We start from the raw sequence: 72089 nt of genomic DNA, 5'->3' as shown, positions 1-72089 counted from the left end.
AAATTATAAATATTTTAACGGAGATATTAAAATTTAGCTAAGTAGAAAGTTATTATTATATTATGTAATTTTTATCAAAATGGATTTCATAAATCTTTTGTCTAAATAAAGAAACCAATGTGATTTTTATATACAAAAAATATGGTGATAAGTATTAAATGGAAGAAGTATTGGTTTATTTTATAAATTATATTTGTATTAGATGTGTGCCTTGAAAAGCTTTTACCACCTTAACTATTTAATTATATAAGTACATGTGCCTCTGAATGATCATCAATACTACTATATTTTTAAAGGGTTCCAACGCTGCAATTTTTCCCCATTAAGAAAAAAGGGTTACAACAAATATTTTGTTGTTTATTTGAAACCCTTGTTCTATCATATTCCACCCTTGTAAATTGGCATATTGTTATCTCCTGTATTCAGGTTAGTCAAAAATACAGAAACAGAAAAAAGATGAAATTGACAGAATGATTTTTAATCCGAGTCCACAGAAACCACTGTGTTTCCTTAAGAAATTTAATCCCCTCACTATACCCGAGGTTGCAGATTAATTCCTCCCAAGATAAAACGGATTAACCTGTTAAAGAAGTAGCGATACCTCAAACTTCAATAACTTCAGCGAACGCAAGAACAGCAACAAGAGCGCACACAGACTCAGTCGATCAACAATTTTATTTATGTAAGAAAATGTATGCAGAGAGGAAAAATTTCAGTGTTTGAAAAAACGAAAAAGATCTCTTATTTATAGCCATTTGCAGCAAGGAACGCGTCTATTCAGAAAATCTGTTCAGACCCCTTCTTTTTTTCCAGAACATTGTGTCCTTTGGGAAAAGTAACGACTTTTCGGAAGGATTACCGTTTGGGAAAAGTAACGACTTTTTGGAAGGATTACCGTTACACGTGAATTTGAAATAAATTCAATTGCGCCAAATTAATTATGTTATTTAATTAACATTCTGAATTAATTTATAAGAGAAAGGAAATGATTTAACAAGATTGATTCAATAAATTTTGTCCAAAAATATTATCAATCAATCACATCATTTGCCGAAGCCGAAGTCGAGCGAGCGACGACGACAACGCGAGGGGGCACCTTCTTCTTAACCCTTTAAGAACTAAAGGAAGTGTTTCCTAATATAAGGACAACAATTTCCTTTCTTCTACCGATATGGTAAAAATGACCTTTCATTTGCACTTTTGCAGTGATGACTTTTCATTTTCCCTCCAAAATTGGTTCCCCCACTTTCCATTTTCTCTTTTTATTTCCCATTCACACCTTGCTAAACCCAACAATCTCCCACATGAATGGGGAATGACTATTGTTAAAACATATGCATGAAAAACTTGTGTGTCTCGTAAGTAAGGGTTAATCGCATCTGGATAAGTAGGTTTCCCTTTAAACTTTCCGTAGTGAACATATATCAGATATACTCGGTCAATCGGTAGATTTGATATCTTTGAACCGTCGAGCTTTAGTGTATACCTAGACAACGTAAGTCACACAATCAACCCTTGAACTGTTTTTGGTTCTTATTGTTTTGTTCATTTCATCCATGAACACATCTCGGTTAATAAGTGCTTAGAGAACTGGCCTTACCGGATTCTCCTTGAAACGGCTTACAGTTCACACTTACATAGGTGGTTTCTAACTGTGTTATCCCGTAGATACACTATTTGATATACAATGTATCAAACTTAGAAACCATTAAAAAGTCCTTATGCCTTTATCCTGGTTACTGAACATTGTCTCATCATGAGAATGGACCATCAAATATGTTTTGACAATGTTGAACCGTCATCTATGACTTTGTTTGATCTCCTTGAACCTAGATCTTGGGATCTCCAGTCTTCTAGGTAGAGTTACTACCACGATGACTTGTTCTCGGCCATAGTCCCATTCCCGTCGATGATCTCTCAACTCCCTCTCTAGTTAGGCCTTTTGTAAGTGGATCTGACACATTATCCTTTGACTTTACATAGTCAATTGTGATAATTCCATTAGAGAGTAGTTGTCTAACAGAGTTATGTCTTCGTCTTATGTGACGAGACTTCCCGTAATACATAACACTTCCAGCCCTTCCTATTGCAGTTTGACTATCGCAGTATATGCATATAGGGGCCACTGGTTTGGGCCAAAACGGAATATCTTCTAAGAAATTTCGAAGCCATTCAGCTTCTTCATCTGCCTTGTCTAAGGCGATGAATTCTGACTCCATTGTAGAGCGAGCTATACATGTTTGTTTGGATGATTTCCAAGAAATTGCTCCTCCACCAATAGTAAAAACATATCCACTCGTGGATTTCGTTTCAGTTGACCCAGTAATCCAATTTGCATCACTATATCCTTCAAGAACTGCTGGATATTTGTTGTAATGCAAAGCATAGTTTTGAGTATCTTCTAAGTACCCCAAAACTCTCTTTATTGCCAACCAATGATTTTGATTGGGATTACTTGTGTATCGACTCAGTTTACTTATAGCGCAGGCAATGTCTGGTCGTGTACAATTCATGACATACATCAAGCTTCCCAATACTCTAGCGTAATCCAATTGAGATTGACTTTCACCTTTATTCTTAGCAAGATTAAGGTTCACATCAATTGGGGTCTTTGCCTTTTTGAAATTCAAATACTTGAACTTTTCAAGTACCTTTTGAATATAATGAGATTGAGACAATGCTAGACCGTTAGGAGTTTTGTGAATCTTTATTCCCAATATCAAATCGACTACTCCTATATCTTTCATATCAAACTTACTAGCAAGCATACGCTTAATAGCTTTTATATTGGCAATGTCTTTGCTCATTATCAGCGTGTCATCCACATATAAGCATACAATGACTTCCTGACCCGTAGTGTCTTTAATGTAAACACATTTATCACACTCATTGATCTTAAATCCATTTGACAACATGGTTTGATCAAACTTTGCATGTCATTGTTTCGGTGTTTGTTTTAGTCCATAAAGTGACTTAACAAGTTTGCATACTTTCTTTTCTTTGCCGGGAACTACGAAGCCCTCAGGATGTTCCATGTAGATTTCTTCCTCCAACTCTCCATTTAAGAATGCGGTTTTCACATTCATTTGATGGATTTCAAGACCATATACTGTAGCTAGGGCAATTAACATCCGAATTGATGTAATCCTAGTCACTGGCAAGTATGTGTTAAAATAATCAAGACCTTCTTTCTGTCTAAAGCCTTTGACAACAAGTCTTGCTTTATATTTGTCAATAGTTCCATCATCTTTCATCTTCTTTTTGAAGATCCATTTAGAACCCAAAGGTTTGTTCCCTGGAGGAAGATCAACCAACTCTCAGGTATGATTGCTTAAGATTGATTCAATCTCACTATTGACAGCCTCCTTCCAAGAGGTTGAGTCGCTAGACAACATCGCTTCCTTGAATGTTTGAGGCACACTTTCAAGAAGGAATGTTACAAAATCATATCCAAATGAAGTAGATGTCCTTTGACGTTTACTGCGCCTTGGACTCTCTTCATTGGTTTCATTCTCTTTTGGTTCTTCTCGAGGTTGTTTAGACCCTCCACTAGATGACTCAAGTCTAGTTTTATACGGATAGATATGTTCAAAAAATTCAGCATTATCTGATTCCATTACCATATTATCATGAATATCCGGATGTTCGGACATATGAACCAAAAATCGACATGCCTTACTATTTGTGGCATATCCAATGAATACACAATCCACAGTCTTAGGCCCTATTTTCACCCTCTTAGGTATAGGAACCTGGACCTTGGCAAGACACCCCTACACTTTGAAATATTTCAAGTTGGATTTTCTACCTTTTCATTTCTCATATGGAATAGCAGGTGTCTTTGTATGAGGCACTCTATTGAGTATTCGATTTGCTGTAAGGATAGCCTCCCCCCACAAGTTTTGTGGTAAACATGAACTTATAAGTAAGGCATTCATCATTTCCTTTAAAGTTTGGTTTTTTCTTTCTGCAATTCCATTAGATTGTGGAGAGTAAGGAGCAGTAGTTTGTTGGATTATTCCATTTTTCAAACATATTTCTGCAAATGGAGATTCATATTCTCCACCTCTATCACTTCTGATCATTTTGATCTTTCTATCCAACTGATTTTCAACTTCAATTTTATATTGCCTAAATGCATCTATTGGTTCATCCTTACCATTTAGCAAATAGACATAACAATATCTAGTGCAATCGTCAATAAAAGTTATGAAATACTTTTTCCCACCACGTGTTGGTGTTGACTTTATGTCACAAATGTTAGTGTGAATTAGTTCTAAAGGATATGAATTCCTTGCAACAGATTTATAAGGATGTTTAGCATACTTAGATTCAACGCAAACTTGACATTTTGATTTATTGCACTCAAATTTAGGCAAAACATTTAAGTTAATCAGTTTTCGCAAGGTTTTGTTATTAACGTGTCCCAAATGTTCATGCCATAAACATTTAGACTCAAGCAAGTAAGAAGAAGCAGAATCTTTATTCATATCAACTGCAATTACATTGAGTTTAAAAAGGCCCTCAGTGAGGTAACCTTTTCCTACATACATCTCATTCTTACTTACTATAACTTTATCATAAACAAATACACATTTGAATCCATTCTTAGTCAGACTTGGTATAGAAACTAGGTTCTTTCGCAATTCCGGAACACACGAGACCCTGTTCAAAGTCACCACCTTGCCTGATGTCATCTTTAGGACGATCTTGCCAGTTCCTTCCACCTTTGCAACAGCGGAATTTGCCATAAACAACTTTTCGTCTGTAGGTGCTGGAGTATATGATGAAAATAATTCTTTGTTGGCACAAACATGGCATGAGGCACCAGAATCTATCCACCATTATCTTGGATTTCCAACCAAGTTGCATTCTGAAAGCATTACACAAAGATCGTCCATATCTCCTTTGGATTCAGCCAAATTTGCTTGATCCTTCTTTTTGTCCTTCTTGGGACCCCTACATTCAGTAGCCTTATGACCACATTTGCCACAGTTGAAGCAACTTCCATTGAATTTCTTCTTATGAGGATTGCTCTTTGGACCAGATGCTTTCTTTCTTTTCTTTGATTTTGTGGGATCTTCTTCAACAATATTTACTCCAGATATTGCTGAATTACCACGCGACCTCTTTTCTGCGGCCTTGTTGTCTTCTTCGATTCTCAACCTTACCATGAGATTTTCAACAATCATCTCCTTGCGTTTATGTTTCGAATAGTTTTTGAAGTCCTTCCACAATGGAGGTAACTTCTCAATAATTGCAGCCACTTGAAAAGCATCATTCACAACTGTAGACACGTCATTTTTGACCGAATTTAAGGTATTACACCATTTTTAGTACATAAATATTGCTTTTATGTATAAATTAAATATTTTTATTTTTCATCGTATTTTATTAAGTTTATTTTAAAAGATTGAAAAACTACAAAAAATATATGTTTTCATTTAGATTTAATAAATAAGCTAGTGTTTCTTAATTATATTTTTAGACCAGCTATTTGACTTTTCTTATATTTTATTAATTCAAACTAATTAATTAATATTTTTATGATTTTTATATATATGTAATTAAAATAAAAGAAATAACCTACCACTACCCTCACCCCACTTACTCCTCCACTACCCCCACTATACACACACATACTCACACTATACACGACACACACTACCCCCACTCCCCTCAACCCCACACCTATCTACTACTTACCAACATAAACAACAGGAAAGGAGAGAGGAAGAAAGAATAAGAAAAAAAGGAGATCAAAAACATATAACACACATACTCTACTATGTATACTACCTACGAACTCCAAAAAAGGGAGAAAAAATTTCAGCAACCCAAAAATCCCACAAACCAAAACATACTAATCAGAAAAACAACACACAATACACAACACACGCACGAAGAAAGGGAAAAAACAACAACTCATATTTATTTATATTTTTTCTTTCACTCACAAACAAAAGTTGAGGTCGAGGTTCACTTTCGTGGTTTCGAGTTCGTGGTTCCTTATTAGGATTGCTTCTTTTTTGTGAATTGAATTTTCGCAAGAGGTACTATTTAATTTTTATTGTATAGTTTGATTTCATGATTATATAATATTTGATTCTAATATGATATGAAGTTGCTCGAATTTTATGTGTGTTTAATTTTTATATTACAATGTTGAAATATAATTATTTAATCTTACATATCGCTAACAATGAAGATCTTTAGAATGTTGAAATTATTTATTCTCATATTTAAGGAAATATTTTTAATCTAGTATATTGACAACTATTATAAGAATAACTCATTGTATGTTAATTTTTTTTTATTATTTGTTAGTTCATTGTGACGGCATACTATATCTTTGACGTATGCTTTAATTTTTTGTTTTATTTTTGTGTTGAATTTGTTCATTAAAAAATATTACAAATCTAGTTAGGATATTATCATTTACTGATTTAGTGTTTATAGTATATGTACATTTTCTTAAGAATATGCGGATGTCTCTTACATAATAAATGTTCATAGTGTTAATGTTAGGCAAATTTAGACCATAAAAATAGTTTCAATTAAGAATGTGGTTACACATCTTTTTGAAATACTTTAAAGAAATTTAAGGATGTAGTGATACACCTTTACCAAATTATTCTAACAAATATTTTATTTAATTAAAATCAAGATGTGAGACATAACTAATATTTTCTTATAACGTTATATGAGTTTTATTACTCGTTTCAATAGTCTGTTTCGATTAAGAATGTGGTTACACATCTTTCTTGAGACATTAAAAAATAAACTCAAGGATGCAATGACGCACCTTGTCCACTAATGTAACTAACGTCATTAATTTAAAGTAGAGACTCAAAGACAACATTATTAAGTGTGATGGGAGGAAGGCAGCTATGCATCTAAATATCAAGACCAAGAATGCGGTTACGCATCTAGGTTGAGACCAAGTAAAAGTTCAACAGATAAAAGATGCGAGCAAATCATGGCCTATAAAAATATATCCGAAAGATAGTTAAAATAAGTATAAGTCAATAAAAGCGACCGTGCTAGAACCACGGGACTCGAGGGATGCCTAATACCTTCTCCTCTGTCAACAGAATTCCTTACCTGAATTTCTAGTTCGCAAACCATATAAAGAGTCATTTCCTTTTAATTAGGGATTAAACAAAAAGGTGACTTGGAACACCATAACTCAATTTCAAGTGGCGACTCCGAAAAATAAAATAATCCCTTTTCGAAACGTCACTTTAATTGGAGAAACTCTATTTTTCAAACACTTCGTTTGGGCAAAAATAAGGGTGTGACAGCTGGCGACTCCGCCGGGGAATAACCAGAATTCGAGCTTTGTATATTTTACTTTTACTTTATTTCATTCTATTATTTCATTGGATATATTATTTTGATGGCCTAATGTGCTACTTGCTACTCATTTATTGCTTTTTATATTTATATTGTTGAACTATACTAAATTCTTTTCTCTCACGCACACCTTATGAGTCTTTAATACACATAACACACGTTCACAGGAATGCAGCTATGCATCCTACTTTCCCTTGAGATAAAGCTGGAGTGTCTTGACACCCAGTGAAGGATATTTAGTCACACATTTTAGGCGGGGTTGGATCAGCAATGAAGTCGGAATAGCGCTGCTACCGATAAGTTGACCCTCCCTGGCACGAGTTGTCCATTCGGGTAAGCCAGTCTAGATACATATCTCCTTCAGGTTTGAACCTAATAAAACTAGAACATAGACACGGTTATCCCTAGAAGACTCCGATTCATGTGACTTAGTGAGCCTCAAAACAAGAGTTGGGTCCGTCCAGGACAAGTATCCCTCTCTTACTTGACCACTTAGCTCATTTTATGTGCTAAATGAAGATGCATTTATTTGAAAGTTTCTATAAGTTGACTCATTTCAGTATAACTAATGCAATGAAATTTCTTTTTTAATCTTTTGATCTTATTTTTAAAAAAAGAAGAGAAAACACGAAAATATTTCTTCTTTTAGAAGTTATTATACATTTCTTAAAATAAAATAAAAAATTTGCATTACTTAATGAAAAGAATAATAATATTTTTATTTAGATTTTTTTTCATACAGTTTGTAAAAAGAAAATTCAAAATATTTTACTTTCATAATACTTTGAAAAGTTATATTTGTCAAAATAAAATATAAAAATTTAATATCTTAAAGTTTTTTTTACTGTCCAATCTGGACGAACTACGCACATCTGATTCTCACCTCAATAAGATACATAGGCAACCCTCTTAGGTTCGGTGATCTTTATTCAAAAATAAAAAATAAAAAATCGTTTTTCAAAAGTTCAAAAAAAAAATGGAAAACAAGAAGCTTTAATCTTTATCAAAAATAAGTTTTTATTAATTTTCTTTTAATAATTCAAATTAAAAAAAAACTAAAGAATTTTATCTCAAAGCTCTAAAAAAGAAAGCGTAGTTATTGAATTTTTGAAAAAATATGCAAAAATCTTAGTCATGTTCGCAAGTGTGTTACATACGCAATCTCAAACGGATTTGATCAATGCATTAAATCATAAAAGAAAAAAAAAACTTATAACTGAAGAAGGTCTAACCCTAACAAGCATTATTATATATGCACAGTTAAATTAAGGTGGTTGATTTGTGGTTAAGCTGGCATCACATCCCTATAATACAAGGTCAAAAGGGAAAAAGAAAATGACTCGCAAAGATGGAAATGAGTCGGACAATGATGAGGTCCAGAACCAGATGATGTCACAAGAAATAGTGTTAGCCGAAGAGATAAGGATACTAAGAAAACAAATGACAGAGATGTACGAAGCTTGGATGAGTGGACAAGCTCCACCGCCTTCAATCCGTGACTATCTAAATACAAATATGTCACCCCCTGTCAAGTATCGATAAGTGATCCAATTTATCCACCTGGATTCGGTCCCGCATCTAATGTAGCTGGAACTTCTACGGTGCACCCTTTGAATACGCCTATGACAAGTAATCCACTATTCATTCCAACTGCGCCGACTAATGTCATTCAACAACCTATAATGGAGCCAAAATCCAACAACGATCCTCTACCCAAAGTTCAATATGATCAAGATTATACTCCTGAATTGACTTTTAAAATTTCAAGCTCTTACCCTCACACTCATCAGTATAGTTCCCATGTTGAAGCTGAAAAAGTTGTTAAGAACGAGGAACATGAAGAAATGGCTAGAATAATGAAAAGTTTGGAACAGAGTGTAAGAGATATGCAAGGATTGGGAGGTCACAAAAGTGTCTCGTTCAATGATTTGTGCATGTTTCCCCACGTTCATCTGCCCATCGGTTTTAAGACTCCAAAGCTCGAGAAATATGATGGACATGGAGATCCTGTAGCTCATTTAAAGAGATATTGTAATCAATTTAGAAGGGCTGGAAGCAAAAAAGAATTGCCCATGGCTTATTTTGGGGAAAGTTTGATGGGAATTGCCTCAGAATAGTTCATAAACCAAGATACTTCTAACTGGCATACATGGGATGATTTGGCTCGATGTTTTGTTCAACAATTTCAATATAACATTGACATAGTTCCAGATCGCACTTCACTTGACAACATGAGGAAGAAGACCACTGAAAATTTCCGTGAATATGCTATTAGGTGGAGGGAGCAAGCTGCTAGGGTTAAGCCTCTAATGAAAGAGTCTGAAATGATCGATGTTTTCCTTCAAGCGCAAGAACCAGATTACTTTCATTATTTACTTTCCGTTGTTGGAAAAACATTTGCTGAAGTTATTAAGATTTGGTGAAATGGTGGAAAATGGCATCAAGTCTGGAAAAATTGTAAGTCAAGCTGCCTTGAAAGCTATAACACAAGTGATTAAAAATGGATCAGGAAATTTTGGGGGAAAGAAAATGAAGGAGGATGTAGCAAATATTGTGTCAGGCACACAAAAAGGTCCAAGGGGTCCACCTTATCAATCTGCACCACCTCAATACCATCACTATCTCCCTATGCAAGACACACAATATTCTGTTGTTCCACCTCAATATGCAGTTTACAATACACAAAAATATGCATACCTACCAAACTATCCTCAATGGCGAGCGCCAACTTATCAAAATGCTCACCCTTTTTCTCAAAATTTTCGAGCACCTTATAATCTTTATCCGAGACAGGGATTTGAAGGAGGTCAAAGGCCTAGAAACAATTTCACACCAATTGGAGAGTCTTACACAAGTTTATTTAACAAGTTGAAACATTTGAAGATAATAGAGTCGATTTCTCAAAATTATGTGGATCCACATGCAAAGGGTTTCAATCCTACAGCACGATGTGCATACCATTCTGATGCTCCAGGGCACAGTATTGAAGATTGTCGTAATTTAAAAAAAAAGGTGGAAGAGATGATTCAAACAAAGATGATTGTGGTTCAAAATGATGACCCCCCAAATGTTACTAAGAATCCTCTACCGGCACATAGTGATGTACACTTTATCGAGATGATATGTGATGACAAAGAATATGACAATTCTGAAGAAAAGACAATTGAAATTGGTAGAGCTTTTACGAAGGCTAACGTGCAAAACAGTGGCTAAGAAGTTCAGCTTGGTGATTGAGAGACACTCTTCTTTTCTCTAAAAAGAGTGTATAGATAATTTATTTTGTCATCATTTCTGCTACGCAATCATTTTTATTTTTAGTATGTCAAATCCTTCTATCATTTCTCTTATGCGTTTGTTTGTTGAGTCTCGTCGTAGTTTGAGTTATTATAGAGTTGTGACCTAAATTTAGTTTGTTGTCTTGTCACCAAGTTTTTTTTAAATCTTTAATATAATTTTTATTTTGTGTCACTTTGATCCCTTCTATTTGGCATTCAACATATACATCTCTTTTCAGTTCAGTTTTATGACATGATATGCAAAAGGATTTGGTCAGATCTTAAGATTATATCTAATCATGAAATGAATACATAAAAAAAAAATTGTTTTGAGGAAATGAATAAAAAACTTAGACACCTTGATACTTCCTTTAGTAAAAAAAAAATCATCCAACTTGACATGTCATTTGTTGTCAAGAAGGTATTAATCAAATGGAGATTCTCAGCTGACCATCATGCAACAAAATGATATATATATTCATCAATACATATGTTGCAAAGAAATATTGTATGATTTTCACTTCACATCTTAAAGGGAATTGCTTGTATTTGACATTTTTAATAATTGATATGATGAAGGCATTTCATTCTACTATCCAAACACCGTGTAATCCTTTGATATCCCTTTTGAGCCTTAATTTTATTTTCTTTCATACCCCTCTTTTGGAATCAAAATACATTTAAAAAAAAAAGTCAAGAAAGGAGAAAAGTGAAAAAGAGAGAAAAAAAAAAAAAAAAGAGAGAAAAGAAAAGTTGGAGTGACAAAAAAAAAGAAAAGCAAACTTCTTGAACTACGTTCGACCTGATTCTTGCTTTGACAAAATACATAGGCAACCTTATTTTGAGGTTCGGTCCAAACAAAAAAAAATCTAGAAAGTCCTCATCACAAAAACTGGGGCAAAAATAATAATAATAATTATTATTATTATTTTATTGTATTTTTGTAAAAAGAATCGATTTCAAAAGTTGTAAGTCTTAACCCTGTTACGTAGTATCTTTGAGCTTTCATGCCAATTCTTTCATTTTAACCCTGTCCAAAAGCCACGTTACAATCCAAATAAAGACCTTCTGATCAATTCTTAACAATGACAAGTCAAGTAAGCTTTCAGTGTTGATTATATAAGGAAAAATGTTATGCCACTCGCATAAGGAGTGAAAAATGAGGGAATCTTATCAATGAAAATCCTCAAAATCCCTATAGGAGATCATTTGAGTCGAGAGAAAGTAAAAAAATGAGAGAGTCTTATTAGTGAAAATTCTCAGGGCACCGTAAGACGATAGTGAGTGAGAGATAAGAAAAAAAAAAGACTTGTTAGTGAAAACCTTTCGATGCACCACTAATCAAGTGTTAGTCATAAATCTAGTGCAAAAGTTGAATTATAGAAGTCTGACTTCAAAGTTGAAAGTTTGACAAAGATAAAGTTTAGATTGATTGGACAGACCAGACCATTTAATCCAAAAAACATGTCATGATCATTACAATTAACCACCACTATCAATGGAAGCCATTTATTTTTATTTATTTATTATTATTTTTTTTATTATTATTATTTTATTTTATTTTATTTTATTTTTTTACTTTTTTTTTCTTCTTAAAAGGATCAAATATTATGTCTTCTTATTTTGCGTCTCGCTCAATTCAATCTTGAGATAGTCTTCATTAAGCAGGTAAAAAATGATTTCAAAATTGCTACCATCTCTTCAATTGCACCAAACAAAGCTTGATTAGCCCATCAATCGTGACATGATTCAAGAAATAGTGATATGCATAATAACTTGTCAGCAATTGACAATTTTTTAATACAAGGTTCAATTATTGTTGGAGGGTGGAAACAGTATAACAAATTTGAAGTTGGAAGTTCTGAACAACTAGAGATGTTTTCAAGATTATCAAGGTGAGCTGACTAGCAAACGAAAGCAGTCAATTTCAAGCTAAAATTAGTTTCAAACATGGCAACAACAGGAGCAACTATCCTCAAAGTCAATGCCACAAATCGACCACCATTAAAAAAAAAAAAAATAATAATAATAATAATAAAAAAAAAAACATAAACTTTCTTTTGTTTCTTTTCTAAAACAGGGAAATATTCCTTACGTAAAAGATATCTTGAAGACCCAAATTTGTTGCAAAAAAAAAAAGAAAAAAAAATTATTGCATTGTTTCTCCTATGATAAACGTTTTCTAGTGTGAGACAATTATTTTTATTTTATTTATTTTTTATTTCTTTACTAGGATAAACATTTCCTAATATAAGACATTTAAAAACTAAAAAAAAAAAAAAGGGATAAAATATTGTGGTGATTTATTTGATGATTCTGTTAATTGAGATCTTCCTAAGTACTGAGATTTAGTTTAGCAGGACCCTCCTACATAATGGGATTAGCAGGACCCTCCTACATAATGGGATTAACCGGACCTTCCTACATAATGGGATTAGCAGGACCCTCCTACATAATGGGATTTAGATTAGCAGGACCCTCCTACATAATGAGATTAGCAGGACCCTCCTACATAATGGGATTAGCAGGACCCTCCTACAAAATGGGATTTAGATTAGCAGGACCCTCCTACACAATGGGATTTAGATTAGCAGGATCCTCCTACATAATGGGATTAGCAGGACCCTCCTACATAATGAGATTTAGATTAGCAGGACCCTCCTACATAATGGGATTAGCAGGACCCTCCTACATAATGAGATTTAGATTAGCAGGATCCTCCTACATAATGGGATTAACAGGACCCTCCTACATAATGGGATTTAGATTAGCAGGACCCTCCTACATAATGGGATTAGCATGACCCTCTTACATAGTAGGATTTAGTTATTTTCTCTAAGGTAAACACTTCTTACTCGGAGACATTATTTTATTTTTATTTTTCTTTTTTCCTAGGATAAACGCTTTCTAGTCTGAGTTTATTTTGAAAATTTACATTTGCTAATAACTCACAAAATTTTTCCAGTGAAAACTGTGGCAAAATTTTTATTTATTTCTTTTGTTTGTGATGGTTTTCAGGGTTCTTCAAGCGAAACATGGATTGGAAATTCAAGAACAAAGTTTCAACTCTTTTTCAGAATGATCAATTTCATGATAGTCAGAATCAGCTTCTTCAATGCATATAACAGCCTGACTTCCTGACATCTATTTTTATTCAGCTTCTGATCGAGAAAACATGCAGTCACTCAAGAACATATTCAAATTGTCATTTTGAAGAGTGCCAAAAACCCACTCTAAGCAGCAAGTTAAGCCTCAATCCAATTCAAGATCAAGATACTCACCCAAAAATCAAGGTGATATCTGAAGTAAAGACACAAGTGAAGACTCAAGAGAAGCTGTATAGATAGAAGCTTGTACTTTTATTTTCCATTTGACTATTAGCTTTCATTATTTTTATGTAAGGATAGGAACCGCAACTTGGAGCCTCGATAAAACTTCACTTAACTTCAAACTCATCACCTCATCTCTTTGAACTACATGTGACCTGATTCCCCTATAACCCGGGATATGTAGGATGTCCAAAACAAGGACTCAGTCGCATATTTTTCTTTTCAAATAAGAGTCCGTTCAAAACTTGTCACGTTGTCTACTTCTTTGTCTGAAAACTCTTCGTGTTTCCAGTCAAAGAGGGGCAAACTGTAGACACGTAATTTTTGACCGAATTTAAGGTATTACACCATTTTTAGTACATAAATATTGCTTTTATGTATAAATTAAATATTTTTATTTTTCATCGTATTTTAGTAAGTTTATTTTAAAAGATTGAAAAACTACAAAAAATATATGTTTTCATTTAGATTTAATAAATAAGCTAGTGTTTCTTAATTATATTTTTAGACTAGTTATTTGACTTTTCTTATATTTTATTAATTCAAAATAATTAATTAATATTTTTATGGTTTTTATATATATGTAATTAAAATAAAAGAAATAACCTACCACTACCCTCACCCCACTTACTCCTCCACTACCCCCACTATACACACACATACTCACACTATACACGACACACACTACCCCCAATCCCCTCAACTCCACACCTATATACTACTTACCAACATAAACAACAGGAAAGGAGAGAGGAAGAAAGAATAAGAAAAAAAGAGATCAAAAACATATAACACACATACTCTACTATGTATACTACCTACGAACTCCAAAAAAGGGAGAAAAAATTTCAGCAACCCGAAAATCCCACAAACCAAAACATACTAATCAGAAAAACAACACACAATACAGAACACACGCACGAAGAAAGGGAAAAAACAACAACTCATATTTATTTATATTTTTTCTTTCACTCACAAACAAAAGTTGAGGTCGAGGTTCACTTTCGTGGTTTCGAGTTCGTGGTTCCTTATTAGGATTGCTTCTTTTTTGTGAATTGAATTTTCGCAAGAGGTACTATTTAATTTTTATTGTATAGTTTGATTTCATGATTATATAATATTTGATTCTAATATGATATGAAGTTGCTCGAATTTTATGTGTGTTTAATTTTTATATTACAATGTTGAAATATAATTATTTAATCTTACATATCGCTAACAATGAAGATCTTTAGAATGTTGAAATTATTTATTCTCATATTTAAGGAAATATTTTTAATCTAGTATATTGACAACTATTATAAGAATAACTCATTGTATGTTAATTTTTTTTTATTATTTGTTAGTTCATTGTGACGGCATACTATATCTTTGACGTATGCTTTAATTTTTTGTTTTATTTTTGTGTTGAATTTGTTCATTAAAAAATATTACAAATCTAGTTAGGATATTATCATTTACTGATTTAGTGTTTATAGTATATGTACATTTTCTTAAGAATATGCGGATGTCTCTTACATAATAAATGTTCATAGTGTTAATGTTAGGCAAATTTAGACCATAAAAATAGTTTCAATTAAGAATGTGGTTACACATCTTTTTGAAATACTTTAAAGAAATTTAAGGATGTAGTGATACACCTTTACCAAATTATTCTAACAAATATTTTATTTAATTAAAATCAAGATGTGAGACATAACTAATATTTTCTTATAACGTTATATGAGTTTTATTACTCGTTTCAATAGTCTGTTTCGATTAAGAATGTGGTTACACATCTTTCTTGAGACATTAAAAAATAAACTCAAGGATGCAATGACGCACCTTGTCCACTAATGTAACTAACGTCATTAATTTAAAGTAGAGACTCAAAGACAACATTATTAAGTGTGATGGGAGGAAGGCAGCTATGCATCTAAATATCAAGACCAAGAATGCGGTTACGCATCTAGGTTGAGACCAAGTAAAAGTTCAACAGATAAAAGATGCGAGCAAATCATGGCCTATAAAAATATATCCGAAAGATAGTTAAAATAAGTATAAGTCAATAAAAGCGACCGTGCTAGAACCACGGGACTCGAGGGATGCCTAATACCTTCTCCTCTGTCAACAGAATTCCTTACCTGAATTTCTAGTTCGCAAACCATATAAAGAGTCATTTCCTTTTAATTAGGGATTAAACAAAAAGGTGACTTGGAACACCATAACTCAATTTCAAGTGGCGACTCCGAAAAATAAAATAATCCCTTTTCGAAACGTCACTTTAATTGGAGAAACTCTATTTTTCAAACACTTCGTTTGGGCAAAAATAAGGGTGTGACAACAACCAATCCTATATTAAAGATTATGTGAGTATTAAGAATAAACTTAATATTTCCAACATAGGTATTAAATAAATTTATACCTTCAGCAAGGAGATCATGGATTAGGACCTGCAATTCTTGAACTTGGGTGACGACGGTCTTACTGTCTATCATCTTATAGTCCAGAAACGTTGCCACAATAAACTTCTTCATTCCGGCATCCTCTGTTTTGTACTTCTTTTCTAAAGCATCCCAGAGTTCTTTTGAGGTTTTCACATTACTGTACACATTGTACAGATCATCCTGCAGGCCACTCAGAATATAATTTTTACACAAAAAATCAGAATGTGTCCATGCTTCTGTTACCAAGAATCGTTCTTCAGGCGGAGTTTTATCCTACATAACAGGAACGTTCTCATTAATGAACCTCTGTAGACTCAACGTAGTCAGAGAGAAGAACATCTTTTGCTGCCATCTCTTGAAGTCGACTCCAGAAAACTTTGCAGGTTTCTCAGCCGGTTCTAGGGCAGCATTTGAACGATTGTGTGCAACCGATGTTGTTGCAGCACTTACTGTTCCAGCATTTACTTGACTTGAATTAGTCATTTTTCTGTCACAAATGGCAGACAATTTAGTATGTGAAATACTACCAGTAAAGACTAAATCCTTACACAGATTATTTCTGTTAATCGATAAAGTTTTTATGTTCTTTTAATCGTTAACCGAATGAATTTTAAAAATTCAAACAGAGTAGAAAACCATAAAGGTTTTCATCTCCAGAAACCTCAAATACAGAAACTATTAAATTTCTTAACATTGTTATCTCCTGTATTCAGGTTAGTCAAAAATACAGAAACAGAAAAAAGATGAAATTGACAAAATGATTTTTAATCTGAGTCCACAGAAACCACTGTGTTTCCTTAAGAAATTTAATCCCCTCACTATACCCGAGGTTGCAGATTAATTCCTCCCAAGATAAAACGGATTAACCTGTTAAAGAAGTAGCGGTACCTCAAACTTCAATAACTTTAGCGAACGCAAGAACAGCAACAAGAGCACACACAGACTCAGTCGATCGACAATTTTATTTATGTAAGAAAATGTATGCAGAGAGGAAAATTTTCAGTGTTTGAAAAAACGAAAAAGACCTCTTATTTATAGCCATTTGCAGCAAGGAACGCGTCTGTTCAGAAAATCTGTTCAGACGTTTTTTTCCAGAACATTGTGTCCTTTGGGAAAAGTAACGACTTTTCGGAAGGATTACCGTTTGGGAAAAGTAACGGCTTTTTGGATAAATTCAGTTGCGCCAAATTAATTATGTTATTTAATTAACATTCTGAATTAATTTATAAGAGAACGGAAATGGTTTAACAAGATTGATTAAATAAATTTTGTCCAAAAATATTATCAATCAATCACATCATTTGCCGAAGCCGAAGTCGAGCGAGCGACGACGACAACGCGAGGGGGCACCTTCTTCTTAACCCTTTAAGAACTAAAGGAAGTGTTTCCTAATATAAGGACAACAATTTCCTTTCTTCTACCGATATGGTAAAAATGACCTTTCATTTGCACTTTTGCAATGATGACTTTTCATTTTCCCTCCAAAATTGGTTCCCCCACTTTCATTGGTTCTTCCACTTTCCATTTTCTCTTTTTATTTCCCATTCACACCTTGCTAAACCCAACACATATTACATATGGTGATAGTTTTTGTCAAGTTGTGCTTAATTCATGTTACTGTTATATGTTTTGTGGTTTTGAATTTAATGGTCTGAGAATTGTCGCAAATCAAAGCGTTTGGTTAAGGAAAAATGTGTAGATAGAGCAGTGTTAAGATATGTAAGATAAAATTCCTTTTTTTATACCGCACGGATTTTGAATATTTTAAATTGTCGAATGAGTCCTTTTTGTTATTATATCCCTAGGAAGACCCTCTGTGAAGGGCATTGGTAAGTCAGCTAATTTTATTCCTTGATCTTATCGTGCTTGTAACATTGTGAAGTATGTTTGACGTTTAAAGTTATTTTCAATCGAGTTTCTTATACCTTATGTCTATTCGTGAGCTATCGTCCTGATAGTGAGATTGAAATACTGAAAATTGTTATGTTATACGTAAGAGAGTTGTTAAACCATTCTTTCTCATTAGAGGCTTTTACAAAAATGTTATTTGAAAACGATTTTCAAACTAAATTTTGTACTCTATTCTTTTGGTTGTATACTTGTCAAGTAACCTTGTTTCTAAAATGGTCATACTATTACCAACCTCAAGTCATTTATAATGAATCAAGTTAGCCTCCTTTTGAGTTACAAAATAACTAATTTGTTAAGTTGAAGTTGAGTCAAGAGCTTCGATACTATTATGAGTTTTGTAGGCCTAAATAGTCGTACTCAAGAAGATTCTTTAAATACCTTAAGATCTTTATGAACATCCTTCGGGTTAAGTTACATTTCTAAAGTCGAGTTAAGTCTTCAAGATTTTTCTAAAAGCCTTTGGGGTTCTATAAGTCGTTTACATGTTATATGAAAGTGATTATGAAATTATGTGAATAAGGGTATCAAAGAGCCAAGATTGGCTATGTTCTTGTTATGGAGCTACTATGTGCATTCATAGTTCTTATCATGGCATATATGTATTTACTTCGAGCTATAATCGGAGGGAAGGGGTCTATTTGCCCAGAATACTATATGTATATTGTACAGATGGCCACAAGTTGAAAAATATGATACAAATTAGCTATCGAAAAAGACTGTCATTGATAGCATTTGATTGGGTATGTCACAGACTTGCATCTATATATACATATTCACGACATACGATTACATGAGCACACCATGCATATTTGATTATTATGAGTTTAGATGTCGTCCATGAAGGTATCAGAGTTTCAGTTTCAAGTGGTACCTTTTTTATCTTTATCGCAACTGTTTATGATTTTAATTTTTGTCTTACATACCGGTACATTTTCATTGGTAATAATGTTTCATTGTGTGGGGACATTGCATTCAGGATGCAGGTTCAAACAAAGGTCTTGATAAGCCTTGCAATTGGGGTGTTGTCTCAACTGAGGATTGATAATTAGCTTCATTCTTCTTGAAGTTGTTGGTTGTCGGTAGGTTTTGCATATTTGAATTTTGTATATAAGTATTGATATCATTGGGGACTTTTCCTAACCATTTGAGTTGTAGTATTCGTAGAGACTATGGACATACTCTATTGAGTCTATTCAACTTTTCGTTTACAGCCTTGTCGGCTTATTGTATATATGGCTTCAGTTGCAACCTTGTAGGTGTAAAAGGAACAAATAATTTTTTAGAATATAACAATTTTGGATAGTTACATAGCAAGGTCTTTGGATAATACCTTGTATATTATCTGAAGAGCACGATCACTTCAATTGAAATTTAGTATTATTTATTGTTCTGACCCTTAACAAGTTAATATCTCAGATGGTCACTTAACTTTAAATTGTTCACTTAGAAAGTCACTCAACTTTGAACTGTTCACTTCAAAAGTCACTCAAATAACTCAAAAGTCACTCAATTATTTATAGTTCACTTAAAAAGTCACTTAACTATTGATATTTTACATAGAAAGTCATCCAACTAATTTAAAATAATCTTTTCATTAAATTTGTAAAATACAAAAAAAAAAATTAAAAAATTAATAAGATGCTTATTTTAATTATTTTATTGAATTTTGTTGAAAAAAAAATTTTAAGCTATTTTAAAAAAAATAAAAATAAAAAAATTGATACTGTTGCGTATTTTTTTTTTATTACTTCTTATCAATTCCAACTTCTTCTTTTTTGGATCATTTTTTGGCATATTTAATTCAAGTTATACAATTGCAAAAACAGAAAAGGTATTTTTAGAGGGTCAATTGCTACTGTACGATTTTCAAAGAAATTATAATTAAATAATTCGGATTAATGAAATAAATAAAATAGATATATTATTATTTATTTAGAAAAATAGTTTAAAATAAAAATTAAGTTTCAAAAAAAAATTATGAAAAAATTATTTAAATTGATTGAGTGACTTCTAAGTAAATATCAATAGTTGAGTGAATTTATGAGTAAAACGTCAATAGTTGAGTGACTTTTGAGTTATAAAACAAAGTTAAGTAATTTTCTAAGTGAATAACTCAAAATTGAGTGACCATCTAAGATATTAACTCGGCCGTTAACTTTCTATATTTATATGTTGCTTGACAAATTAAATTATAGGTTTTAAATAAGTTATAAGTATTTTGATAAAATTGTTGTCATTTGAGATTTGCTCAGGAGAAACTACGGGATAGTTTCATTTTTTTTGTTTAATATGGAGAGTTGTAGGCATTAAATATAGTGAATGAAAGGAGAAAAGCAAGGAAAAAATAGTTAATCGGCTTATTTCTGGACTTTATTTAAAATGTAAGGGAGTTTATAATGTCATAAAGAATTAAAGTGCAATGGTTGGATTCCAAATTCAACCATTATATAAATAAAATATTATTATTTAATTAAATTTTGTTATATTGGAGAAGCAAAATGGTAATCTAATTTTGAAGATAGGAACTTTCCACTTTTAATAATATATCAGGGGCGGTTCTATGCTTTGTAAAACAAGACTTATGCCTTAGGCCCCCAAATTTTGGAGGCTCTAAATTTTTATCAAGAATAAATTATTTGTTAAAAATTTTATAGAAAAAATTGATTATTTATGATTAAAAGTATAATATTTTTAAAATATATTATTTTACCCACTTTAACATCTTTAGTACTTTGTTAAAAATAAGAATTAATAATGAAAAGTGTTGAACAAAGTGAATTACAAATTCTTTTTTATTTATTTTTAAATTTTAGCTTCAAGCATTACAACAAGCATATTAAAATGAGGTATATACCAAGTCATCAACTTCATGAGATTCTATGGTTCTAACTCTTATCTTTATTCAATATTTGTCAACTTATTGCTTATAGAAATAAAATTTGAATAAATGTATATACGAAGTTTGTTTATATTTTAGGCATCGATTTGAAATTTCGCTTTAGTCCCCCAACTACGTTGAGCCGCCCCTGTAATATATGATTTATAAATTTAAATCAGATTCAAAGTGCTCAAGAGTATTCTACTCTGATTTTCATGTGTTGCTACTTCTCTTTCATGTATAGCTTCATGTTTTAAAATAATAAGTTTTAAAGCCATATATATATATATATATATATATATATATATATAAATCCAAAAATACCAAAGCATGCAAATGTATGTGTTTTAAATTTAGATTTGTCAGAATATGCATGAGTTGGGATATTTAAGAGGAGTTGTTTCGTACGGGATAAAGTACACGATTAAGTTTGGGATAACATTTATATTGTATTTGATTGACGGTATAAATTTATGCTATGACAAAAACATTAGAATTTACGAAATCATAATTATCATTCCACAATGTCGTATTTACATATAAGCCGACATACAACTGACTACTGAGGATTCATGATGAAGATGCAGCACCAACGCCGATGAACATAACAAAAGCTCAGGTTCAATACGGCATACAACATACAGCAAGCAAATGATGAATCATTTACACGTTTTTCTTACCCGATTCATAAAAGGGTTTTTGTGATATTCGAGGGCTCAATGCCTTTAAAAATGAGGCATATTCAAATTCGTAGAGCCTTTTTTTTTCAGTAATAATAAAATTATTATAAGTTTTTTAACAAAAAAAAATATACTATATTTTTTAATTTATTTATCTTTTTTAGTTTGTTTCGAAACATTAAAGAATGTTTCTTTTTTTTGGATCAATTTTTAATTTTAACTTTCACGTGATATGTTTAAGGGCACAAGATAAAAAAATATTTTAGTATATATATATATATATATCTTTAGTTTAAGACCATAAAAAAATTATCAAAAAAAATTTTGAATCTCATATATAAAAAAATAAAAAAAATAATTAAAAGTCAGACTTGCGATTTATTTTTGTCTTTAGCCACTAATTAACTTGAGCCGCGTGATACAACTTGTACAGCCAAAGTCTTCACCAGACCTTAGCATGTTAAAATTCTCTTTATTAACCTCTTCTTCCAATTGATTAACAACTTCATTACGTGTCATCCTGAATTTCTTTCGGATTGTTAAGAAACAGACGATAACTCCATTTTTGCATTGCAAGGTTTTCACCATTTACGCCAACTTTCCAAGCTTGGATTTCCAATTGAACTAATTTCTTTTTCATAAATTCATCTCCTGTAATGAAATTGTGACGGACGATCTTAGTATTCTTCAAAAAACGAAGATAATTTTTCGATAAACTCACTCAATCTTTTATGTGTCCTTATTTTGACGAAGATACTTCAGAGTGTAAGCAGAACTAATTCATATATCCCACTTTGTATGAATAACAGAAAGCAGAAACTTTTGAGAAATAATTTTTCGCTGATGTTTGTTTTGTCTTGAAAAGATAATATAATTTCCACTACTTAAAAACAAATATACAAAAATTGTATGGCTATTTGACACCATGTTTAGAATATAATGGTATATATCTATTCTAAATTAAAATAAGAGAAAATAATATATTAAAACTTAAATAGAAAGGTAAGAGAGAAAATAATGGTAATTTTTCTTTCAATATTTTGAGTCGTAATTACATGTGCAGGCTATTTATAAGTAACTTGAAAAGTCAAATTTGCTACCGTGCATATGTTTCATTTCTACCTTTTATTTATTGAATTTAATTAATGTATAATTGAAACAATAAAACTATATTGGTGGAAGATATTCAAATATTCTAGATTATTCCTTTTTAAGAACTCAAGGGACAATAATTATTATTTTAGGAATTTAATTTGAGATTAATTTGATAATTATTTTTAGATAATTCCTAATTAAAAAGTGCACAATATTTATTTTTTATTAAATAGAAGCTAACTTAATAAATATACCTTATATTTTTATTTAGTGAGTGTAAAAAAATTTAAGCACAATTGGTGAAATGGTAAAAGGACTCTTGATCACCTTTAATCACATGTCTCAAATATATTTAAACCTTCAAAATAAGTCATATACACCAAATTTGAGAGTAAACTCCTTAGATAGTCATCCATGTTTGGGAATTTGACTCATAATATTATTATTTTTGTATATTTTTAGGACCACAATATCACCTCAACTATTTCTATTTTCCTCAAAATATACTTCTCTCTCCTAATGGGATGTCATGTCACATTTTTTAATAATATAATAAAAGCATTTACCCCATTTTTGAATTTTATAAAAGGTAATTAAGTTTTAAATTAAATTTAACTAATAATGATTATTTATTTGTCAATATTTTAAAAAAAATAATTATAAAGAAATTATAAGTAAAGAAAATATACAGACTAATTTACTAATAAAATTATAAAAAATGATAATTCGTATTAAATTGAACTATTTATTTCATCGTGTAAGCGTTTCAACATGTAGTATGTATTTAAAAGAGCCCTATTTTTATATATTCTTTTCTTTTAAATAGATCTAAAACAGGTTCAAAGTGCTCAAAGTCTTTTACTATGATTTTCATGTGTTGCTACTTTTCTTGTTTTTGAATAATACGTTTTAAAGACATGTACATATATTCTGAAAGAGATTTGCATTTTGCAAGTTTTTGTTTTTTATGATTGTACCCATATATCATTACATAATTTAAATCCAAAAATACCAAAGCACGCAAATAAATGTATGTGTTTTAAATTTAAATTTGTCAGAATATGCATGAGTTGGGATATTTAAAAGGAGTTGTTACGTAGGAATTAGGATAAAGAGCACGATTAAGCTTGGGATAAAATTTATATTGTGTTTGATTGACGGTATAAATTTATCCTATGACAAAGTCATACCGTCAACCTAACACAATATGTGTTTAACCCAACAAGGAAAATGAATAGTATAGGGCTACTTCACCATGAAGACACTAAACATGGGAAAATATTGACATTGAAGCATTGATTTGGAAATACTATGTGCTTCTCATTCCACAAGAAAATGAAAATTCTATAGCTAATGTAATCCCACATAAAATAGGGCCAAAATTAACAGACATTTATTCATTCTTCAGAAGTTCCCTGTCCAATTCAGATGACCCAATTGAGGTTGCTGATACGCACCCACTTGAGCTCCGGGAGCAGCTGCAGCCATACCAACCCCAACATTTCCAGCCATGGCACTGCCCATATGATGAGGGTTAGCCATTGCAGCGGGCTGAGGTGGATGATACATGCCCGGAAACTGCATATGGGATGATTGTGCAGCAGCAGCTGCTGCAGCAGCATTGAAAGAAGCATGTCCACTGTGAGATGGGAGATATGTGGCATGAGGAGTTTGCCCAGACATGCTGTAGTATGATCCCGACTGCATAGTAGAAATATCCCTTGGATTCATCCACATTTCAGATGTCTCTGCCTGTCAACCAATATTCAAAGGACCATATCAATATCAAATTAGCAGCCTCCATAGCAGAATATTCGTGAAAGATGGTAAATACGTCTCTGTGGTTCTAACAGCAATAAGACATCGGTCAGCAGTCTACACGTTAACACACTTCGAAAAAAGGAAAATGTCCCTGTCCTACATTGTCCTACCTTGGCATTAGCAAAAATGACAGGCAGACACATATTTTAAACCAAATGAATATGCATTTGTTTTAAACCTTAGTTAGACTGCCTAAGCTTTAAAAGCTTAACCACTTTACTTGAGTCAAACCATAATTTAAACCCCAAGGAACTTTGACTAAACCATAATTTGAACCCTGAGGAACTTTGACTGGTTAGACCAAATCTTAAGATTTTTAGGCCAACCAAGACACAATTTGATATATTATTGTCCATGTGGGTCTCTCGAGTAATCTCCCCTTTCTAGCCAAGTACCACAAAATTGTTCTCTATAGTTTCCTCTGTTCAGCACGATCCCTTTGGTCCAACCTCCCTCAAGACCTAGGGCTATTTCTGTATAAAAGGTGAGCTCATCTTCTCTAATAAGCACTAAGAAGACCAGAATTACAAAGAACAAGATAGTAGTGTGATTAAGATATTTGCAGGCATTACAATGGTTGGTCTTAGGATGGGAAACGAAGGCGGTGGAATCACAATAAAATTACTTGGCTGTAAGGAAATTAAAGAAATGGCAGACATTACAAAGGTTGGTCTTAGCACGGATACTTCTATGAGACCATTGATTTTTTCTCCTTTTATTCTTTGGGTGAAGTAATTGATGGTATGGCAATGGATATTGTTGTATTCCATAAATATCAGACTACGTGAAAAACTGTAGTTGAATCATAAAAGTGAAAGGAAAAATGGATATTTACCTGTGGATTAGGAACATAGAGATTACCATCCTTGTACTTCATCCGAGATGAATCTTCAAGACCTGTTGCACTGCCAATTACACCAGGAGTGTTTATAGCATAGCCAGTTGGACTAGTAAAATTTCCAAACCCTGAAGCACTGCCTGTGGGAACAGGCTTGAACTGCTGGATTCCATACTTGAGTCCATTTGCGCTAAGATGGGAGCCACCACCAGGCATCAGCAAGTAGTTGCTACCGTTTGGCGGATGAGGGTAAGCAGCATTACTAGAATAGCCAGGCATAGCCATTGGAGGAACATAGACAGGAGAGAAAACATGGCGGTATGGCATAAGATTAGCATAATGGGAAACATGAACTTGGGGATACATCTGTGCAATTGGTTGGTGCTGTTGTACTTGCTGCACCATTGGAATTGATGATGCAGGCATGCTATTTGCAGCGTGTGAACTGAGGGCCTGAATTTCAGAAAACATAAAATATTGTAATATCACAGAATAAGTCAACCTAAAGTACAAATGAATTCATACGTGCACTCAGATAAAAGTCCAAAGGTGTGGTTTATCAAAAAAAAAGGTCCAGCAGTGTAGATAATATGATGGATATATCTCTAAGTCAGGACCGCAATTTGGCACCTGAAGAGAAGAGAGGCATAATGATTGTTAACCAGTTAAAAAGAGAGTGAAAATTCAATTTTACCTCTTGGGGACCCTGGTCGCGAAGAGCTTCATCTACTGCAGGTCTAAAATATGGTATATCATACCCAGTTTGGGGATCATAGGCCTGCTTGCATCCCATGCAAAAGCGCAAAAATAGAAGAGGAGAAGGATCAGAGAAATAAAAAAAGAACATTAGAAAAAATAGCACAAACCGAATTACATGACCAAACCAAAGAGAACAAAACTCACCAAAAAACTTGATAAATTAGAAGCATTTTGCTGCTGTTGAGACTCTGGGGAAGTATATGATGCACTGTTATCTTGAACCAACCCAACATCTGCATAATTACCCAAATCCTCGGGACTTGAACACTCTCTATTGTCTGACAGCTTCTGATCTAAAACTACATCAGATCCAGGAGAAGTAGACTCTGGAATCTGAATGCGATCATCAGCCAAATCTAATTGCTTGCTCCCAACAGGATCATCAGTGGAAGATTCAGAAACCAAAACCGACAGTCTACCACAAAATTTGAATCATTTCCACAATCAGTAAACATCCAACATTCAAACTTAACAAGGGAGGAAACAAAAACATCCGTTCACAATTTCCTATTGAAAGACAAAAGTAGTGGATTTGAAAACAGAAGGCATCAAAGATCATTGCGGCGGCGAATATATGCATGTATGACTTATTACTGCCTATACTGTCTGACGGATTACAATGGGTATTTAGGCTGTTACATAGCTTGCTAAATAAAATGACAGCCTTCTCCATACCCTTCTATAAGGATACTAGTAACGATAGACCCATACTGCACACGGGCCCAAGTTCTACTTTAACATTAACCTGATTTGTTTAATCTTCTTTTTGTACTTCTTTTTTTAAAAAAAAAAAAATCTCTTCTTTTTCTGTCTTTTTGTACTTCTGTTTTGTCATGTTTTATTAGGTTATCGAAGCGCAGTTCAACATTTTCTGAAAGGATAAACTGTAAATCATACTTATCAAACTTGAGAGTCTAATAGCACCGTTTAGCTGAAACACTTTATTATAAGTTGAAGTGCTCAACTGGAACACAGCTTAGGAGTTGGCTATGTATTAAGTCTTATTATACTCCTAATTCACAGTTGAAGGTCTTTTGGACATTTGGGGAACCAAGTATGTAGCTTTCTCGTCCTCTCCTTTTTTAGAGAAAAAATGTCTAACAATGGACAAATTGGTCTTTCAACTTTATAGTTAAGGGCTTCCCACTTTCACAATATTGTGGAAGCATAACAAGTTTTAATGAGAATCACATACGCTAATCTTATGTGACTAAGAATACTTTTAGAAAAAATCTTCCTGCTAATTAATGTGTATTACAAGGTGATTGATACAAATATCAAGTTGATGCTATCGTGGTCATACACATTTTTGAGTCATGTATCACACTGGGCTAATATGTTTGGCTTGACACTACATGTTTTCTCCATATATAGTCCATTCTCGATTTTTTTTTTTGCTTTGTATCAAAGTAAACAGATATAAACAAATTTACCAGGACAGAACAGTATGACTTATACATCACTAACCTTGATGACTCGGTCTGTGATTCTTCTTCCAAATCTTTCGCAGATTTAAATTCAGCTCCAAAGCTGCCAAAGGTCAGGCGACACCGGTCAGTCTCAGAAACACGAATATGTTCAGCTATGATCACATTCTCTGAGATGTTTAGCCTTGACATCTTATCTTGCAACTGAGATCCTTCTTTTTCCAAGTCTTCTGACTTACTAGTTAAAGAGACACCTTCAGAAGGTTTTCCAATAACCCCGGGATCTGTAACGCTTGACTTCTTGGTTAACTTGGGCTTCCACTGAACAGCTATATACGGACAAAAAAAGAAAACGTAGTAAGGTTGATCTAGAAAATGAGCGCATGCAGAAAGAGGCAGGCACAGCGCACCATTCAGAAACCATTTATGAACTAAATCAGATGGAGATGGTAACTTTGAGCACACTCCCCCCCCCCCCCCCCTTTTCTTCTTATTCTCCTGCTTACTTTAACCCTATTCTTCACACATGAGTAGGAACTGAATGACCTTTTCTTTATTAGGATGCCCCCAAAACCAATTGAAATAATAGCAGCAAGAAAAAAAAAAGATTCATATTAAGATGAAGCACCTACCTTTCTGATGACCCACAGATTGATGCAATCTGTTAATATGTTGATTTCCCGAGAGAGACTTGCTCATTGGCAAGTTGGATTTAGGGGAATCAGATACTCCACTCTGGTCACTTCTAGAATTTGAGCTCAAAGGTCGGAGTGATCCTTTAGAGTTACCAACATCCTGTCGGGCCTGCTCCATGTGAGAGTTTGAAGATGACCTGCTTTGTGAAGATGAGGACTTGGCAAAAGTTTCAGCGGACTGGCGACGAGCACCCACCACCCCTACCTCACGCTTAATAGCACCAACTTTTGCAGCCGGTCTGGAGTCAAGAGATGGTACATGAACGGGATCTGAAAAAGACGAATAAACACCAATGACAGAATTGCTAGATGATGTAATAGAATGTGGCCGAGAACCATTTGGCTTCACCCCTCCTATCTGTGAAGCAGCATTTGAAACAGATGCATGCATTTCTCCAGACAAACCTTGACCATTAGTGCTACTTAAATTAGCATCATTAGAGTGTGTATGTTGAGAATTCCTATTTGGAGCCTGAGATGAACGACTCCCAGTGGATAGAGTATTGCCAGAGGTCCCTTTTGAACTGCTGCAAATTCCAACAAGAAAAACATATACATTACTAGCTCAGACTCAACACCCTATACCATATATACAGCAAATGCAGTAAAAATGATCACAAAACATCAAAGAAGATATGTTGGCAACGCCGAACCAAAGAACTTTTAGGAGTTTGGCTTTAAAGATAATAGGTTAAAAAGCAAAGAAGATATGTTGGCAATGCCGAACCAAAGAACGTTTAGGAGTTTTAGGCTTTAAAGATAATAGGTAAAAAAGCAAAATTCTAAGGTACATGAATAGAGGTATGATTCTCATGATAGTGTGGTGATATTTAAGGTACAATATATCCGTGAATAGTGAATAGTGAATAGTGAATGGCCAAAGTAGGTCGAAAATCAACAAAAATTAATGGTTATACGATAAAAGGTGTCTACATTCATTCAATTTGAGTAGGATAAAAGGATAACAGTCGATATGCAACGATGGCTTCTGGATATCTTAGAAAAAGAGTACCAAAAAATGTATTAGACATGACATAGATAGGGAATCATTACACATGCAATAACAACAGTAAACAAGCACATGTCAACTAGACTACGTTACCCGTTAACTATTATGTTTAAATTTGATTAATTGCCTGTTCAACTATAATTTTAAATATATTAATCCCACAGTTCAATATTTCTTAGTGTTCATGTTAGTCATAGGAATTAATCTGATTTAAGATGGAAATGGTATATCATCAAGGTAGACCCACTAAAAATTAATTGGGAGAGGTGTTCAATTTTTCCTTAATTCTAAATGCAAAGAAGATTGAAATATGCAGAACTGACAAACAGGTTACACATACATGAACATAATTGGCAGGTTTATATTGCCAGTAGCCCCAAAGTTGTGCCCAGAATAAAAGGCAAAGGGATAAGAGGGGGGTAAATAGCTGTTAACCATAAGAAATTGATCACCATTTAACTCAAACATCAAGATATGAGCCATGAATATTGTAGGGAAAAAAACCTCAACTTCCAAAGTATACATCTCACAGCATTCAATCAATTCCAGGTCCACCTTTTAATTTAACAGCTCACTGGATATTGTCTAACTTAGAAAGCGAATATTTGATCAAAATATCATGTGAAGGTCAACGTACTATACTTACGTTACTTTAATCAGCCAGTGCTCTCTAAGTATGGAAAATAAAAATATTACTGTATTATAAACAAGAGAGCACAATATACCTCTGTACAGAAGTATTTGAAATCGCTGGTTCAGCAGATGTAGAAGTCTGGACAGCCTTTACCACTCTATTGACATTTTGGTTAACTCTATTATCTCGCACAACACGGAATTCTCGAGTAAATCCTGCATCTAGAGATAAGTCAAACAACTAATAAGTATCTTATACGATCACCAGAAATTAACTGAAGAAAAGGAGATACAGTTATCACTAGTGCTATTGTCAAAAGATGCACTTAAGTAATGCTTAAGCATCACAAGAAAATCTAGCTGAAAAAGTAAAACATTAATTTTTTAAGAAATATATAGGAAAATAATGTTGGATAAAACGAAAAAGAAATATGTTTTCAATTACGAAAAATTAAAAGTCTCAAGCAGTCGGAATATCTTAATTAAGAAATTAAAAACTACAGTCCAGCATTAGCACATCTTTGACATGGTTTTTACTTCTTATATGTTTTTTTACACTAGTGCTAATTAATTTTACCAAGAAAAAAGATAAGAGAATGGTTTTACTTATTTCAACTAACTTACAGATTTTTTCTTCTTATTTTAATGGACATTACACATTTGTATCTTTGTCCATACAATTCTTGTTTGTATGTGTAGTTTTTTTTTCTTTTTGCATTATACATACATATACACAAACACAAAATGCTTCTCAGTTTCTTTATTAGGGTGTGCACTTCAATTAAGCTCTGCCCTAAAGACTCCTACTGACATAACGTTTCTGCACTTTTGACTTTTGACATCAATGACTGGTAGTTTTCTTTTTTGTGGTAATATCAAACTATCAATGAGTGGTAGTCCAAAAGAACATGATATTCAGTTAAAACTAAGAAAACTACAAAATTCACAGGAGATACAAGGTACGCAGGAGAGTTGAATATCGTAGTGTCAGCTCGCTGATTAGAGCAGCTAGGGGCTGGGTTTCCTAATGATCTGATGTATCCTAATTGTTATTTTAGTCAGTATGATACAAGTCTTATTTACTTATCAAAAAGAGTTGAATTTAACAGTGGGGTAGTGTAGAGTGCTAACAAGAGAGAGCAGACACATTAGAAACATAGTATGTATAGATATATGAAATACAAACATCAGAGAAGGAAAGTATTTGACCGACCTCAATACCCATTTGACATAGTCTAGCTAACATTGCAACAACATCCAATACAAAAGCTGACTTATCTAAGCAGATAACCATGTGAACAGATATTATATAATCTATTCACTTCCAGCTTCTTGAAGAGAGGTAATATCAAACTATCAATGAGTGGTAGTCCAAAAGAACATGATATTCAGTTAAAACTAAGAAAACTACAAAATTCACAGGAGATACAGGGTACGCAGGAGAGTTGAATATCGCAGTGTCAGCTCGCTGATTAGAGCAGCTAGGGGCTGGGTTTCCTAATGATCTGATGTATCCTAATTGTTATTTTAGTCAGTACGATACAAGTCTTATTTACTTATCAAAAAGAGTTGAATTTAACAGTGGGGTAGTGTAGAGTGCTAACAAGAGAGAGCAGACACATTAGAAACATAGTATGTATAGATATATGAAATACAAACATCAGAGAAGGAAAGTATTTGACCGACCTCAATACCCATTTGACATAGTCTAGCTAACATTGCAACAACATCCAATACAAAAGCTGACTTATCTAAGCAGCTAACCATGTGAACAGATATTATATAATCTATTCACTTTCAGCTTCTTGAAGAGACGTAACGAGGAAATTTTCAATTAAAGGAATCTTTTTCTAAAGTCTTCCATACGTAGAATGCGAAAAACTAAGAAAATAAGTCAGCCAGTAATTACATATTGCCACTAAAAGCACTTACGACTGAGATTGCAAAGACCTTAATCCCTGTCTCCGCACCGATATATACTACATGTACATCTGATTACCACCTTAAGACATGGTTCTCAGCACAAAATCGAGCATGCACAAAGAAGCTTTCTTCATACAACTGATGCACTTCTAATGCCCTTTCCTCCACCAATAGAACAACATTTACAAACATCTAGAAGCTCATGGGTGCTTTAAAACACTCTATACGAGATCATCCTTCAGCAACTAAAGTGTTATGTATTCTATTGCATTGCAGAAGGCTCAATGTATTCTATCCCACAACCAGCACCTCCCCAGGAGATCTAGGACCTTACGGTACTACAAAACATTTTTTTGATAAAATAAGGTATTTCATCATAAAAGGGCATCAAGATTAAGGTAAACATAAGAAACTTAAATCTGACATAAGATCAAATTACCAGGTAAAGCAGTTCGATTGTAGCTCCCTCTTCGGATGTTATGATTGATGTGTGTGTTGACCCTCATTTCCTGTGCACCATGCTCTGAATGACTTCCATTTTCTGGAGCAGTAGAACTTTTATACCCATGGTTCTGAAGCAAGACGAAAGATAGTTTCAGTTAGAATAAAGATAAAAACTGTAGTAAAATAACAAAATAAGTGCAATCGACAATTGTACATTGTTTAGAGGACACTATCAATCTTAGAGATCAACTTCAACAAGAGAAAGAAACATGCAATTTCCTTGGAGTTAGAATTGACTGATTTTACCCAAAAAAAAAGTATCAAATGTTTGCTTGACAGCAATGAGCGTCAACAACCACAGAACAGTTTGAAAATATTTACCTCTTTCTTTCTGTCTCTTTTTCGCTTCACCTCATGAAATGGATCTGAAAGAAAAAATTGAAGCATTAGGCACACTTCACATCAGAGAATTTAAGGGAAAGATGATGATTTTTTCTGGTGAATACAGATTGTTCCATATTGGAGAAACTGCAAAGGCTTAAACCAGCACCAAAATGCAGAAGTCTCAATGATATCCATCAGAACACCAAAACCGAATAATAATAATAATATGGAGTAATAATAATCCATGGGCACATCAGTTTTCTACTTTTCTAGGAAGAAAAGTTGAACTATGATTAAGCAATTAACTTTTATGTACTTATGGTGGAAAGAATATTTACCATCTTATAGGAAAGAGCCAACTATAATTCAAGTGTGGATTGATAATTTGAAAATTTAGGAAGGTAAACTATATACTCTCAACCTCCAAGAGGTAGAGGTAAGGTATGTTACACTCTACCCTCCCCAGACCCCACTTTGCGGGATTCAACTTGGTATGTGTTGTTGTTGTTATAAACTATATTACATACAATGACATGGTATATAACTTAAATCCTTATAACTAACACCACATCTCCCCTTTCTGATGCATGTGAATAATTACAGTAGCCCATTATATATAAAATTAACTTGCAGGAACTTTACATCAACAATGAAGTACACCACTGAGCAAATAGTCAAACCTAACTGCTACAGAACATTGATGAATATAAAACCATTCCAAGCTACTGACAATAGTACCAACAACACACCAAGTGTAATCCCACAAGTGGCATCTGGAGAGGGTAAAGTATGCACAGACCTTACCCCTAACCTCATAGAGGTAGAGAAGTTGTTCCCGATAATATAAAACAGTTCCCAGCATTTTGAAAAAAGAGAACACAGAAATAAGGGCAGTAACACAACAAAATAATGTGAAATGGAAAGATCGGTAATGACAACAAAATAACGTGATAATCGAAGCACCAAAAACATAGGTGGTAACCAAAATTGAAGAATAAGAAACTACAAGAATAGTACTAATACCATTGGTAAGAAAGAAGGTCCAGATACAGCCACCAAACCTATCCTATAGAACAGCCAACAGAACCTCAACTACCTTAATACTCAACCTCCAAACCCTACTGACAATAATACCAAAGCCTCCATTTCCCGCTCTCCAAGACTTCCAAAAAAGGCAGTGGCCGATGCACCAATTTGACAGTACATGCAAGCTCTAACAAAGAAACATATATCTGAAAATGTCCTTACGCATTTGCATTAAATCTCAAGTCCCTACCCATTAAACAAAGTATTTGGGTTCATAATCCAAGAATGGCCTCTAACAAAACTCCTACTACCGGGCAGCAAACACTAAATGAAATGCAACACCAAAAAGTTAGTCTTTTTTTGTATTTTAGCCCAAAAATAGGTTTGAAGCAGATTTTGGGATTTGAAAACTAGCCTCCCAAAAACTAGATAAAACCGATACTCGTCCAAAAAAAATGCCTCCAGAATCTATGGTCAAAAGGGTCCTTAATTGTACTAATTTGATCAAACAAAATGCAGCATAAACAAGAAATCAAAAAACCAACTTTTCAATCACAAACTAGTCACAATAGGCAAGTACTAATCCTCTATACCCATTCAGCTCAAATTAAGCATAAACCAACAAAAAAAACAAAAAGGGGTCGAAGCAACCACCTTGATTGAGCAATTTCTGAGCAGTTTCATTAGGGTCCATGTTAGTTTCTTTAAGAGCCACATATATATCAGCATCGGAGTGATTTCCAACAACTTCCTTGATAGATTCTAGGATTTCCCGTACGCCGGCAGATAGAACATGAGTCCCACTTTCCGGTTTAGAACTCGATACCATCTCCAACCAAACCAAATTCACAACTGTTTTGAAAAATATATATGCGAATGAGTATAGCAGTATATCAAATTCTTTGAAATTTGAGAAGATTGTGTTATGCAATCATTTTAGGGTTTTTTTTGGATTCGGTGTGGCGGAGATGAGAAGTACAGAAAAACGGCTCTCATGAGGGTTTTAAAGAGTGTCTTAACTTTACCATTTTGATTAGGGGTTTTATTTGGTGTTATTATTATACCCAAATTATTGCCTCTTAATTTTGTTTTCTTAAATATTATTTTCAAGGTAAAAAAATTTATTAAAAGTGAATTTAAATAGTTAATTATTGCTCGTTACAATCTTTGATGGTATTAATGTGTAATTCTATCTGTTATGTATATTTGAGTTAAAGTTTTATCAAAATAGTTTGTTTATCTTCATAGGATAAGAGGTAAAAGTTGTGTACGCGCTATTTTTTATGAACTTTACTTGTGAAATTACGTGGGATATTATTATGTTGCTATTCAATATATTATGTAATTAGTTGAAACGTGTGAAGGTCGAAGATTAGCTTGAAAAAATGATTAGGTTGATTGAATTTGGTATAAGAATAATAGAAAGGTGCGTGTGTTCTTTTTCATTTTCATAGTATTGGTTTTATTCTTCATGTTTTTCCTTAACGTTAGATTTTTATACCACATGCTAGAGCCCGTTTGGATTGCCTTAAAAAAAAAAAAAATTAAATTAAAAATAAAAAGTCAAATTGAAATGACTTTTAAGTCAAAAAATAAAAAGTAGGGGGAGACCTACTTTTTATTTTTGACTTATTTTAAGTCACTTTTGACCTTGCCAAACACTTCCTAACTAATTTGAAGTCATTTTTGGTAAGCCACAACAATTCCCAACACATGGAACTTCGAATCACCCAAAACCAAGCTAAAATGAAAGAGATATGACCAAAACAAGAATGTCAAAAACAAAGGCTCAAAAAAGGTACAGCAGTCAGGTTAATCGCGAAATTACCTCGAACTATGCGCACCCAACAATTTCCGAACTCTATAGCGAAGCCATCGAAAATACGAAACTCCCGCACTTCGAATTGCCTAATTCGGATGAGAGATGAGAGAGTTATGAGGGTTTTAAGTTTGGAAAATGGTTGTTGATAAATCTGCATTTATAGCAGATTTTCTGCAATAACTTTCCAAAAACTAAAAACTCCCGACGGGGTGCTCCGATCTTGTTCGGAACCCCGTACACGCAAACGAGATATGTAATCATACCAAATTCGATATTCCAGACTCAATGACATAGTCAAAATTTACATACGAGGTCATCTTGACAAAAAGTGGGTCCCACACCCAAATGTCATTTTAAGTCAAAAACCACAAAAGGGATTGAAAAAATATCGGAAACCTCGGGACACAAAAGAAGGGTCAATCTAGACCAAACTCGACATTCCGAAGCTAAACACGCTGACGGAATTCTCATCTGAGCACGTTTACTCAGAATATTGACTAAAGTTAAACTTAGGCTTAAACTTAAAGTTAAAACGCCTAATCACACCGACTCACACTGAAAACATCGGGAGTCATGTTGACCATGCTACTAGCTTAAAATGACCCTTCCAGAGCTGATGGAATCGTCAGAATTGGATTCTGATGTCATCTTCTTAAACCTTTGATTGAAAATGATCGCACAAAGTTCATAAGCTCCAAAAACACTAAAACTCGCACAATAACCAAACGAACTACCAAGTGACCGAACTGTCAGTCACAACAAGTCATAAATGACTTGAGATCGCTACAGGAATGCTCTAAACGAATCACAGAAGGAAAAACACAAAAATAACCTGGAGGGTCTTTTTCATCTTTTGTTCAGTCGAGAGGGTTTATTAGAAACAATCTTTTTTCTTTTTCAAAGGTAGAGATAAGATATGTGTACACTCTAGCCTCTTCAATTTCACATGTTGGATTATATTAAATTTGTTATTGTTTTTGTTCAATATATTATGTACTTCATCCGTATGAATTCATAATACAAGATCGAGAAAACTGTGTATTTGATTTTGTTATGTCATTACAAAAAATGAAACTTAGATAATTTTCAGTGATAGCTATAGTTTGGACCATAATTATGATTAATAACTGCAGTGTGCCTAATTACTAACCATAGCAACAACTTTAAAGAGGAAAAAGGTAAGCGAGATCGAGAGATAAGAGAGACGAGTGAGATCAAGAGAGATAGATAAGAGGAGGCAAGCAGGTTGTATCTTATATACAACATGTATCTCGATTGAAACTAAGATACACATTTACACAATCTCTTCTTTCTTTCTCCCAAATCTTGTTCGCCTCTCTTTTTATTCTCACAATCTCGCTCATAAATACACATATTAACATTGAAATTAAAACATAGATACAGAGATACGCTTTGTATCACCCCTAATATAAATATACAAATACAGTTTGTATTAATTTTCTGTGATTCACAAATGAAACAAACATTGATATATGGTTTAAATATTGTATTACCCCTAAAATAAATATACATGTGAGAAATATAGGAGAAGAATATTATTAATTGTTGTTGTGTCTATATTATTACATTGAGACCCTATTTATAGACACTAAAATACAATCCTTTCCAAGTAGGATACTATTTACTATTCCTATTTCTATTTGTCTTCCTATTACTATTCTAAATAGGATTATATAAAATTATTCATATTCTAATAGGATTGTATAAACCTATTCCTATTCTAATAGGATTGTATAAACCTATTCATGTTCTAACACTTCCCCTCAAGCTAGTGCATACAATTCATGTACCTAGCTTGTTACAAATGTAATTAATACGAGGACCGATGAGGGGCTTGGTGAGATATCCGCAAGTTGATCAGTCGACTTCACAAAATTGACAGTCAATCTCAATGTGCTTGTCTTCTCATTAAATACTAGATTTGATGCATAATGCCAGTCAATCTCAATGCGTTTAATCTTCTCATGAAATACTGAATTTGATGCATAATGCCGATAAAACACAAAGTGATAAAATTACAGTGTTGAACTTTCCAAACCAAACTTGTAAAGATTGTTTCAGACCATAGAGTGACTCACATAATCGACATACAAGGCTACTAAACTCCCCCTGAGCAACAAAGTGCTCAAAATATAGTATAAAGTATATGGATCATGTTGGAATCAATAAATGAGTCGATATTAGACAAGAAAGTCACCAAAAATTGGCCAAAACATGCTCATACACTCGAGTATTAGATTTGATGGCTAAAAGTAGTCACAATCTAAGAAATAAAATTAAATAGGTAGGGTCGGAATGATGTCACGACCCAACTAGAAAATAGAAATTATATAGGATAGTTTGAATTGATGGAACGACCCCATTGAAAAAGAGAAATAATACGGGTAGGGTCGGAATGATGGCACAACCCTATAGAAAAAGAAAAATTATACGGGTAGGGTTGGAATGATGGCACAACCCTGGGCAAATCAGATTTAAAGAGTCACCGGAAAGACGAATGGAACTATGCAAATCAAATATGAGGAGTCACTGAAAAGACACGTGATGCTATGCAACTCAGATATGAGAAAATAGTTTGAATAAATCCACGGTACTACACAAACTAAATATGGAAAAGTAGTCACCAGAAAGATCGCATAGTGCTACACAAATTAAATATGAAAAAGTAGTCACCGAAATGATGGCACGGTGCTACACAAATTAGATATAAGAAAGTAGTCATCGGAATGATGGCACGGTGCTACACAAATTAGATATGAGAAAATAGTCACCAGAAAGATACACGGTGACCCAACTTTTGCTAACATAATCATTGGCCGGACGGGGGGTATATATGGATAATAGCCCCCCGCCGGCAGTGGAAGCTCTTTGATTGTTTACCAAGATCGTAGAGGCTTTGATACCATGTGAGAAATATAGGAGAAGAATATTATTGAATTGTTGTTGTGTCTACATTATTACATTGAGATCCTATTTATAGACACTAGAATACAATCATTTCCAAGTAGGATACTATTTACCATTCCTATTTCTATTTGTCTTCCTATTACTATTCTAAATAGGATTGTATAAAATTATTCATATTCTAATAGGATTGTATAAACATATTCTTATTATAATAGGATTGTATAAACCTATTCATGTTCTAACAATACATATATAAGTTTTTTTCTAAAAATAATTGTCTCATTCATATACAGTTTATCTGATACATAGACACAGTTGGTTGTATAATATATAAATAAAAAAAGATGAAATTTGATAACATGTTATCCGTTTTCCTGATATACAGATAAAAAAATTCTAATACATCATTATCATTGATTGTATCAATCTAAGAAGAAGAAAAAAATCAAAGATTAAAGAAGGGATAAGAGTCTGAAAAATACCCCAACCTTGGTCGGATTTGCTGTTGCGGTACTAAACTTTCATGAGGATCTATTACTTCCCTAGACTATTTAATACCGTATTTTAAACATATATATTTGCCCACGTGGACATAAAAAATAATGCAAAATTATAAATAGTAATGTGTTCACGTGGACACATATTTACTTCTAAAATACACTATTAAATAGTTCAGGGGGTAAAAACTACGGTATTAAATAGTCTAGGGAGGTAATAGGTTCTTATGAAAGTTTAGTATCACAACAACAAATACAACCAAAGTTGGATATTTTTCAGACCTTTATCCCATTAAAGAAATTAAGAACCCAATATGAGAATTTTGATATAACGGTGTTAATCCATCAAAAAAATAAATCAACAATTAATAACCATCGAGAAAAAAATTAAAGAACAAGAATCACATGTTTAGATAAAAATAACTCAAGTAAGACTTTAATGAGATTTCGAATTGGTATAAGAAACATAGAGGGAGAAGGAGAAAGATTCACATAATGAATTAAAAAGAGGGAGAGATAGAGAGAGTGAAAAGGGAACGTGAGAGGAGAGAAGAAAGAGAGAGTGAGGGGCGAGCAAAAAATAAAGAGGGGAGAGATTTTCTATAAAACCCTAAATATTGTTTTATTAGATAACTTTTTGAAAGTATCTCTAGACTATGTATATATAGTAGCTATGTTTACTTACTTAGGTAGTTTTTCCTAATTTTCTAGACCTCTCATCAAGTCTGATTGTAACACTAAATTTCCTTATAAAAGTTAATAATATATTCCTTTTTTAATTATACTCCATCTATTTTAAAATAAGTGAATTGTTGAGATAATACACACCTATTAAGAAAAAAAAGTTTAGGACACAATTTGAACTCCACTTTCCACTTTGTCACAATCCAAAAATAGACGTGATTGCACTCGTCTAATCCCACCAAGACAAGTCAGCCTCAAGTCCAATAATACGAAAGGAATGCAGAAAATAAATCAACAGTAGCATAAGAGCTAAAAATTTAGTCATTCTAAAAATATCCTAAAATCTGGTTGTCACACGTGCAAGCCACTAATATATTAATACAAATTGAAAGATAAGTACAAGTCGTAATTTCTTTATTTCTCGAATAGAACAAAGCATAATAAGGAACAAGAAGGTCCGCCGAAATGACAAGCAGATACCTCTCAACGTATCATCTGAAAGCCTCGAAAAAAGATGAAGAAAAAATTATCACACGGGTCTAGGCTCGAGACCTACACAAGTGTAGAAGAAAAGAGTGAGTACCAAACAACATGGTACTCAACAGTTAACCAACTAAACTGGATAAAACTAAGTTAGAATACGAGTGCTCTTTTCATCCCAACCGAACTGCCGTAGCTACAACTTACATAAAAATCAGTTCAACCTAACAATTTACAATACACACCTCATAAGGCATAATAATCATAGTTCAACAGTCACAGTACAATAATCAACAAGTATCAAGTGTGTCAATTGCAAATATCAAGTAGATCAATTACAAGGGTCAAGTAGATCAATCACAAGTATCAAGTAGATCAATCTTATAATAGTCAAACACTTGCCGAAATCATTTCTCACCGACTTTATATAATGTCACTTGCCGGAATCATTTTCCATCGGCACAATATAAATAGCCGAAACCATCTCCCATCGGGTTTATATAATATCACTTGCTGGAATCGTTTTCCATTGGCATAATCACTACATGACTTATCACAGTATACAAAAAATAATGCAAATAAGCAATTTCACATCATAAGGAAGAGACAATAAACTCAAGCAATTCAAGACCACATTGATGTCATCAAAACATTTCATCAATCAACAAATTAGGATCAACATAAAGGCAATTCACAAAACACAACTATCGACATGCATTTTTCATTCAATCATTTTCTCCATTCAGTAAGATCAATCAAGTAGAGTAGTTGAACCTATCACCGCATTTTCATTACTCCGCAACATACAAAATGAAGGAAAATACAAAATTCTACAAGTTTTACAAAGTTTAGAAATTCACTTGCCTTAATTCAGTCAAAAGTCAATCTAAGACTTGAGCTTTTTGTTTTCAAACAAGGTCCAAATCTACACAATCTAATTCAACAAGTAATCACAATAAGATTCCGGAAATAACAACACTCATATCATACTCTTTGAAATATAGGTCAAAATGCTCAAAAATCTAATTCCAAAAATGAGGTTTGAATTCGAAAATCTTTACTTGAAAACGTTACCCAAGACATTTGGAACTCATTGGTGAAAATCATTTCGAAAGAGGATTTAAAATCAGTTCACAATCACCATTTTACCTTAGAACTCAAGTTCTTGAAAACCTTGCCAATTGCCAATCAAAAATCTCAATTTTTTGATGTTAAAATCCACAAATGATAAAAAGGCAATAGAAGTTTTAGGGTCACAAGGACTTACCTAAATGATTTAGCACAAGAAAACTCTTTAAAATTACCTCCAACGATTTTCCAAAACTCAAAATGGGGTAGAACCCCGAAATGGCAGGCCAAAGACCCTATTTGAAGTCGCTTTCGCAAACACAGGGTCGTTTACGTGATCATCGTGATAACGACCTTGGTTCACGGAAGTGAACCCCGCAAAAAAAAGGCCTATCACTTTCGCGACTCAGCCTCCGCTAAAGTGAAGGTCGCGAAAGCGTAGGAGTGAGCGTTCGGTATTTGGTTCGGGATCATCAAATTTCGTGTTCAGTAACTCGGTAATTGGTAGTTAAAAGTAGATGCTAAATATCAAAAAAATTAAATTTTTATTTGATAATTTGATAATCGATAAATTAAATTTTAATTTGGTATGGTATTCGGTAATACCATATTAAAGTTATAGCCGATTGTATTACAAAGTTAATACTATTTTTTCAATCATTTCTATCTTTTTATATGGAGGCACGATATAATAAACAACTCATACCAAACTCAAACCCGAAATCATAATTCTAAAATTTTACTCCCGAATACCATATTGAAAACCCAAAGTGTCAAATTTTGATTCAATTCGGCAATTTAGTTTTTGATATTTTATCCCCAATCCTACGAAAGCGGGCAGGTGTTCGCGAAAGTGAACAACCTCTCACTAACGTGAGCACATCAAATATCAGAAAATTCAGCCAAACTCTCAATTCATCGAAAGGACCCTCAAAATTCGTTCAGAATTCCGTACACACAAATCAAATATGCTACATAACTAAACTCGATGTTCTGAACTCAATGGAATCATCAAAACACAAATCTAAGGTCTTCTTGACCCGAAATTCGTGAAAGTCACGAGAAACAAACATAACACCTAAAAAGGTCAAATCAAGCTCGGGGATTCTAAAAATTCAACCAAGACCACTCCTAAGCCTAAAATCATCCTCCAAATCCAACAGAACTGTCGAAAATCCAATCCGAGCATCCGAAGGTCGAACGTTGACCAAAGTCAACCCAAAGACTAAAATTTCAACAATTTCAAACTTAGGGCCTCAAATCCTCAAAAGGACTCCGAATATGAAATCGACAACTCTCTCAAATCAATTTTCACATTCCAAAACTAATGTAATCGACGGAATTCCATTCCGAGACCGAAACTCCGAAAAACACTGAAAATCACTTTTCAACAACTTTAGTCTTTCAACTCCCAAACTTTCCATAATTCATAAATTTTCACTCAAAACTCGAAATCAATTTCAAAACTCATTCAAAAGTGACACAGGGTCAATAACGGGAGGGGCAAAATGGTAATTTTACAAAAAATTCTAAAAATAACCTACCGGGTCATTACATTTTCCCTTTTGAGTTATTCTCAAACTATTCTTGTAAACACGTGCAATCCCATCCCCAACTGAGACCACTCGACCGATTTCATGTAAATAATTCAAAGTAAAATCATAAATATGAACAATTAACTCTATTAAATTTATCACCTAGAAAATGTAAATGATGGACAAAAATGGAAGAAGCTTCCAACAATTCTCTTGAACTTTGAAGAATATACTTATTTTGAACTATGAAAAAAGACCCAACAATTTACTTATTTTGAAATGAAGCGAGTATCATCTTACTTTCTTTTTTAGTCTATTTCAAAATAATGTCTCTTTCATGATTTGAAAATTCTTTAATTTCGATATCTCACATGTTATGCTTAACACCATAAAATTAAATGACATTTTAGTATCAAGACTACAAGATTTAACATAGTTCTTCGATGTCTTAAATTTCATTTCCAACCAAATTAAGACAAACAAATTGAAATAAAATGAATAATACTGAACTCCCCTAGACGAGAGGGAGTTGCTCGGATGGTAAGCACCCCTCACTTCCAACCCGAAGGTTGCGAGTTCGAGTCACCAAGGGAGCAAAAGGGGTGGGAGCTCCTAGGGAGGGTAAAAAAAATAAACAAAAAAAAAAATCCCCTAATTTGATTTATTTATGATAATTTTTTTAATATATTTATCATTAGTACAAAAAATTATTTTCTGATTAGCTTACCTTTATAATATACTTTTTTCTTATTTAACTAATTTAAAAACATCTTAGAATGCGATGTGCAAGTCTTAGACGCAAATTAATTCATTATTAATTGATAGAATCGATTCTCATATTTTCTGTGGGTGGCTTTATCGGGAAATTCTTTTCATTTTGCGTCATAGATAGTTGAGTTTTTTTACTACAACTTTCAATTACAGTAAAACATCACTAAATTAATATAGGTGGGATTATAAAATATTATTATTTTATAGAGGTGTTATTTAATCGATAAATTAATATTTATTAATTTAAAGAGTGTTTTGAGATCCAATATTGTGAAGGTGAGATAATAAGAGCTTTCAAGATGTATTATCGCAACAGATTTTACAGTACGATATTAGAAGACTATGAAGTGGGAAAAATTAATCAGGAAAGATTAATGTTTTGGATGCTATCAATTTTGCAGTCCTGACTTGGACTAAAAATGTTCAGCAAGAGGCAATAGCAAATTATCTTCGACACAACAAATTTTGTTCAGAGGATGAGATCTTCATAGAATTTGAATGAACCCACATGTGAAAACGACGTCATTCAAGAACTTGAGGTCATGATTAATGATCTCGATTACCGCAATAAAATGAACGTCAATAACCTATTGGATTACCAGAGCTTAGAAGAAATTGTGGATACCATCGAAAAGACAATGTTGATTAAGATGAAGATTATACAATATCCTTGGAACCAGTTATGCGTAAAGAAACACTTATTGCATCTAGAACTCTTTACAATTTTATAGTGCAGTTTGAAAAGACAACACCGGAACTTTAGGATGCAATAAGAAAAGTTAGAAATGAACTTCAACTAGATTTAAAGTTTAACAAAAAACAAAACACAATAGAATCATAATTCACTAAATTGTGTATATATATTTGTACTTTTAAAGTATTAATGATTTATAATTAATGGGACCATATATTTATATAGGAGTTTTCTGAAAATATATTATCTTATCGAAATGAGTGAGTTTTTCCATTGACCCAAGTCGAGACCGGAGGAAAATATTATCTTAAAAAAATTATTAGTTTATTGAGTAGTAATTTAGTGAGATTTACCGTATTTCTAATAATATGGTATCAACCTCATTGATGATAAAAGTAAATTTCATAAGACGAATTATGACATTTTTATGAATTGAATTAGAAGAAGTAAAACAACAATTAAAGAATTTGATTACCATTGCGATTTTGATATGGTTCCTCATATAGTCAAATACTACTTAATGGTAAGATGTTGAAATTTATTGAAATTAATAATCCATAAAAAATCTTATTTGGATCACTAGCATAATATTAGAAGAATTAATCTTTTAGGGGTCGTTTGGTGTAAGGGATAATAATAGATAGTCTTGGGATAAAAAATTAGTCTTGGATAAAAATTGGTGTCTTGTTTGGTTGTCATGTTTGGAATAACTTATCCCACCATTTATACCATAGTGATGAGATAAGTTATCTCATATACATGATAGGATAAATTATCACAGAATAATTAAATCTGAGATAACTTGTTCCCAACCAAACGACCCTTAGGATTGTACCCATTATAAATTTGTTGACTTGGAAATCAAGAAAATGGATATACTTGAAAGTTACGAAACAAGCATGGTCTTATTCTTGAAATACTATATAAATGTTTAGTAAATGATGAGTGAATAATAGAATATTCTTATTCTACCTTAACTTATTTGGCTAGAATATACAGATAATCATTCAACTATTAAAAAAATTTCACAAAAAGTCATTCAATTTTGATTTTTTAACTCAAAAGTTATTCAACTATAAACTTTTTTTCATAGAAAGTAATTCCATTTTGATTTCTAATTCAAACGTCACTCAACTATGAATATTATTTTTTTTTACATAAAATCACTCAATTATAGATGTGTTATTTACAAAGTCAATCAAATCTATTTAACAAAATAAGAAAATATTCAATTAAACCAATTAATGACTCCTTTCACTTAACTCGAGTTGAATGACTTTAGAGTAAAAAAATAAAATCTGATGACTTTCTTTGAAAAAAATCATAATTAACTGATTTTTAAATTAAAAATCAAAGTTGAATAGTTTTTCAAAAAATATGTACAGTTGAATGACTGAAATATTAAGCACCAGAATGATTTATAGCCAGATGATCACTCAACCAGAATAGTTTCTAAGCATAGTTGAGTGACCATTTTGGTACTTACTCCAATATTGCAAATTATATACTCTACAATTTCAATTTTGTGATTGTACATATTTGGGCAATTTTGCCATCTACTTCCTTTGTCTCTAATTATTTATACACTTTAAAATTAAGATACCTATTAAAAAAATGATTATTGACATAGTGAGTTTATCATTTTATTCCTATTAATTATGAAGTAGAATAGTAGATGAATTAAAAACTCAAAGATTTTCAAGAAGTTATACCTTTTTCAAAATAATTAATTAAGGGTATAATAGGAAAAAAATTATCCTTTCTTGATTTGTCAAAATGGACAAGCAATTAGGAACAACTAAAAAAGAAAAAATCAACAAGTAAATAAGGATAGAGGGAATATTAAATATAGAATATAGAAATAAAAAATTCAAACAAAAAGGAAGTTTTTGTGAGTTTCTTCCTCCTCCTCCTCTAACTCTTTCCGCTATTACCATATCCATTAATTATAGAAATAAAAAATTCAAAAAAGAAAGAGAAGCTTAATTGATTTTTGATTAGCTGAAAATTAATAGACCTTTATCAAAACAACACATGATAAATATTTAAATCATTAACATAATACAACGAATAACAACCATTAAAATAAGGTCAATTATAGAAAAACACTATTTTTCTAAAAAAAGAATTGTGTCCGATCGATGAGGATCAAGAAAAAGAAGCAGTACTCTGGGTGTGTTTGGTACGAAGGAAAACTTTTTTTGGAAAACAAATGAATTTCTAACTTATTTTCTTAGTTTGGTTGATGAGTAGAATTTTTATTTTTAATGTTTGATTGGTGAATGCAAAATATTTTCTAGAAAATATCTTTTATTTTTGGTTTGAGACTAGAAATTACTCTTTAGGAAAATAATTTCTGATCCAAAAATCAACCCCGATAATTAATCTAGGACCCGACCTTGACACGCGAATTAGGACAAGACCCTGATGATCGTTTCAAAATTCAACTCTGAGATCTGACCCAGAAAAATATTTTTAAAAAAAAATTGAAGGGGATGGCGGCGGCGGGGGAGGGGGGTATACATTTTTTTCTTAAAATTTAAAATATTTTTCAAAAACAATTGACGGTGTGGCTTGGGTGTGTGGCGAGGGCGAGCGAGAAGGGGTAGAGGGTGGCGTAAAAAAAAATTGACAGGGGAAGGGGGTCAGGTATAAGGTGGAGTAAAAAAAAAATGAAAATTTAAAATATTTTTTTGAATTTTTTTTTCTTTTGTGTGTGTCGGGGGTGGGGGGTGGGGGGGAGGCCGGGATAGGGGTGATAGGGGTTTGGTGAGGTCTAAGCGAAAATTGATGTCAATTTTATGTTGTCATCAATAACTTCTACCAATATACATATATAAAGGTATTTTTGAACAACACATGAAATTTTGTTATCATAAACAATAATTCAGACTAACCATCTCAATATATTATTAATGAAAATCATATGAAAATACATGTTTGCAGCATTATTGAAATAAAATTTTCTAAAAAAATCAACACCTTATTAATATAAATTTAAACTTACTAGAGTCTTCCCTAATATATCTATAAGTGATAATTTAGGGTGAATCATTTTAATTTGAATTTTTTAAATTTCACACTCCAAAAGATTCATATATCGTTGAGGATGAAACTTCAATTTCTAATTGATTCAAACGATGGTGCATATTAGAACTAGTTTCATTTAACCAAGTTCCAAATATGAACACTTCATCTGCACTGAGCTGCTCAATCGACTCCCACCAACCTTTTTGTCTTGTTTCCGTCATTTGGTCATAAGAGCTACTTTTAGCAATCGCAATGTCTTCAACGACATCAAGTTCTTTAAGCTTATTTTTGAGTTGATTCACTTCATCTCTAGCAGCATTTGCTTCTAGATTTGTACTTTCACTTAACTGTATATTAGGATTCTGAAATCGAGAAATAACTGCATCAACTGTAGGATGAAAAAATGAGTGAGGTTTACCAGCAGGGGAAATCATCATTATTCCAATGTCAACATCGCATTCTGTAACGAGTTCGCTAGCTTTTTTATACAAACCCTCACGACGCTTTGTAAATGTAGCAAACATGGCATCCTTATTTTCAATTTTGTTCATTGGTATCTTTTGACGCCCTTTAGTCTTTTTTCTCTCCATGCCTAAATAAAACGTTTTTCAGCAAATGATACTTGTGAAAAAATGACATTGCACTTATTTATATACAATTTTTTATTAAATAATATATAATTATTTTTTTAGTCAAACATTAAAAATAAAAATAGTATTTTCATCATAGAGAAAATTAGGAAATAAATTTAATATTATACTGCAAATATATTTTGTATATTGACCACACTATTAAAATATAATTTTTTAAATCAACTATTAAAATATTTTAATACACTCATGAAATTTCTTAAGTTAAAGTTAGAAAATATATTTATAATTTTAAAAAGACAAAATAAAACTCCATTTTTAGAAAAACTTTTTTTATGATAAACAAAACAATATAGTAACAATAATAAATCTGAAAGTTATCTATAATAGGAAATATCTTAATATTTTGCATAAATAATTTAAATAGACAATAAAAATTAATTGATTATAATTAGAAATAACATAAATTGCAAATTAAAGTAATTTTAAATTTAAAATTAAATAGACATTGACTTGAATAAGATTCAAATAATTAACTTTAATAGGAAATACATTAATGAAATGCAATAATATAAAAGGAAATTATATAATGAAATGTCTAGTTGAAGTTAACAAATATGAATATAATTAGCGGTAAAATAAATTACATGCCAAACTTTTTTAGTTTTTTTTTTTTTAATGAGAAACAAAATCAAAATCCTAATTTACTTTAGTAATAATAAATCTAAAGCTTAATCATAATAGGAAAATATATTAATGTTCTTTCATAAATTGCAGTGCTACAAAATTTAAATTTTTAAGTAAAATCAAATCATTCATATGCACAATAAATAACCATTGACTTAAAAGTAGGATTCTAAAGTCTAATCTTAATAGAAAAATATATTAATGACACACAACAATAAAGAAATAAAATTTTATACATATTAATAACAAGAAGGTTTACAACCTCAAACTAATGTACTAATAACTGACTAGAAAGTCTATGTCACGACCCGAGCTTACACCCCGAAAGTGATACGGTGTACAAGACTTCGAAGAGCCTCATACAAGCCTCATAGCATTCATAACATAAGATAATAGAAATAGTGCGGAATTAAAACCTTTCTTTAAATCCATACAATCGAAAAGCTTCATTTAAAACAGCGGAAGTCTATAAGTCTCACATGGCCATCTAAAAACATTTTGAATTAAAATGTGGGGTCATGACCCTTACAATAGAAAGTCTAACAAGAGTCTAATACAATAAAAGACGGGAAACATCAATAAAAACACTTGTCCTTGAATTCATGAGGACATACCACAAGCCTTGGAGGAACTCAATCCAAGCTTCAACTAGAAGGAATCAACTCACTTGTCGGAACCTACACTTTGTAGTAAAAGTAGAAGAAATATGGGTTAGCATACAAAAATGTACTAAGTATGATGACCATGCAAATATCATGCTTAAAAATGACATTTTGGTCAAAACCATGCATTATGCCAATTTCTTTTGAAACATCATGTACATTAGTATAAGAAGCATATGATACACACATATCAACATATAAGCCATTTCATCACATTAGAACATTCACCTTAAGTAACCCTAAGCTATATTTGTGCAATGTATGAATAGCGTCCCATACCACCATCCACACTAAGTACCATTTTGAGGCCACCAAAAGTGAACTTATCATTCTTCCTTTTCACCTTTAGACAATACTCATACATAAGAAACATAGACATATCATAAGTCATGACAAAGAAAATTACTCATAATACAATCCAAGTAAAACATGCATCATTTCATTAAGCCTTAAGTCAAGATTCTTCATTAGCTTCATTAAGAGCACATTCGTTCATTAGTCATTAAGACCTTAGAGAACTCATCATAGCCCCCTCAAAGCCTACTCGTGCAATGCATGAATGGCATCACATACTACCATTCACACTTCAGAGAACCTCTTGAGTAACCATAGTGCACATCTCACATGATGGGAATAAGCATTAAACGACATAGACTATGAGAGCAAACCATGAAATTCGGTGTCATGTAACCCCACACCGAAAGAAGGTGTCCTACTTGCTTAAGGTAGAACTAAGTGTATTTTAGCTTAGGTGGATCCACTAGCTATACCTATGTGGGCACATAATTATGGGATAAGAAAAGTGTTCATTGAAACTCGGCCTAACGTAGGGAGAGCCTCCATCGTACCATATCCACTCGATACTTAACCTCCATTCCCATAGAGTAGTTCATTTTCATTACATTATTATACTTAAGAGGGCTACCACCATTAGGTCTACCGACTCAAGGTACATTTACACATGAAAGGGCCACCACCATCAGGTCTACCGATTCAAGGTACATTATGAGGATAGCTCATTGAATCCTCAAGAAAGGGCCACCACCATTAGGTCAACTGATTCAAGGTTCATCATTTCACACATGAAATGGCTACCACCATTAGGTCTACCGATCCAAGGTTTATTATTCATTCATTCATTCATAGACTTCTCATGAAAAAGCCACCACCATTAGGTCTACCGATTCAATGTTCATAAGTCAAGATACATTAGCAACACAAGAAAAGGATGTCTAAGCCTACCAATTCAAGGCACAACAATCAGCATTACTTTCATTTACACATGAAGAGGATGCCCTAAGCTTACCAATTCAAGATACAACATTACATTGAATAAACCTTTCACATTCCATCATAATCATTCATAAGTGTCAAATTGAGAAATAGCCTTTCAATATTAACACAATTACATTCAAGACATGATCACATTACCTTCATTGATTTCACATTCATGTACATAACATCATAATCATACTTCAATTCTTCATACTTTGCCCTTCAAGGCCATGAATCACAAATCACCAACACACCAATAATTTACTACAATTTAGGCATGAATAATGATATAATTCAATAAACTAAAGCAATATAGACATATTATATTCACATGCTTTCATAATCAACAAACCCACTTCATGAAGGCATAATTTAGGAATTTAGGAAATTCACGGGTTCTTGGAGTATTTTCATCATAAATCATCAATTAAACACCAATTCATCCATAAACTATCATTAATCAACCTTTGAAAATGTTTGAAGAAGGAACCAATGATTTAGAGTGAAACCCTAGGTTTTTGAGAAACTTGAAAACTTTGAAATCTACTTTTGAATGGACTCTATGGGTGAAAGCTACCCAAAGATGAAGAATCACCATACCTTAATGGAGTTTTCCCCTAAATTTGAGAAGAGACACCTTGGTTCTTCAAGCCCTAGTCTCCACCTCTTCAATGGAGGTTTGTAGAGAGAGATATTAAGAGGGATGAACTCTTTTGGGTGTTTGGGAATAAAGAAGTAAAATAGGTGTTTAAAGACTTAAAACCATTTATATATGTGAAATAAAACAATTAAAAAACGACCCCATACAATACCTAATTAAATAGGAATTTACAAAAACACCCCCAACTAGGCAACCACTCCCAGGCACCACGAGAGGGCCTCACGAGTCGTGGTCCTACCCATGGTCCTTGGGAAGTGGCTATGACTTGGGATCTTGGCCAAAATTAATAGGAGGCATGACCACGAGACCTCCCACGATCCGTGGTCAAGACCACGAGTCGTGGTGTAGGTCGTGGTCTTGAGGCAGTGGCTATGCCTCAATGCCTTGCCTCATACACGCCTAAGGAATCTTCACGACGCCCTTCACATCTTGTCAAGGGTACCACAGCTCGTGGTGGTGCCTGTGGTCCCTTGACCAGTGGCTCATTCAACCTTACACAACCCCCAAGAGGCTATGACAACCCCATGAGCCTTCCCATGGCCCGTGGTCATGACCACGAGCCGTGAAGTGGCTCGTGAAGGGAAGCCTTAGCTTGGCACCAATTTAGGGCACACTGCCTCACCAACCACGGGTGGCACCACGACTCTGGTGGCCATCATGGGTCGTGAAGACCATCGTGGTCATGGTAGGCAGTGGTTAGGCCTAGTTTTAGGTAGCCTTGGCCCCTAGCCATGGCCTTCACCCAAAACCCTTGACCTTTGCCCTTAACCCTTGACGTTAACCTTCACGTTTAGGCTCTAGTTCAATCTACCATTTTTCGAGGTGTTACAGTCTAAGTCCGAAAGGTGGACTTAAACAGAAAGATAACTCATGGCAGCCTGAAAGAACAAACTCATCTTTGAATTCGAACGATCACTGATCTTCTAAGCGAGGTCTGTCAATAGTTGCTTGAAGATGTCCTGTACTCAACAAAGAAAGAGCAAGTGCAGTATCAGTACACAACCACAGTGTATTGGTAGGATCACGCGACTATCCCACTAAGTGCAACATACATAAGCCATAACAACATAATAATAACATGCATACACCGAACATATACAATATTAACATCACTTACGACCAACGTACAATTTCACAATTCTCAAGATATACAGTTATGTCAAGTAAATGGTCCTCTCACGAAACCCACACCTAAACTGTTAGTGTATCGGTACGTGGTACCCGATCCAATGTTTATGTCGGAACATGGAAATCGATCCTATATTTATGTTGGAACGTGGCAACCGATCCAAGTTAGTGTGTCGGAACGCAACACCTGATCCATTCAATAAGCCATAATCACAATCACAAGTATATTCTCAATAATCATACAATCAGAAGTGATTCAAGGCATGTAGTCATTTGTTCATACTCATTTACAATTAATGTGATCAATAATGCAACATCCACATACATACATGCATCATAATGAAGCAAGAACAAACATATATCACACATCATGAAATCACAACCATCACCTACCTTAAACAAAACTTGAATCCCCTAAGAAACTTGATTCTTCCTTTTTCGGATTTGTTTCACTTGTTCTTGGTCTACAAACAATAATTATAACACGAGAATCAATAAACGATAACTAATTACCCGAATTACTAACAATCCCATCAACCCTAAATCAAACCCTTGATCCCAATATCCCAATTAGGGTCGTTCCCACCATAATTTCCAGATCAAAACCCTCCCCCATCGATAACTACCCATTAGATTACGTTCTACGGATCGAAAATCAGATTCAGGGAGTTAAAACCTTACCTTTAGCTTCAAGAATGGTGGAAAACTGTTAAGAAGTCTCCTGGGTTCGTTCCTTAGCTCTCAAGTTAGAAAATTGTAGAATAAAATGTTTTTGGCATTTATTTCCGACTTTAAGTCGCTTCTGTCCCGCCACGGCGGTCTAGTCCCGCTGCAGCGGCCCCGCCCTGGCGGAAAAATCCCGCCTCAGCGGCTTGCACGAAACCAGTGAGCAAAATTAATAATTCCAAGACCCATTTCACAACACACCTTCAACCAACGACACTCAGAAACTACCCATTCACGCCAAAGATCAGTTTCGGGAGTTCTACTCACTCGAATTCAATTATGTATAGTCATACGGATTCTTTAACGTCTTAGCTATCTACTCATGTAATCAAAATCATAAATAAATCACCCAATTGCTACCGGATTTCCCTAGACCTTACTGACTCTTATTTCGTCCAAATCTGGACTAGGTTGGGAAATCCCAAGTTACTACGAAAAAGTTTTCTGGCCCAAAAGTTTTCCCCGTTGGCTTTTCTATAACGACGGGAATTCGTCGTTACAAGTTCAATCCCTTGCTAAGAACAAATGATTTACCTAATTTTTAATAAAATTTTAAAGTCGTTTGGTTTGAATTCAATTATGATGGGATTAATTATGATGAGATAAATTATGATGGGATAAATTGTGTTGAAAATATTTTTTATTGAGTGTTTGGTTTGTTGCATTCAAAATAATAGGCTTTGCATAAATTTTAAGAACAATTTATTTGTTTACAAAAGTACCCTTCGTGAATGTGAAAAGTAATGTATAGAAAAGGTTTTAAAGGATATTTTTGTCATTTACTTATTTTATTCCGGGATAAGTTATCCGGGATTACTATACCATCCAAGGAAGAGATAAATTATCTCGGTACTAATTATTAATTCTGAGATAAGTTATCCTGGACATGTCAACCAAACAACAAATTAAGTGGCACTACAATTTAATCCCATGACTATTTTGTGTAATCTTTTACACCAAACGACCCCTTAAAAGCCTTAATTACTTGTGTCAATTTTATCTCCTGGTAGCTCAAATAAGCTCGATCTCTCCACTAGACCACGTGGCTCTACTTAACAAGAAAAAGCGGTGCAGTTTACGTTTTCCAGAAAACTCTGTTACTCCTTCTCAATTTCGAAACCCTAAACCCAAACCCAAACCTGAACACTAGAGCCAAATACCGACGGCCATGGCATATCACACCGGAGACAACAACGACGACGGCCAAAATCGCCGGCTCTATAATCCATACCAAAATCTTCAAGTTCCAATTAAAACACTTTACAAGCTCCCCTCTTCCCCCGAATTCCTATTCCATGAAGAATCTCTCGCACAACGCCGATCATGGGGAGAAAACCTAACGTTCTACACTGGCATCGGTTATCTCTCCGGCTCCGTCGTTGGGGCAGGTAAAGGATTTATTGAAGGCGTTAAAGCTTCTGAGCCTGGGGACACGTTGAAGCTCCGGATTAACAGAATATTAAACGGGTCGGGTCACACTGGTAGGAAGTTCGGGAATCGGGTCGGAGTTATTGGGCTGATGTATGCGGGTTTGGAGAGTGGGATGGTGGCGATCAGGGATACGGACGATGTTATCAATAGCGTGGTGGCGGGTTTAGGGACTGGAGCATTTTACAGGGCGGCGGCGGGGTTGAGGTCCGCGGCTGTTGCTGGGTTATTGGTGGAGCTGTTGTTGGGCTTGGAGTTGCCGCGAAACAGGCGATGAAACGATACGTACCCATCTGAGCTTGTTTTTGATAGGTTTGTAGCTTTGAAGTTTCAATTGTTACTGAAATTTTGATGATACCTTGAGAAATTGTTCCCACGTTGAGTAGTAATGTAATTATTTCATTAAAGGTGCATGCTTTCTAGATATATTCGATTATCGAATTTTTTTGATGTAGTTAAAGTTCAGAATGCTTTGTTATGCTTTTTTTCAGACTGTTTTGGACCTTTTTTCCTTGAGTCAAGAGTCTATCAAACAGCCTCTCTACCTCTTTGCGGTAGGGGTAAGGTAGAGACGTTACTTTCTAGATATGTTTACAGACTCTTTTGTAACATATTTATATATCCTGAAATTAGGAATATAAGACACTTGTTTATGATTAATTAGCTAGTGTATGCCATCAAAGTGCACCTTGAATAGCAGTAACGCAATTATATCATGAAGGCTGCATGCTTTCTTGATATATTTACATGTTTCTTTGAATATATGTTCTGAAACTAGGTTTTAGATGGACTTGGTTATGAATAAATGATAAAGAAAGAGATTTGCTGGTGAATGACATTTTTGAGAACTTGGCACCTTGAGATGGTTGTTCCCTTCTGTTGTTTCTGTCAATTGTCTCTGTTTGTTACAGTTTTGTGCAAAATTTCTAGAATGCATCTTCTGCGCTTGTACAAATAGTTTTCTTTGAAGTATATTTGTACTGATAGAACATCAACAATGCACCCAGTGAAATTTTAGAAGTGGGGTCTATAGACGGTAGAGTGTACGCAACAAACCTTACCCCTTAACTCGTGGAGGTAGAGGGATTGTTTCCAAAGGACCCTTACCTCTAGTGATACTTGTATTTATTTGTTAGTTAGTGTAAAGGGAGGTTGTTACCGAAGGACCCTCGCCTCAAGTGATATTTGTATCTATTTGTTAGTTACGGTAAATGGAGGTTGTTTCCGAAGGACCCTCGCCTCGAGTGATATTTGTACCTATTGTTAGTTATTGAAAAGGGAGGTTGTTTCTGAAGGATCCTTGCCTCAGAGTGATATTTGTACTTATTATTAGTTACTGAAAAGTCTGTTCAGTTGATAACGTTGAGTTAACTGAATTCATCAAGATGCACTTTTTAGTGGCATGTGGTAGCTAGTTACTTTTGCTGCAGTCATTTTTGTTTCTTATTTAAATGTAATGTTAGCCATTCATTCTCTGATGGTAACTTTAGCTTTACGTCTAATGTAACAATGAAACTAGTTGCTTTGACAATTATAACTGTGTAATTTATCTTGTCAATTAGTATTATGTGTATATACATGCTTTGTGACATATTTCGTTGGTTTGCAGTTAGAGTAATTGCTTAATCTTCTCAGTAGGTAGTATCTCTGTTTATATGTCTACGACACTGCATATATAATGGCTCTTTCTTTGAGCTTTTGTGAGTCGCGATTATTTGCTGACTTGCAAGCTGTCTCTCCGAAATTGGCTTATATATATTGACATGATTTTGAAGGGCCTATATTGAACCTATAGTAGAGTAGAGGACTTGAAAATCATCTTGTGTTGAATGAGTTTTTGGTATAACTTCAATGAACAGAGTTCATGATTCATTGTTATTGATCAAGTCACCACCCGTCTTTGTGAGAAGGTGGGTACTTCTTGAAATATCGATGAGTTTGGAGCGCATAATGATCATGCTGGTCTTCTATATAAGTATTTATGGTATGTTTGTGCTACTAGAAAAGAATTGAGTATAATCCAAGGGAATGGACAAGTGGTCAATGACGTTGGTACGAACCTTGTGGATCAAATTCAAATCCCCACGAACAATACTACGTGTTTTATTTCCAACGTGGGCAGAGTTACTGGTGGTAGTTTTTGTAGAAGTCGCTGAAATAGTTGAGGTGTATGCAAGCTGGTTAGGATACGAGAAAGTTGAAATTTTAGCTCATTGTTTATTATATCGGTATAGATAGGTGGAGTGCTGTAATACATTTCTATTCACCTCAATGATTGTTGTGCCTGCACGTCAAATAGAGCTATCATAGTTCTTATAATGATAATTATTACGATGAAATTGCGTGATGCCTTTGCTATTATGTGAAATCTAACGTTTTGGTATCTCTATTTCAAATTATCAAAACAAAAAAGGCTCAAAATATCTTTAATGTTGTAGAAATAATTTACAAATTTCTGTTTATCTATTGCATCGAATTTGCCTGCTTCTTAACGTATTAGAAATGATTCAAAAATTGCGCTTAATTTATCTAGAGGACTAGTTCCTTCTACTCTATCTGTTGACTGTATTCATCCCAACCTCTCAATAATTCAGGGAAAAAACTTTTTAACTGTTTCTCATGTGAATATCAATTTCTCCATAATAATTGATTATTTGAAGTTTGAACCTGACTTTAATTGCCTTTTAAAAGCATATTTTATCGATTAAACTTCACAATTCTTATTTTTCATGAAAGAAAAGAGAAATGAATAACTATATGTGTGATGGATCTGAATTGACATAATATATGTATGAAGGATTTGAATTGACATAATACACAAACAAACACTTAAATATGGCTTCAATTTGATTAGTAAGCATTTCAATTTTGTGAGTGTATATCTATAGACATTTTAGGTTGATCTCAACTGACAACTAGACATTTAAATTTGTTTTCATTGTATCTTGTGGACATTCGATATTGACGCGTTACATACTTTTTTAGAGGTGTCTAGATAATTAGTTTGTAAGTTGGAGTGTTCAATTGACACAACAAAGATGAATTGAAGTGTCTAGGTATGCTTATTTAAAGTTGCAGTGTTTAATTATCTGTTGAGATCAAATTAAAGTGTCTATTTATGTATTCATATAATAATTCCAAGACATAAAATATTCAGTGTCTTGCACATGTTACCATCAAAGTTTGTCACATAACTCCATTAACAAAAAAGAGTAATGGAAAAAAGCAAAAAAGTTAAAAGATAAAAAGGAGGAAAAGCTAGCTACTCAAGAATATGATAAAAAGATAAAATAATAAAAGAAGAATAGGATAAAAAGATGAATATAAAAGAAGAATAGAATAAAAATAAAAGCCACCTCCACCCCTCCCTTGAATATATAAATCCATATATAGTTTACTCAAAAACATAATCTTGAAGCAAAGCCTAGTACATTTTCCTCTAAAGCCAAACCCCACAACAAACTAAAGCTCTCATTTTCATTACTATTCCTAATGGAGAATTTTAGATCAATGTCAACAAGGGAAGGTGGAAGGATGCAAAAGTTAGCACCAACAAGTATGCAAGATTTGAGGAGTTATAGTACTAATTCACATCATGTTCCTAATTATAATAATAAGGAAGTGAAGATCAATAAGAGCAATATTAACAAGAGCAAAGTGATGTCTTCTTCTTCAAAAAGTTGGAAATTGGATGATCTTGAATTGCAAAGAAAGAGAAGAGTTGTTGGATATAAAGCTTATGCTATGGAGGGTAAAATGAAGGGTTCACTCAGAAAGAGCTTTAGGTGGATCAAGGATACTTGCAATAATGTAGTCCATGGATGGTGGTGAATCAAGCTTAGAAACAAATTCAAGATTTAAGTTTTTGTAGGTTCAATATTTAAGATTTTTATCGTTGAACAAGTTATATATTTATAATTGTGGGTTCATATCTACTATTTATTACTTATAATTTTTATGAATATCCTTGCATATAAATTTATGCTTTGCATTGCAATAATCTCATTTGTCTCCGGTAATGATCTATTAATCTAATTAGTCATTTACCATAGAGTTAATGATCAGGACATCTAAATCATTACTTTTTTGTCAGTTTCATATTTTAACTAGCCATTATTTTCTTTACCTATCTAAACTATCACTTCTATTAAATAAGTTTGAGCTAACTCACACCACAAAAGTTATCTCATAACTTTACAAGGAGGAGTATCGCCCAAAGTGCAAATCATATAAAAGTTCAAGATTCCATTTTTCACCGATGTGAGACATTCATTCTATTCATCACCACTCTTCACTCTAGCTAGGATTCATATATTCTTTATTAGGAGTTTTATTGTTCGTTCTAGAGCGTGACATTCATGAACCAGGGGTATTTCTACCCCCACAATTGTCCAATTTTTCTAGGGTTTCACATCGGGTTCGACTCTGTTGCCACGTTAAATTAAGTTTTGATCCTAATTCATATCTCAAAAGTTAGCTCAAAGGAAACGGATTACTCAAAATTTCATTCATTTACTAATGTGGGATATTTCATTTCATTCATCAACCCCCTTTGTATTAAAATACACCTATATGCTAAGTAATATGTTAAATCGATGGAACAACTGAAATATATAAAAACTTATTCTACATTGGATCATAAATTGCAATTTAATTCTTAAATAAAATTATATGCATTAAAGTTCGATTAGATTAGGATTCACGCTTTGCATGACTCATTTCTAAGGGCAACACTCTCAACATGATTTTTTTTATTTTCAGAGTTCGAACCCGAGCTAGATTTTCATTAAAACTCAAGTGATCTCAACCATAATTTATATTGGTGTTACACTTTCACTAATTACCAGCAACTATGCACCACCAAATTAAAGGAAATAGAAACAAAAATAAAAAGGGGCAATCTTAGGTATATGATGCTATTGATCCTGGAATAATGCTGCTTTTTAATGACCCATTTAATCATTAGTAATGATATATAGTAAAATTTACGCATGATTTAAGGTAACTTATTATATAATTATAAGTTAATATTTAATATAAGAATTGGTGTACAAAATCGAACCGAAAATCGAATCAAACCGTAAATATAGTCAAATCGAACAAAAAACCCGACTAGTGGTTTGGTTTGACTTGGTTTGGTATTGGAAAAAAAATCCGACTATATTTGGGTTGGTTTGGCTTTAACTAAAAAAATCAACCCGAGACCAAACCAACCCGACATTATATATGTAATTTTAAAATTTTATTTTATACATAAAAATATTTACATTGATATAATTTTAAAATATTTCTTATACTATTTCATAGTTTTTATCTTTTAAAATATTATTTCGAGTTTAAAACTTAGAATTCAGAATGGTCCAATAAAGATTATAGTTCATAGATGTTGATAATTATAAAAAAACTTAAATAAAAATTAAATTAATACTAATGCAAAACGAAAATCAATTCAACACTAAGAATGACAATAATATTGAATATTTGTTCTTTAGTTTTACATTGGTTTAGACAGTTAAAATACATAATCTAACTTTAATTTTCCTTAAATATTTAGTAATGTAACTAATACTTATTAAACTTATTTTAGCATGATTTAGTACTCTTAAATTATGATCATTTTCATTATGACTTTGCAATATTTATTTTATATGATGATTTTTTAAAAATTTTTTTATGAATATTTTAGTGTCATCACTCCTCTCATATTTTGTGTTATTTTTTTAAGAAACACCTTAGATAATTGTATTTTGGTTGGACTAAAGAAATATTTGGAGCACAAGTTAATTATATGTTTGTATGCAAACTTTACCGAAAAAATCCAAAAATCTGAAAAAATCCAAGGTTTATTAGTTTGGTTTGATTTATAAATTTAAAAATTTGACACAATGGTTTGGTTTGGTATTTGAAAACCTCGAATCAACCCGAGGTTGAAAAATCCAAAAAAATCCGAATTTTATTAGTTTGGTTTGGTTTATAAATTAAATTTTTTTACACAAATAGTTTGATTTGATATTTGAAATATCCGAATCAATCCGATCATGTACACCCCTAATAAGCACTAGTTGATCAGATAAAATAATAACTATGTTATTTTCACAAATTAGACTATTAATAATGTATTATAGTATTGAGGTGTATGTATATATTATTTATATTTATTATTATAGACAAATGTATAATTGAAGCACAAAGGGATGTGACAGGCAGGGTGAACATAATCTCTCTGACTCTTCCTCCAATCGTTTTAAATACTTGTTACTGGGTCTGGCTATTTTTAGCTGTCATGTTACAATTTTTGAAAATTTATTTGACTAGTTTTCAAAAGTTAAATTAGATTTTATTAATTTGATATTTTAAACAACAAATTTAGATATTCAAAAATTATACGAAAATATTATAAATTGTAATATTTTATATATCAATATGATGAAAAATACATCGTAAAATGTTAGTCAAAGTTCTTATAGTTTGATTCTAAAAAAGGAAACCATGACAATTAAAAGTGGATGGAGAAATTATTTGTTAATTACTTTTCTCTTTTCAAATTTGAATCTTCTTGAATTTTGATTAATATTTTAAGATGTATTTTCTTAAAATTGAAGGTAAATAATACTAACTATCTGAATATCCGTTTTTATCTTAAGGATTGTGAGAAATTCATTGTGGACAATAAAAACTAACGAAGAGAGTATTAAAAAAAATCCTTGATAACAAAAAGTGACAAGGAGATCTTTGAAGATATGCGGTGGTGAGAGTGAACGAGGTTTCTCTTGGTTTTCACTTTCCCCCCTCCTTTATTCCAATGTCTTCTTAAAATTATGTGCATTAAATTCTAGGAGGCTTCACCTAGGTCCAATAACTTGTTACTTGTAATTGATTTCTCTTTTTGTGTGAATTTTATAAAGCCATAATGTTGGAATTTGAAAAGCTGGAATTATTCAACCTCTACTATTATGTTCAAATTACCATTCAAAACCCTCTTTTAATTCTTTTACTCTATTTTTAATACCAAAATCAAGAAGGAACTTGGCTTTTCCTTTCTTTTTTATTTCACCATTTTTTCAAATATTGATGTCATGAATGAAAATTATCATTTTGATTAACAACAAAGTATATATAAAAAAAAGGTTAAAGACAAGTGAATTAATATCGATGAACGAAAGACCACAGTAATGGACCAATGCCAGAATAGAATTGGTTCAAAGAGGCAAAAGAATATAAGTGAAGCGAATACTCCCTCCGTCCCTATTTAGTTGTCCACTTTAGAAATGACATACAAATTAAGGCAACAATGATTAACATAGTGAAGCTACAATTTTACCTTTATAGTACAATTTACTTCCAAAATAAATTCACTCAAGATAACTAATCAATGTTGGAAGTTCATAAGTTTATTTACTTTATTAATGACAACTTTTCACTTTAAATAAGGGTATAATAGGAAAAAATTTATTGTCCTTTCTTGATTTGTCAAAATGGACAACTAAAAGAGAAAATATGAACAACTAAATAGGAACGGAGGGAATATCTATCAAAGCCCCCCTCCCCACACCCCAAAAATAAAAATAAAAAATTGTCAAATCGTTACCTCAATATGAAATGACTACACGTTTAGAACTAAAGACGCTATCTAGTACTCCCTCCGTCCCTTTTTAGTTGTCCACTTTAGAAATGGCACACAGATTAAGGCAGCAATGATTAGCACAGTGAAGTTACAATTTTACCCTTATGACAACTTTTCACTTCAAAATTACAACCACTTATTTGAATTCAAGGGAAATAAATTGGAGGGAAACAACATACACTTTTACAATTTTCAAGAAGTGTAAATAAGGGTATAATAGGAAAAAAATTGTTGTCCTTTCTTGATTTGTCAAAATGGACAACTAAATAGGGACAACTAAAAAAGGAAATATGGACAAGTAAATAGGGACGGAGGGAGTAGCACATGCCTATATTATGATGTTTCGCCCTGAAATTCATTGGAGGCAAATGGAGGTGTCCGTAGATGATCTTCCTCGAAGGCGAGGTCACGGTATAGTATTATACATGCATACATCGAGGCACCTCATATTGTACGGCCTCTCTCGGTTTGTTCTTTTACCAAGGATTGCAATTAATAAGATGTGTCTCAAATTAATAATGGATAAGAGGGAGTATTAACTTTTCATGATTAATAATTCAACCAACAAATACTATTACTTTGCTCCTTCATATCTTCTCTTCTTACTCTCAAAAACTCATTTTATATTCATTCTTCTTAAAAGAAAAATACAAACACAACATAAATAACATGAATATTCTCAAAACAAAACCTTTTCAATTAAACCATTACTATGTACCACAATTTGTTTGTTCTTTCTTTTGATTTCTTATCTATGTTGTCTCTTTTTAGTTTCATTTTATACACTTGTCATACATTTCATATATACATTTTTATACAACAAATATACGCATGAGTAAAGAATCTCTCCATTGTTATGGCTCTAAACAAAATTATCTCTAAGATACTCTAAATTAGATTGTTCGTGAGCGTTCTCCTAGATTCTTTATGCCTGTTGAGGATTTTTTTTTTTTTTAATAAAAGGATGCTAGACACTCTGTCGGGTTGTATATACCGCCTTCTCTCAAAATATAAAAGAGGTTCTTTGTAGTAGTGAGTCAAACACTTGCGATAATTTTTGGAAAGAAAAATATGCTATGCCCTATGTAGAGTATTCACATACAAAGTTTATAATTGATGAAATCAAATAGTTGTTACATGTATAAAGGCCTATGTAGAGTATTCACATACAAAGTTTATAATTGATGAAATCAAATAGTTGTTACATGTATAAAGGCCTATGTAGGGTATTCACATACAAAGGGATGGAAGAAAAAATTAGGCCTAACTCAAACCTAAAAGCTAATTCATGTGGAGCGTGAACAATATAAGATGAGGTAGCTAACGACATCAGAAACAATGAATTGGGTGAGTGTACGTAACTTTGATACTATGATAAAGAAATTGACCTTGAGTCTAACTAAATTCCAAAAGATAGCTCACGAGGAGGTTGCCAAATATAAGGAGACTAAGGACATCTGAACACACTAATGTGGGACTCCAACACATTTTTTGCTTAAATTCCAAAAATCAGTTCAAAGGTCAATTCAGACGTAGACAAATTAAATTATTCAAAAGTAGCTAGAAATCCAAAAAATGCATGCATTTCATCCATACAATACATTAAAATCTTAATTACATAAACTAGATATATCATCAAAGTTCATAATGTTACATTTTTAACTCTTCTAGCTAGATGCGATTATTTCTTCTTTTGTTTTGCCTTTGACTTCATTGTTTCTTTCTCTGTCGCATAATAATTTTGTGTTCAAGCTCTTCAACGATTCTTACAAGCCATTTCAGATTTCCAGTTGAGATCATTATATATATTATGGATAATCCAATGCATAGCCCACTTCCATATCCCATAAGAGCAGCTTTCCAAAAATCATTCAGAAATTCGGAATTGCTTTCTTCATCATCTGGCTCATAATAATCATCATTATATGTCTCTGGTGGCCAAATACTTCCACAACCTTTCGAAACAGGGAATCCTTGTAATCCATCATTACCTTCATACGAATTATTTTCAAATGTAGCAAATTGACGTCCTTGAGGAATGCATCCTTGGAGATGATTATGAGAGAGATTTAAGACTTCAAGAAACGTCATACCAGCAAGTTGTTGGGGTATTTCTCCCGAAAGCTGGTTAAATGATAGATCCAATGATTCGACTAAAGATAAACTTCCAAGTGATGATGGTATATTACCTTGCAATCTATTATGAGACAAATTTAGCACCTGAAGCGCAATGAGATCTCCTAGACTACTTGGAATATGTCCTTCAAATTTGTTGCTTGAAAGATCAATAGCAACATAAATTGTCAAAATTCTATTCAGTTCAAGCACCAATCCCTTGGTTGCAACTTTTACAGACTCATCGTAGTATCCATTTCCATATTTACCAAGATATGTTGGTACCTTCACTGTTTTATCAATTGTCGTCATGACTTTTAGTTTTTGAAATAGACTAGTCGACAAGTTTCCTGTGAAGGCATTGTAAGAGAGATCTATGATTCGAAGCTCAGAAAACATGTTTGCATCACTTAAAGTTTTAATTGGCCCATGTAATTTATTCGATCTCAAGCTTAAAACTTTCAACTTTGGCAAAGTTTCAAACCACATTGGGAATGTGTCATTAAGGTGATTGTCTCCTAAATTAAGAATTTCCAACTCTTTGCAATTGGCAAAAGATGGAGGGATTTTCCCCTCTAATTCATTGTCATGCAAGTCTAAGCTTACGAGTACACTTCCATTACTAAAAGTTTCTGGAAGAGTCCCATAAAGATTGTTTTGGTGGATATGCAAAACCTCAAGATGACCACCCATGTTTCCAATACATTGTGGAATCACTCCCTTCAGATTGTTTCTGCCCAAATCTAAAATCCTTAGAGATGTTAGATTGCAAATAGACGGAGGGATCTCTTCACTGAGATTATTATATTCTATTTTCAATACCTGGAGTCCACTGATATTAACTAGACATTGCGGAATTTCTCCCCTCAAGTTGTTTCTCCCCAAATACACCTCTTCCAATTTCATCAATTTGCCAAAAGAAGCTGGGATTGAACCAATGAGTTTATTATCAAATAAAAACATAATAACGAGGCTTTTCAGATTTCCCAACTCACTTGAAACATAACCAGAAAGGTTGTTAGCATGAAGAGATAAGATATACAAGTTGTTCAAATTCCCCAAAGAAGCAGGAATAGAACCATTAAGAAAATTAGTAGACAAATCTAAATAACTAAGATTCCTTAGGTAACCTATTTCTTCAGGAATGGAGCTAGAAAGATGATTCTCACGAAGAGACAAAGAGGTCAAGCTGGTCAAATTCCACAATGAAGCAGGAATAACACCACTTAGAGAGTTTTTAGACAAAACTAGTTGACTAAGAGACCTTAAATAACCTATTTCTTTAGGAATGGATCCAGAAAGATTATTCTGATGAAGATACAAAATAGACAGGCCGGTCAAATTTCCCAATGAATTAGGAATAGAGCCAAAAAGATTATTCTCATGAAGATACAAATTAGACAAGCAGGTCAAGTTTCCCAATGAAGCGGGAATAGGGCCATTAAGAGAATTAGTACTCAAAGCTAGATAAGCAAGAGACCTTAGGTCACCTATTTCCGAAGGAATAGAGCCAAAAAGATTATTTTGATAAATATACAAAATAGACAAGTTGGTTAAATTGCCCAATGAGGAAGGAATAGAACCATTTAAAAGGTTGTCATACATGTAAATGGTCTGAAGCTTGGCTAGTGAACCGATTTGAGGTGGGATTGTGCCTGAAATGTGATTAGTGTGCAAATCAAGATAGACAAGATTAGTGAGATTACCAATATGAGGTGGGATGACTCCAGAGAGATTGTTCATGCTAAGATCAGCATATTCAAGAAAAGGAAGAGTTGAAAATGGGAAATCAGAGATTGTACCGATGACATTAGCACCTCTAATATCCAACTTGTTTACCCTACCATTAAAGCATGTAATTCCATACCAATCCTCACATGCATTGGAACTCTGTGTCCATGAAGCCAATAAGGAGTTATTCTGATTCTTGAAAGTTGCTTTCCATTTTAGGAGGGCAATTGCTTCCTCAGTGGAAGCAAAAGTATTTGTAAAGAGAAATAAGAAAGTGAGAAACTGAAATATTGAAAATATTTTGGGAACCATCATCAAATATTGATAAGAGATTTTGTTTGATTTATTTTTTTCTTTTGATGAACTTTTGCAGTGTTACACATTTATATTGTAGAAAACTTTTCTTTATGGTCTTGCTAGTCAATGACATATAATTGTTAATTTGTTATTGTCATATACTGTCTTGTCTCTATTAGATTGTCCATATCTTGCCTAAACAAAAACATGGATTTAGTCAAGCATAAGATGCCAAATAAGTAGCTAGGAAAACATTATAACTTTCAAACGTGTCTAGTCATTGGTCTCCCTAATTTTGTATTTAATTTAATTTGTCTAAAGATATAAATTGTCTTTTGTGGGATGGGGAGATTTATTTTTGCATCCCTTCACAAATTTATATTTAGTTTTATATTTTTTTTAATGAGAGATTATGTATAGTTTTATGTTTTTTTTTTTAATGAGAGATTATGTTATACATAAGAGATTTTGAAAAGATTATTTTCCTAGTTAAATTGTATGGTTATAAAAGATTATTTCTATCGTGAGATCTTTTTCCTAGTTAAATTGTATGGTTATAAAAAATTATTTCTATCGTGAGATCTTTTTCTGAGTTAAACTGTATGGTTATGAAAGATTATTTCCATCGTGAGATCTGAATTGACATTATATCGGCCAGCCGTGTCAATTCATCTAAGAAAATAATTTTTATTTTATTTTTTCTTGTTCAAGACCAAATCCAATCTCTCAAGAAAGTAAGAAAAAAGAAAAGAAAATCACTAACGCGCCAACTTTCAGAGTTCATATTGAAAGGTTTTCTAATAATACTAGATATAGGACCCCGTGCCAGCACGGGCCCAATATATATTATTTTTTTATTTTAATTTATGTCATATTATGGAATTTGAGAAGTTATTGATATTTTTATATGATTTTAAAAATATTTTAAATTTTTAGCTATTGTGATTTGTAGTACTTTTTTTTAACATAATTTTGAAAATAATATTTATTACTCTGTTTGTTCTAATTTATGTGGCAAACGCAGAATTTCAAATATTAACCCTTTTTTATATGTCTTTTTAATAAATGAAGTTGTTAATTATTGTATTTTATAGTACATTTTGAACCTAATTTTTTAATAATATATGTTATTTGCCATGTCCCAATTTATGTGGCATTAATTGATAGATTTGTTGGAGTCGAGAGATTTATTTTGTTAATTATTGTAATTTATAGTTTTTTTTCGTCAATTTCAAACAATATATGTTGTTAATTGATAAAATACTTTTAATGTAATTTTTTTTTAAAATATATGTGTGACTCTCCATGTCCCAATTTATGTGGCACATGTAAAGTTTTGACAATTAACCAAAATTTTAATACATTTAAAAATATATTTTTAAGTCGTTAAATTTTAAGTAATTTAAATTGTTGTATTATTTATTACAATTTATAATACTTTTAAAGTAGTTTAAATATTGTACTATTTATTATGATTTATAACAGTTTTTTTTTAATTTATGTCATATTATGGAATTTGATAAGTTATTGAAATTTTTATATGATTTTAAAAATATTTTTTAAATTGTTAGCTATTGTGATTTGTAGTACTTTTTTTTAACATAATTTTGAAAATAATATTTATTACTCTGTTTGTTCTAATTTATGTGGCAAACGCAGAATTTCAAATATTAACCCTTTTTTATATGTCTTTTTAATAAATGAAGTTGTTAATTATTGTATTTTATAGTACATTTTGAACCTAATTTTTTAATAATATATGTTATTTGCCATGTCCCAATTTATGTGGCATTAATTGATAGATTTGTTGGAGTCGAGAGATTTATTTTGTTAATTATTGTAATTTATAGTTTTTTTTCGTCAATTTCAAACAATATATGTTGTTAATTGATAAAATACTTTTAATGTAATTTTTTTTTTAAAATATATGTGTGACTCTCCATGTCCCAATTTATGTGGCACATGTAAAGTTTTGACAATTAACCAAAATTTTAATACATTTAAAAATATATTTTTAAGTCGTTAAATTTTAAGTAATTTAAATTGTTGTATTATTTATTACAATTTATAATACTTTTAAAGTAGTTTAAATATTGTACTATTTATTATGATTTATAACAGTTTTTTTTTAATTTATGTCATATTATGGAATTTGATAAGTTATTGAAATTTTTATATGATTTTAAAAATATTTTTTAAATTGTTAGCTATTGTGATTTGTAGTACTTTTTTTTAACATAATTTTGAAAATAATATTTATTACTCTATTTGTTCCAATTTATGTGGCAGATGCAGAATTTCAAATATTAACCCTTTTTTATATGTCTCTTTAATATATTAAGTTGTTAATTATTGTATTTTATAGTACATTTTGAACCTCATTTTTTAATAATATATGTTATTTGCCATGTCCCAATTTATGTGGCATTAATTGATAGATTTGTTGGAGTCGAGAGATTTATTTTGTTAATTATTGTAATTTATAGTATTTTTTTCGTCAATTTCAAACAATATATGTTGTTAATTGATAGAATACTTTTAATGTAATTTTTAAAAAAAAAATATGTGTGACTCTCCATGTCTCAATTTATGTGGCACATGTAAAGTTTTGAGAATTAACCAAAATTTTAATACATTTATAAAAAAAATTAAGTCGTTAAATTTAAAGTAATTTAAATTGTTGTATTATTTATTACAATTTATAATACTTTTAAAGTAGTTTAAATATTGTACTGTTTATTATGATTTATAACAGTTTTTTTTTAAAAATTTATGTCATATTATGGAATTTGAGAATTTATTGTAATTTTTATATAATTTTAAAAATATTTTAAATTGTTAGCTATTGTGATTTGTAGTACTTTTTTTTAACATAATTTTGAAAATAATATTTATTACTCTCTTTGTTCTAATTTATGTGGCAGATGCAGAATTTCAAATATTAACCCTTTTTTATATGTCTCTTTAATATATTAAGTTGTTAATTATTGTATTTTTTAGTACATTTTGAACCTAATTTTTTAATAATATATGTTATTTGCCATGTCCCAATTTATGTGGCATTAATTGATAGATTTGTTGGAGTCGAGAGATTTATTTTGTTAATTATTGTAATTTATAGTTTTTTTTTCGTCAATTTCAAACAATATATGTTGTTAATTGATAGATTTTTTGGAGTGGACTATTTTTTTTAATTAATTATTGTAATTTATTGTTTCTTTTTCGTCAATTTCAAACAATATATGTTTATTATATAATCCATTTTATGTGGTATCAATAGAATTTAGAGAGTCAATTAAATTTTTTATATAAGTTTTAAATAATTAAGCTGTTAATTATTGTAATGTATAGTATTACTTATATTATTTTTAAATGTATTTAAATATTATATCTTAGGTTTTTATCCTAATTTATATGGCATTGATAGAATTTAAAGTGTCAAATAATTGTTAATTATTGTAATAGATAATATGGAGTATTTAAGTCATTTATAGTATAGTAATTAATAATATATAATATGTAGTATTTAAGTGGAGGGTGGTGGGGCCCACTTATATAGTTTGATAAATATATTGGATATTAGCAGTGATTTATAGTATAGTAATTAATAATATATAATATGTAGTATTTAAGTGGAAGGTGGTGGGGCCCACTTATATAGTTTGATAAATATATTGGATATTAGCAGTGATTTATAGTATAGTAATTAATAATATATAATATGTAGTATTTAAGTGGAAGGTGGTGGGGGCCACTTATATATTTTATAAATATATTGGACATTAATAGTGAACTTATTGGCACAATAATAGTCATTTCTAGAGTCTTCTATAATATAATAATTATATTGAAACTATGTACAGTCATATTTACGTACAAATCACGTAAGAGTCATAGAATAAGTCATGTACAGAAAATAATAATACTATGCAAACAAGGCCACAAATAAACAAAGCTAATTGGTAATATTCAAATAAATGTTATCCTTCTTCACACGTAACCCCACATTGGGAAAATTAAGATTTACTTTTTATACTTCCTCCTATATGGCCTAAGGGCATCTCCAACCCTAATCTCTATTTTACTCTCCAAATATAGAGTTCTCTATTTTATCAGACAACCAACTCCAACCCAATTCTCTATTTTACTATCTAAAAAAGAATCTTTTTCCCTCTCCTCAATATTATATTATTATTTCTATTTCATTAATATTTTCTTATTTCATGATACACATCCTTTATTTCCTTTTTTCCAAATAATCACTTCATATAATATTCATGTAATATAAAAAATTATTTTTTTCAAATTCATTACTTAATATAAAATTATATTTTTCCTAAATTTATAAATAACATAAATTGCAAGTTAATATTATATAATATACAAATTAATGGACAATTCAAATAAAAGTGAAATTTTTAGTGAAATATAATTACATAAATACTCTACTTTCAAGATTATTACATTGCTCTTATAAATGCTCTATTAATGCATTACGGAGTTCAAAATGAACATTTTATCCTTAATCATTTTATGTCTAGCTAAAGATTGTTCAAATCGGAGATTTTCATTCAACAAGAACAACTACGAATAATTAAAAAAAGAAATCAACAAGCACAACCACAATCACAACTACACTAATTATGTAGATCATACACTATTTTTTTCCAAATATTGTTAAATTTGAAAAATGACCTACCGGATTACTAAATTATCGTTGTGATAAAATTATTATGTTATGTATTGTTATCTTGTATTTAAATTATTATGTCATGTATTGTTTTTTAAATTAAAATTTTCATCTTATCATTTTAATTTTGTGCATTCTTCATAGTGAAAATAATAATGATATCAATCTATATTAAAGTGACGAAAATTAAAAAAAATTGAAACATTATTAATTCGGGATGAAAGTAGTATATATTAAATAATATTTTTTTTAAAAATGTTATATTACATTTAAAATGAATTACTAATATTAGAGATATTGAAACGACCCCAAAAATGCCCGAAAATGTGCTTCGGAAACACCTATAATTGTAATTTCCATATACCTCAAAATCTGTGCATGATTTCGGAAATTCGACTTCATATTCTTATTCATGGGGTCAAATTGAGTGGAAAATGGGTCTAACCCGAATTTTAGAGCAACCGTATCAAAATTCGAAAATCGCAAAAAAATGCGATTTGGAGGGTCAACTTTAAAGGGGCATATCTCTTAGCACACAAAGAACTGGAAGGGACACAACCTATTAAATTAAAGCTCTTTGAGTTAGCTTTCCAACGCACTTGGTTTCACCTCATTCCGAGTTAGGATGAGGGAGTTATGACCATTTTCGTAAAACTTGTCTGTGCAGATTTGCAATTTCCAGTGAACTATTTTTTTCTTTTTTTGAGGCTAAGTGTTGGGGACGTTTTTTTTTATAAAAAGGGGATATGTCCCATACTTAGTCATTTTTAACTTCAAAAACACTCTCTAAGCCCTCTCCAAAATTCCACCAAGATCCTCAACCAAATTCAAACATCTCAAGCTCTAATTTCGGATTCAAGACTCAATCTCAAGCTTCAATTCTCCATTCCAATCTTCATCAAGGATTCTCCAAAGTTGAGGTATGTGGGTTTGATTGTGGAAACCTTCCTTTCCACAAGTCCAACCATTTATCCTCTATTTCTACTTCAAGTTTATGGGTCCTTATGGTTATTTATAAACTCTTGAAGTATGGAATTACTACTACACACCCTATTAT

The 72089-nt window shown here is 32.3% G+C and overlaps 4 protein-coding genes across 9 annotated transcripts; 1 reads left to right on the top strand and 3 right to left on the bottom strand.

Moving 5' to 3' along the window:
* Nucleotides 1–24216: 24216 nt before the first annotated feature.
* On the bottom strand, nucleotides 24217–34925 carry LOC125820236 (uncharacterized). Of its 6 annotated transcripts, none has more exons than XM_049499668.1 (10): nucleotides 34564–34925; nucleotides 32881–32924; nucleotides 32495–32627; nucleotides 30225–30354; nucleotides 28428–29017; nucleotides 27836–28124; nucleotides 26513–26783; nucleotides 26304–26387; nucleotides 25607–26062; nucleotides 24217–24702 (listed from the first exon to the last, which is right to left on the bottom strand). In XM_049499668.1, exons 1-10 carry the CDS (start codon nucleotides 34736–34738, stop codon nucleotides 24355–24357), a joined length of 2520 nt encoding a protein of 839 aa, XP_049355625.1. In that variant the 5' UTR covers nucleotides 34739–34925; the 3' UTR covers nucleotides 24217–24354. The 6 variants fall into 6 exon arrangements, with proteins under 6 accessions (XP_049355625.1, XP_049355626.1, XP_049355627.1 ...); XM_049499669.1 differs by having other exon boundaries at nucleotides 28428–29014; nucleotides 34564–34883; XM_049499670.1 differs by having other exon boundaries at nucleotides 30225–30348; nucleotides 34564–34883.
* Nucleotides 34926–47465: 12540 nt separating this feature from the next.
* LOC125820265 (agamous-like MADS-box protein AGL61) lies at nucleotides 47466–48008 on the bottom strand. Its single transcript, XM_049499698.1, has one exon. It carries the CDS (start codon nucleotides 48006–48008, stop codon nucleotides 47466–47468), a length of 543 nt encoding a protein of 180 aa, XP_049355655.1.
* Nucleotides 48009–54241: 6233 nt separating this feature from the next.
* Nucleotides 54242–55029, top strand: LOC125820266 (mitochondrial import inner membrane translocase subunit TIM23-1-like). Its single transcript, XM_049499700.1, has one exon. It carries the CDS (start codon nucleotides 54316–54318, stop codon nucleotides 54850–54852), a length of 537 nt encoding a protein of 178 aa, XP_049355657.1. The 5' UTR covers nucleotides 54242–54315; the 3' UTR covers nucleotides 54853–55029.
* An 8880-nt stretch (nucleotides 55030–63909) lies between these two features.
* On the bottom strand, nucleotides 63910–66360 carry LOC125820299 (receptor-like protein 9DC3). The gene is made up of 2 exons (XM_049499741.1): nucleotides 65918–66360; nucleotides 63910–65770 (listed from the first exon to the last, which is right to left on the bottom strand). The coding sequence occupies exons 1-2, from the start codon at nucleotides 66358–66360 to the stop codon at nucleotides 63910–63912; spliced, it is 2304 nt and encodes a 767-aa protein (XP_049355698.1).
* Nucleotides 66361–72089: the final 5729 nt, after the last annotated feature.

Source organism: Solanum verrucosum, unplaced genomic scaffold, assembly GCF_900185275.1.
Source record: "Solanum verrucosum unplaced genomic scaffold, falcon-dt-bn FXZP01000229.1, whole genome shotgun sequence".
Classification (NCBI taxonomy): Eukaryota; Viridiplantae; Streptophyta; class Magnoliopsida; order Solanales; family Solanaceae; genus Solanum; species Solanum verrucosum.
Note: the sequence above shows the minus strand (reverse complement) of the source record. Positions and strands in the feature narration are given on the sequence as shown.

What these genes read in the sequence shown, in the direction of transcription:
- LOC125820236 (XM_049499668.1), bottom strand. Translation starts at nt 34,738, where the DNA reads ATGGTATCGAGTTCTAAACCGGAAAGTGGGACTCATGTTCTATCTGCC. An exon ending in TCAGAAATTGCTCAATCAAG is followed by an intron (nt 32,925 to 34,563) that starts GTGGTTGCTTCG and finishes TTTTTCTTTCAG; the next exon opens with ATCCATTTCATGAGGTGAAG. An exon ending in ATCTGTGGGTCATCAGAAAG is followed by an intron (nt 28,125 to 28,427) that starts GTAGGTGCTTCA and finishes GTCCGTATATAG; the next exon opens with CTGTTCAGTGGAAGCCCAAG.
- LOC125820265 (XM_049499698.1), bottom strand. Translation starts at nt 48,008, where the DNA reads ATGGAGAGAAAAAAGACTAAAGGGCGTCAAAAGATACCAATGAACAAA.
- LOC125820266 (XM_049499700.1), top strand. Translation starts at nt 54,316, where the DNA reads ATGGCATATCACACCGGAGACAACAACGACGACGGCCAAAATCGCCGG.
- LOC125820299 (XM_049499741.1), bottom strand. Translation starts at nt 66,360, where the DNA reads ATGATGGTTCCCAAAATATTTTCAATATTTCAGTTTCTCACTTTCTTA. An exon ending in AAGCTTCAGACCATTTACAT is followed by an intron (nt 65,771 to 65,917) that starts GTATGACAACCT and finishes TCTAGCTTTGAG; the next exon opens with TACTAATTCTCTTAATGGCC.